This window comes from Siphateles boraxobius, unplaced genomic scaffold, assembly GCF_051911475.1.
Source record: "Siphateles boraxobius isolate OS27281-9 unplaced genomic scaffold, OSU_SipBor_1 27, whole genome shotgun sequence".
NCBI classification, from domain to species: Eukaryota; Metazoa; Chordata; class Actinopteri; order Cypriniformes; family Leuciscidae; genus Siphateles; species Siphateles boraxobius.
The window spans coordinates 207,656-259,850 of record NW_027508887.1 but is presented as its reverse complement, the minus strand read 5'-3'; the positions used below and the strand labels follow the sequence as shown (position 1 = coordinate 259,850).

General features: G+C 38.5%; 3 protein-coding genes across 4 annotated transcripts; all 3 read right to left on the bottom strand.

The window, feature by feature from the left end:
* Positions 1–4,223: 4,223 nt before the first annotated feature.
* Positions 4,224–11,310, bottom strand: LOC143752898 (volume-regulated anion channel subunit LRRC8E). Of its 2 annotated transcripts, none has more exons than XM_077245562.1 (3): positions 11,153–11,310; positions 10,328–10,476; positions 4,224–7,790 (listed from the first exon to the last, which is right to left on the bottom strand). In XM_077245562.1, exons 2-3 carry the CDS (start codon positions 10,466–10,468, stop codon positions 5,526–5,528), a joined length of 2,406 nt encoding a protein of 801 aa, XP_077101677.1. In that variant the 5' UTR covers positions 10,469–10,476; positions 11,153–11,310; the 3' UTR covers positions 4,224–5,525. The 2 variants fall into 2 exon arrangements, with proteins under 2 accessions (XP_077101677.1, XP_077101678.1); XM_077245563.1 differs by having other exon boundaries at positions 10,328–10,503; positions 11,153–11,281.
* A 747-nt stretch (positions 11,311–12,057) lies between these two features.
* keap1b (kelch-like ECH-associated protein 1b) lies at positions 12,058–34,659 on the bottom strand. Its single transcript, XM_077245561.1, has 7 exons — positions 34,507–34,659; positions 32,241–33,052; positions 29,663–29,908; positions 26,068–26,744; positions 21,409–21,614; positions 19,015–19,191; positions 12,058–13,649 (listed from the first exon to the last, which is right to left on the bottom strand). Exons 2-7 carry the CDS (start codon positions 32,550–32,552, stop codon positions 13,486–13,488), a joined length of 1,782 nt encoding a protein of 593 aa, XP_077101676.1. The 5' UTR covers positions 32,553–33,052; positions 34,507–34,659; the 3' UTR covers positions 12,058–13,485.
* Positions 34,660–40,433: 5,774 nt separating this feature from the next.
* s1pr5b (sphingosine-1-phosphate receptor 5b) lies at positions 40,434–46,317 on the bottom strand. The gene is made up of 2 exons (XM_077245560.1): positions 45,690–46,317; positions 40,434–43,585 (listed from the first exon to the last, which is right to left on the bottom strand). The coding sequence occupies exon 2, from the start codon at positions 43,409–43,411 to the stop codon at positions 42,236–42,238; it is 1,176 nt and encodes a 391-aa protein (XP_077101675.1). The 5' UTR covers positions 43,412–43,585; positions 45,690–46,317; the 3' UTR covers positions 40,434–42,235.
* Positions 46,318–52,195: the final 5,878 nt, after the last annotated feature.

The window sequence follows — 52,195 nt, the reverse complement described above, 5'->3', positions numbered from 1 at the left end:
CAGATCAACGTGTGATCGTCAACGAGTGGATCTCTGAGCTGAGTGAGTGAGCGGAGGCGGGGCTCATTTGCATATTCATAGAACCGCGTACTGAATGAGGCAAGTGTGTCGAGTTACATTCAAGCTACCGTAAGGCATGAAGATTTTTTTCAAGGAAAAAACATTTAAATATGTAATTTTGGTGATCAAAGATGAGTTTTAAGCGGGAATAAATGGACTAAGGGGATTTTAAAACAAAACACTGGGCACGTGTCCAGTCATGTTACGTGTCTTTATTTTAGGACTCATTGGAGCAGTTTGACAACATTCTCAAACAATCATTTGTATATTATCACTAACAACAAATATTCGGTAAAATCATATGACGAGCTTCACTATGAGTCTAGTGTCGCCTTCATATCATCTCTGAAGGTGCGTCTAGTGTCTATGTGCTCAAGGTGACCCTGTACAGGCACAATTACCCAACGCAGGAATGTGTGCGACTGTACAAGGCAAACATTGTGCTTTACCAGAGCTTTGCTTTCAACAGACAGTCTGTTTCTCTGGGGGTTTACAACTCCGAGAGGACGCAAACACAATGGCCGTTTTGTTTGCACACTGGAATCAAGCCAAAATCTCAGGATGCTTCTAACATCCAGCAGCAAAAGCTTTCACTGTATCTGATGCATTATATTGAGTTTGTCATTTTAATGAGCAATTCTCTCTAATGCATCAATTACTGCTTGACATCTGAAACGGAAAAGACCAGTAGATGATTAAACAAATTGTTATATGCTTGACTTCATCAATCGTGCCAACAATCAGAGCTGTCACTCATAAAACTGAGTGTTTGAAATCAGAACAAAGTCCATATACTAGCGTACGTGAGTAAATCATCCTCTGAAACAACAGTTTGAAGCCTTTAATGGGTTTAAAACCAACACTGGAGGCCTGATGACCTGAAGCTTCAACTTTAGTTTCTTGTAGATTGAAATTACTTACCGTTTTAGGAGGACTTTTGTTCACTTCGGGTGATTGGATGCAGTCAATGACTATTACAGTATTTAACCAGACATTGTTGACCTGCAATACAATAAATATTACATTTTAGCATCACTAGTTCCTCAACCTGTACACAAAACCCACTTTTCTCGATACTATGTGCACTTATTCCAAACTCTGTGCAGTTCATCTTCTAAAATACACTACAATCACTTCTTCATAGATTCATCAAAATCAACACATTCTACCACAACATAAACATTCATCGCACACAACAAAACACTTTATTATTCGTACACAATGACCTTCAACACACCGAATTCAGACTGCTTGTGTTAATTAATTATATTTTGAATTGTTTGCTAAAGAAATTCTTTGCATAACAAGAATGACTAATCTTTATTGTAAAGGAGGAAGTCCAATGTGCACAAAAAATTAAACCTTACAAACCAATACTGTACAATAAAAAACAAGTGTCTACACATCCATAGAACATATTCATCCGTAAATATACTGAAGAGACTAGGCTATATACATCACACTGTATGCCCATTTCAGACAATCTTCAGCAGACCCAACGGTCCAGACATCCAACATTCACTTTCTTTTGATTCTCTCCATTCCTCCAAAACATGAGGATATTTCCTCAAGTTCAAACACTCACAAAATGATTACAACTAATCTGCCAGTAGAGGGAGCCACTGAAGCTTCTGCTGATTGGTTTAAGGTTAGTTTAAAATAATTTGCATATTCTGAAAATTCATTTTTGGGCAAGTAAAAATGCATTTACAACTATGCCATGATATTGCTTGAATGAGCTGACCTTGACATCAAAGCTCAGGATATTCACTAGTGAAGGGATTGGGACTCTTGTGATGTCATGACATCATTTCCTGTGCTCAAGAGTCGGTAGTCACATGACATTTATAGCTCATGTGGTTGGCTGAACTGAATGTGAATGCGCAAAGTTTCAAATAGTGTACTTAATGATATGAAAAGGAATGTTAGCAGCTTTGCCAAGGTATTACACACACACACACACACACACACACACACACACTCACCCCAGTGGAAATTTCCACTTGCTCAGCCACACCTACCATTGGGAAACATCACAAAAGAAGTGAGTGTGTCTGTTGTTATAAAGAAAAGCTGCATTCATTTCTAATCAGATCTATTCGGGTGTTAACGTTCAAACACCTGAGTGAACTTACTTCAAGAGATAACAAAAAAAACTGGAAATACAGAAACAATTCAGGCTAAAGCGACACACAGCCCTGGGATTATGTGTGTCTCAGCTTGAGAGATGATTCTCTACTGTGGCAGCTGTAGATCAGTGACCTCGAGTGTGTTCATGGCCTCCTCGTTCCCTCGGTGGGAAAGAGCCCACAGCTGCTCAAAACATCAGGAGAAATCAACTAGCACTAATCTCATTTACATCTCATCTATTCTTATGGCCAGTGTACCATATTAACGATAGTGTCAATGTTAGTATAGAGTGCAACAGCGCCCCTCCACTTTTTCAGCGGCGTTGGTTGCGGAACTATTTTTTCCATATAGGGATTAAAAAAACGAAGCAAACCAAACAACCACGAGGTTTATTACAACATTATTTGTAATATTTTGATTTGAAGATTGATCTAAAGATGTTGATTGTGCGTAGAAACAACATATTTTATTTTTATTGCAAGTTATTCATATACATACAAACATTTAAAGTCCCCCTGTAGTCAATAATTGTATTCCTTAAAACTCATCTTTGATCATCAAAATTACATATTTTCTTGAAAACAAATTTCTTCATGCCTTAAAATAGCTTGAATGTAACTCTACACCCTTGCCTCATTTACTATGTATGCGGTTCTATGAATATGCAAATGAGCCCCGCCTCCACTCACTCACAGCAGCTCAGAGATCCACTCATTGATGATCACACGTTGATCTGATTGGTTACAAGGTAATTTATGATTCAGCAATGCTGTCGACTTATGAATTTGCATATGGTTTGTCTTAAAGCATATTAAAAACACCACATATAAACAACATTAAAAGCTGGATTTTCACCACAGGGGGACTTTAAGAATAAATTCCCCTATGGGAAAATAAATGGCATTTTTATTTCCAGACCCCAAATGTTGTGTTCTATTCACTGTGTCTGCACATGGACATACTAATCATTTTTGATAGATTTTCATTTTGAGAGACTGTCAATTCTGGAGATCTACTTTCCTGCAAAGTTCAGGTCCAACTTTAATCAAACACACCTGAACCAGCTAATTATAATATTCATAAACACTTGATAACTAATTACAGACAGGTGTGCTGGAAATCGTAACTCTCCAGGACTGGGCTCCTGTCGAAATCTGTGTCTGCAAATCTCATACTTCCCTATATATATACATATACAGTATATATATAAAAGGTAAGACAACACACAGAGTATGGGAAAATGTCCAAATTCATAGTACATGGAGGACCTACTTCCGGCGAGGTTCTGAAGTTTGAATATGATGGACACTTCACATGATAATGACAACATGACAAATACGGTACGTCCGAATTTCATTCATCCTACACACATTCATACTATATAAAATCTACTTTTTAGCTGTCACCACGCAAGGACTTATTCAAAATAAGTGCCAACTCAATAGAGTCTGCGATATCAGACGCGATCTAGTCTGTCGAGTCTGTCAGGTGAAAGTTCATTTCTTTATGCCAATACACATTGACTGTTGTGTTTAGTCAGAATTCTGCTTGTATAACTCACGAAAAGGAACTTAATAGCTGTAAACGGTGAATTTCATTGAGTTTTGATCATTGCTCATATCATCAATGAATTAAATAAATCCGCTACACTGTAAACTACTAAGTTGGCAGAACTCCGCAAATTTGAGGTAATCAAAATTAAGTTAGCAGAGCTTAACATGTAAGATTTTGTACAACACAAACATGTTAATTGCTATTTAATAAAATGTTGACTAACCTAACTCAAACTAGATATTAAATTCAATTTTGTTAACATTTAACTCTTTTTACAACTAGCTGTTAGCTAAACACAGTCGCATGTGCTAAAATAACTAGCAAATAGATTATCACAATACATTTCCATGTACAAAATGTCTTAAAAAACTGCAGTATCCTCGCCCTCCTGTTTACCACAATAACCTTCAAAACTGCAACACAACACAAACCCAACATGTCCCAACATAACAGAGGATTAAACACTAACACATCTTGCATTATATTAACACGTAAAATAACACTTTATTTCAACACTTATGCAGTCTGACACAAAAACTCATTCAGTTTAAGTTCAACGTAATACAATCAGTCTTTCCCCCAGTTTCACAGACAAGGCTTAAGCTAGTCTCAGACTAAAATGCATGTTTGAGCTGTGTTAACTGAAAGCATCTTGCACTGATATATCTGAAAATACATCAGTGCCATTTTTTTAACTCAAAATGCACACCAATAATGTTTTTTTTAAGGCACGTTTATAAAAGCTACTTGAAGGGTAACTAAACACTAAAACAACTTTTTTTTAGTTAATCTGTAAGAATGGAGCTTCATAAATGCTGTTCATTGATTCCAGTAAATGTTTTGACATTTGGGTTTAAAGTGTTTTAATTCTACAATATATGGTTTAAAAACGTCTGAGTGCTGCCCTCTTCAGGTTGAACGGTGGCTACTGCAGTTGAATTTTCCTATTGGATGTTTGGGGTGGTATGTGTGGTAGCGGTTACAGGTGACAGCAGAAATAGAGATGAGACAATACAAAAGAGAAATTACTGGAAAATGAAGGGTTATGACTGTGCAAGAGCTTTAGGAACTGCATTAATGATAGAAAAGCTTTCCAAGCCTGAAAACAGACGCGGATGTTGCTTTGTTTCGGGTTCACACGTGAGTAAAACTTGGTTTTTGAGTGTCATTGTGTGTCTGGAGCTGCTGTGCTGTTGGCAACTAACTTTTGTTTGTAATTACTATTGTGTAATTTTTTTTGTGCTTCCTTGTCATTCGTGCACTTTATTTTTTGTGAAGCATTATTTTATTGTTTCGCTTCTGCTATGAAAAACAGACATCCTCTCCTGGATTGCGTGTGTAAAGGAGGCCAGCTAGTGAGAGTCGCGCTGACGTCTGCTAGTGAATGCAGTGTTTAGCGTCATTGTTAGTGCACTAGCGACTCTGAGCAGGGCTGTTAGGATTGGAGTGTGAGTTTTGGAGGCGGAGCAATGACGAGAGGTGTTTGTGTTCATCTGGGTTGATTACAAATATCAACAATGTCCAACTGCATTTTTGAAATATAGCTTACCCCACCTTTAAATGACCTAATTGAACTAAGGCCTAATCCTTGCTTAGTCTAAGCCCTGTCTGTGAAACTGGGCCATTGAGTTTCTCTTTTTTCTATCAAGTACAAAGAACTCTTAGTAATTTTAGAGCAAAATTAACTCATTTAATTTGGCTTATTTCACTTTGGGTTTACAGTGTATGATTTATTCAAAGCATACTCCCATTAAAACTAAGAATGTGAGCCAGTGTTGTGATTATCTGTGCTTCAATTTGTCCTTCACGTCCGAAGGCAGCAGGTCCATCAGACTATCTTCCACTATCAGAGCAGCTAGTTTTAGTAGGAGACAGTCGGCGATTTCTACAGGCAAAGACTCGAGCCTGTTTCCCTTCAGCTCGAGCCGAACCAACTGAGCCAGGTTCCCAATCCGTGGGGACAAGGCGGAAATGCTGTTATTTCCCAACGCTAGGACCTTCAGCCTCTTGCAGGAGAAGAGCTCTTCAGGGAGACTCTCCAGAGAGTTGAAGGCCACCGAGAAGAACTGGAGACACTGCAAGACGCCGATCTCCGAGGGAAGAGATTTCAGCTGGTTGTGCGAGAGATCCAGATGTCTGAGTTTAGTGCAGTAACACAACCGAAGTGGAAGCTTGTGGATCTTATTCCAGCTGACGTCCAGCGTCTCCAGGGCGCGGAGTTTGCTAACGTGTTCGGGGATGTAGGAAATATCATTATGCCAGAGTTTGAGGGTCGTCAAACGTCGGCAGTGCTGCAAACTCAAGATTTCTTCTACGGTGATGAGCCTGTTCTCTTTAAGGTCCAGCTCTTGGAGATGGGAAAGACTGAAAACCGCACTTGGGATTCGCTCAAGACAGCAGCCTGTTAGCTCCAAAGCGGCTAGGCTAACTAGCTTCTTTAGGCTGTTGAAAACCTGAAGCCTCGTACCTTCATTGTGAACGCACAACCGCAAAAGGTGATTGGAAACGTCCACAATACTAGGTGGTATCTTGATCAGTTTGCTACGTAACGTTAGCACGCGCAGGTTTTTGAGCTCACGTAAAGTGTCGAGGGAAGGACTACGAGAGAGTTCGTTGCTTAAAGGGCCGCTTAAGTGAAGCTCTTCCAGGTTTTGTAAGGTGTACATCCACGGGTGAACTTGATCCGGGCCTTCAAAGGTCAGACGCAGGACCTTTACGTTCTCGCGCAGGTGATTAAGCGCAGCTAACTGAAGTTTAGCCGGACTGTTGATCAATGAGATCTCCTGTAAGGCCGCGAGCTGCGTTATGCTTCCAGGCATCGTGACGTTGCTTATCATTTCCAGTTTGAGCGACTCTACTTCCGCAACCTCGAAGACGGTGTCCGGTAGACCTGGAAGCATGAACAAGTGTAGCTCCAACCTCTCGCTCGCGTTGCGCGACAGACGAGCGCGGAGTTTACCAACCGTCCACTCGTTGTTGAGGTTCATCTGCCTTAAACGGGATTCGCTCACCTCAGAGAGGAAGACGGCAAAGCGTTTGGAGTATAAGGCATCGTACTGGTCACTAAGGTGCAGGAGAAACGCAAAATCATTCTTAACATCCGGGATGTCATTAATTCCCGTCTCCAAGCGGACCGCCTCAAAGGAATACTCTTTGAGTGGTCGATGAAATAGCCAGTAAAGTGAATAAATGCACAGCAGTCCATAAACCCCGACTAAGGATATGTAGCAATATGCTAATTTGGAAAACACATGTGCTTTGTTGTAGTTGCAGCAGAACGCGTCAAACCCGGTCAGATCGGGAGGCACCGAACACATCACCACAATCTGGATGTTCGGGACCAAAACGATACTATAAATAGTGATTAAAGCAAATTTAAAGACTTTGAGCACCGTTTGAAGAACATACATGAGGTGAAGAAGATCTGCTTCTTCAACATGTGTCCGAAACTTCTTGACTCTTTCGAACAAGGCCTTTGCTTGCTCGCCCTCTTTTTTATCCAAGAGTGACGTGGCCGTTTCTGCCGATTTCTGATCCTTCACGGAAGATCGGATTAGAGGCACCATGTCGTCGTCGTTTCCCGTGTCTGATTTGGTCATTGTATTCTTTCTCCATACATCCATTCTCTCTTCTCGCCTTTCTTCGGACACTTCGCTGATGGCTCTTGTGGTCCAGGGAGAGTCGAAGCATTTCCCCAGTATGATTACAAACATCTCGATTTTAGACGACGTCCCTGGGAACTTGAACCAGAAGCTGCTGGCCACCATAAAGATCATACTGTGGATGACGACAAGGTAAGGGAAGTATTTTCCATACCAGTGCACGGCACGTTCATAGCAGAAGTGGTTGACGAACTCGTACTGGTGGATATCGAGGCCGTTCTTCCTCCCGAACACCTCCACGATGTTTGGACTGAGATGTTTGGTGATGGCGAATTCCCACAGGCTCTCGTTCTCCTTGTGCTGCCGTATGTGATTGCAATCCCTGTCTCCGTGAGAGAGACCCGTGAGTCGGTTCGGCAGGCAAGATATCTTGTCTTGAGTCAGCTGAGGAGAGATGAAGATTGTCTAAGCATCAATGATGACGATACATGAAACACGGAAATCATGAATATTTAAAAAATGACAAGGTGGAAATGAATGGGAGACGAATTTTATCTAGTGGAAGCGTTTGGTACTGCAGCCAAACACACTCTCACTGAAAGCTCATTTTTTTGAGATATCAAGCTCAAATTTGCAAAACAACTTGTTTAGATTTATGGCTTTGATTTTCTAGCAGTTTTAGAGTAAAACGTGATTTTGAAATTACATATTTCATATAAAAATTTAAAATAGTATTTTTGTTCATTTTTCATAACAATACACGTAAAATTCTGTTACTTTTTTTTTAAGTTAACTTTTTTCCAGCAATAATCTGCCAAGTGTGATCTTTGAAAAGAGACCGGACTTCAGTATGTGCTCTAAAGCATTCAGGATTTACTATTGTTTAAGCTGGAAATGTAATTTTCAGGTTTATGCTCAAAACAAGAATAAAGGGATTATAAATACATCGTAAATATAATTTAGTATAAAAAATACCTCAAAATATTAAATAAAAAGTATTATCAAACTAAAATATAGTACATTTATTTCATGGCCAAAAAAAATTGAGTTCCTTTTTGACCGACACTCGAACAGCACCAGATAAATACAGTTGGTGGAAAATTAAAAGAACAATGGAAAGATCAGGAGCCTGATGGTAAAGGATTTTATCTAATCAGCTAACGCTCTTGTCTAATCTTCTCTTTATTGCACACTCCTGATCAGAAGCTTCGTGCACATTCATGTGCCACCTCTGATTCTTTGTAGATTTTAAATCCAGCTTTCCAAATGCAGAAAAACTAAATAATTTTTACCTTTGATAATAAAGTTCCACCACTTTTGTAGAGCAAATCTTATCAGCGCTACCGACTCATTACCCCATTTAGAATCTAAAATATTGTGTTTACATGTAGAACCGGGAACATGTTGAGTGTCCAACACCACTGAAGAGTTTTAACATAAACATAACAAAAAAGTGTACTTTTTCAAAGGAATATTTCACCCCAAAATAAGCTATATTTGTGAATGTAATCGATTTGAAAGCTGTGGTGGAGGAAAATAATTTAAGTGAAAAATGTAAGTTGTTCCTCAAAGCATCATATGACTTCTGTATAAAGAGCATGAGTCACATGGACGAATGTTATTATACTTTTATGATACCATGATGGTGTTTGTTTTGGAGGCAGTAAAAGTCAGTCCACTATCAATGAATGAAAAAAGAAGCTCAAAGATTCTTCAAAACAGTTCTTGTTGTGTTTAAGGCAAGGGAGAAAATCCTACAGAAAATGACATGAAGGTGAGTAAATGATGACAATTTTCATTTTGATGTGAACTTTCTTTTCAGATCGTGAATAATAGCATAGGCAGACAGAGAGTTTGAATCATCATATCTGAATTCTTAGTAAATTTGACGTAACAACTATATCACATGAAAGCTTGCTTCAGCTTTTTGTTGCCTATGGCTTTCGGTTTGCTTAGTTGGGGACACTTAATATTCAACAGTATTATTATTATCTGCCTGCATTGACACCATTTTATGAGAAATGAACTGTATGGACGATATATCTGTATAGATTAACTAAATTAATTACTTTTTTGCAACAAAAATTAAATATCACTGAACTTACTTAAGCTGGACTGTGAACTTTTCTTCTAGAAACAAACTTTGTTGCATTATTTTCCTGTTATCTCTGTAAAGCTGCTTTGAAACAATCTGTATTGTAAAAAGCGCTGTATAAATAAAGGTGACTTGACTTAAGTTAACTTCAGCCACGGAACAAAAAAAGCTAACTGGAACTTTTTTTTATCTCACAATTCGGACTTTATAACTCTCAATTGCGAGTTTATCCCCCGGTTTCACAGACAAGGCTTAAGCTTGTCCCAGACTAAAATGCATTATTGAGCTCTCTGAACTGAAAGAAACTTACGGACAGATCTTAAAATATATCAGTGCCATTGTTTTGTCTCAAGATGCACACCAGTACTGTTTTTTTTTCTCTCCCAACGCAAGTTTATAAAAGTTGATCTAAAGACTAATCCTGTCTTAATGTAAGCCCTGTCTGTGAAACCTGGTGATAAAGTTCATATCTCTCAATTTTGAAAATTTGTTTCAGAACACAGACTTGCAAGAAAAAAGTTGCAATTACTTTTAATTTTTTATTGCAAGAAATAAAGTCATAATTGTGAAATTTAAAGGTCATATCTCGCAATTTTGGCTTCCAGAATTAAAAAAAAATGTTAGAACTCGTAATTGCAAGAAAAATGTCAGAATTGTGTGATAAGTTGCAATTACGTTTTAATTTTTATTGCAAGAAATAAAGTCAGAATTGTGAAATTTAAAGTTCACATCTCACAATTTTGACTCATTTTCAGAAGTGTGAATTTTCAGACCTCGGAACTGCAAGAAAAAAATCTTTGAAAAAGTTGCAATTGCTTTTTACATTTTTACGCCGTGGCAAAATCAAGCTTCCATGATATCATGTTGCGAGCTGAAGATGTCGTACCTGAACCGTGCAGCCAAACACGCCGATCATGAGCATGGCGATGCCCAGATACTCCGACAGGACGTCCCACCAGGGCTTCAGGACCCGGAACTGCGGGTTCTGCTCGGACGTGATGTTCCTGAACTCATTCACAGGGATCATCTTCACACCTGTACAGGTGAAACAGGGATGCAGTTCTGAATGTTAGGAACATCAAAAATAAGGGTTACCCTTTACAATAAGGTTCAATGGTTAACATGCACAATACTTATTCAGCATTTATTAATCTTAGTTTATATTAATTTCAACATTTACTAATACATTATTAAAATCACAGGTTGTATTTGTTAACATTAGTTAATGCATTGTGAACTAACACGAAAAAACAACGAACAGCTGTATTTTTATTAACTAATGTTAACAAAGATTATTAAATACTGTAACAAATGTATTGCTCATTGTTAGTTCATGTAAGTTAATACACTACTGAAAAGTGTTACCAAAATAAGTACAATACAGTTACATAAAATAATGAAGTTGAGCAAACCTGATCAGTCACGTATATACAGTATAATTAACGTTTATTCATCTTTGTTACTGGATTTAGGACCATTGTTAAGTTCCCCACAACACTTCTAGTTTCTATCAGTCATCAGAATACAAGCTTTGTGTCTCTCAGGTTTAATGTGACTTTACCATCTCAATCACAATCTGTTCATGGTAAAACATCTGATGTCAGGTGAGAAGGCATGTGCAGCTTCTTGTATTCTTGGTAGGTTCGTTTACAAATGTGTAAATAATAATAATAATAAAACCGAGATAGGGTATAAGAAAAGCACAACTCACCTGCGCGTATGAAGCGAAGAGTGTGTGTTTCTCAGCACATGCACGAGCGTGTTTCATCTCTCGGAGTTTAAACCTGAAACACACTCTGTCCTTCAACTAAAGGACTTTCAGCAGCACAAGTTTCTCTTCAGGGTTTGTTTGAGGGCGTTCAAGCGTTCAAGCGCCTCCCAGAACGAGTTTCATCATGAGAACTCAATGAGTCAGAGATGAGACAGCCTGTCAACAGCAACACTCATTATAAACAGCCCTGCAACAGATTCATATTCAGCATTCATATTTCGGCGTCACTTTTACGTCTGATTAACGTTCCGTTGTGAAATGTAAACAGCGCGCGCGAACACTCATCAGATTAAGCGACTTAAAATCTACACATACAGTATCTATACAGGTTTGGCGCCAATTTCCTCTCTAATATAGTTATAAATCATGACAACCGAGTCGTGAGGACATTTTATTTGAGTATATATATATATATATGCTACTCTGTCTGCAATAACATAGACAATATAGTTGTTATTTTAAATTAAAAGTATTATTTAGACATTTTACGTGTAAGAATTTGACTATTTATGTCTTTAATACTAATTATTACACTGTTTTTATTTTTGCATTGTCTATTCTAGTTTTTTAATGCTATTGTTCTTTTTAAGTGACAAAGCTGCTTAACGTTAGTCTAGTTTCTAATGTGTTTTATCAATTAATAATTTTAATGAGGATGTGCACAGGTGTATGTGAGGGTTAAAACAAATACATTTCAGTGCATCTTCTCCACTTGACATATTTCAATTAAAATGTTACAATTAAGTTAAGCGTTCATGCCACTTTTCATTTATTTAACGCGCGTGCACGTCATTCAGTGTTTTGTCGCCACCGCGCGATTGAAACAAATCAAGACAAACAGTGCATTTTTAAACCAGAAACATATGCTTTTATTATACAATCTGTGTACAAGATATTCGATGCTGTAACATTTACAAAGCAGACTTTAAATAATCCTTTACATTTAATTTTGAGTGATTTAAAGAAACAAAAGTATCCCTTTTAAAACAAAAAGCTTAATTTGTAAAAATGAGCCCCAGTTCAGTCCATTATGAATAAACAGGAGCCAACATTATCCAATAGCAAAGGGACAATAATTCAAAATAAATAAAATTAAAAAACAGACTTCATGCAATATACCAATGTACAAAATCCCTGGAAAAGCAGCTTAAATTGTTTTTTACAAATACATTGTGTCATCAGCCTGTGAAAATCAGCTTTCATTTGAGCAAAAACAACATTGGCATCTAATGCCTTTGTAGGCTGGAATACAGTTAGATAATCTGGAAACGTGCCACATCTCATTTTATTAGTAAAAACTTTGTATGTGTGTGAATCTCTGAATACAAAATCATCCAGACAGTTTAATCAAAGTTGAAAAAATGATTTGCAATCTGTTAGTTCAGGGTTTGTTTGGCCATCTCCGTTCTCACGGCTCGAACCTCAGACATACTGACGCGGGTCATGGCACTTTATTGGGCTCAGGAGGAGGTAGACATCCACACGACTGAACATCCGCTATAGAAGAGTCTGCTGCACTCGACTCCACTGGCAATACAGAACTAATCCAGGAGGAGTCTCAAAGTGTGTGTGATGTTCAGAGATCTCCTGCTGCACTGAGACTGAAGATCATCCACAACAACAGATTTACTGTGCGCTAATGACAGAGAGAGAGAGTGTGTGTGTGAGAGAGAGAGTGTGTGTGTGTGTGTGTGTGTGAGAGAGAGCGAGCGAGTGTGAGTGAGTGTGTGAGCGAGCGAGTGTGTGAGAGAGAGAGAGTGTGTGAGTGTGAGAGAGAGTGAATGAGTGAGAGAGAGCGAGAGTGTGTGTGAGTGTGTGTGTGAGCGAAAAAGTGTGTGTGAGTGTGGAGAGAGTGAATGAGTGAGAGAGAGCGAGAGTGTGAGCGAACAAGTGTGTGTGAGTGAGCGAGAGACAGTGTGAGCGAGAGTGTGTGTGAGTGTGAGAGAGTGTATGAGTGTGTGAGCGAGCAAGTGTGTGTGTGTGTGAGTGTGAGAGAGTGTATGAGTGTGTGAGCGAGCAAGTGTGTGTGTGTGTGTGAGCGAGTGTGTGACCGAGCGAGAGAGAGAGTGTGTGTGTGTGTGTGAGAGCGAGCGAGAGAGTGTGTGTGTGTGTGTGTGTGCGAGAGAGAGTGAGTGTGTGTGTGTGTGAGAGCGAGCGAGAGACAGTGAGTGTGTGTGTGTGTGTGAGCGAGCGAGAGACAGTGAGTGTGTGTGTGTGTGTGTGTGTGTGTGTGTGTGTGAGTGAGTGAGCGAGCGAGCGAGAGAAAGAGAGAGCTAGTGTTTCTGGCACGGGCTCAGGCCCTTCTGGCACGGCTCCATGGTCACGGCGACCCCGACGCCACTACGACCTGACGTCATGTTGGTGACCTCAGTCCACGAGTCTGTTTCTGGGTCGAAACTCTCCACGCTGTCCAGGAACGTGTTCCCATCATACCCTCCTGCAGAGAGAGAGAGAGAGAGAGAGAGAGAGCGGGTCACATGCATGTCTGAATGCTGTGCTTCAGTAATCATCCAAACGGATTAGCATTTCTAGTCCTTCACACACAGATTCCTGTTGGAGCACAGTTCATGTGTTCCAGGTCAAGTGTAACATGTGACTCAACATTAGCCCCCTTCACACACACACTCTTTACTGGGAAATTACCGGCAACAGATCATGTGTGAACAGGACAGGTCAATTGGTTCCGGCGATTTACCAGTAAGGGAAGTTGTAACATTACCAGTAAATTACCGGTATATGCGCTGTGTGAACGCGGAACGAAGATTACCGGTATTTTGCCCCGAGGTCCGAACACACTGACGTAAGATTTGGGCCAATCAGAAGTCGTTGAAAGAGCAACAGCTCTGGGCCATTCATAAATGATGATGCGTTTACTCAGCACTGTTTACAAATGTCTTCATATTGGAGTGATCCCGAAACTAAAGCGCTTCTCGTCCGGGCGGATGAACAGATTTGTCAACAGCTTAGAGGAACAGTTAGCGATACTGACGTGTATGCTAAAATAACTAGCCTTCAGAAACAACGCATACACTCCCGGTTAATGACATCATCACAGAGTTTACCGGTATTCTGGAGCTGATGTGTGAATGGTCTGTTAACGGTAAAAAGCCAGAACGCGGTTGCATGTGTGAACGGCACATTTTTGAATTCACCGGTAAAGTCGTTTTGGTAATTTTACGGTAATTTACCGGGATTGCTGTGTGAAAGGGGCTAATGACTATATTTTAGGCAATATTGTGATAAACTTCAACTCTTGTAAACATAATATTTCGATAAAAATTGATGCGATTAAGCTCATAATTGTAGTAAGCATAATCGTAGTAAATATATGGCGTATGCCGATTATAATAGCAATAAACGGCATGTAAAAACTTTAATCGCATCTATTCCACTCTGATCAAAGTTTGCATGTGTTTGTGACGAACACAGATGACTTTTTCATGCACAGATTCGAAAACAGCAGTAAATAATGGATCAGATTTTTGGGTTCTGGAGAAACTGAGTTCATGTTGACAACGTTTCACGATACATGAATATAATGCAGTGTATCGACGGTCAATAACATCGACATGAAGACACTTCAGGCGCGTCACTGAAGAAAATCCAATATGTGAATGGAAATGATTCGCATTCAACGCAAGTAGATTAAAACGATGTTCAGTAATAGTGTGAGTTCATCATTTGTGATGAAAAACCACAATTCCTAGAGAATAATCAGAATAATGAAGAAACTGCATGTAAACGTGAGTGAAGAGGTTTGTGGTGTGATGTGAACATCTTACTGCGATTAATTCCTCACTTAATGGTGCACATTTAACAGTGTCAAATATTAAAACTAAATAAATTGTAGAACGAGACTTGATTCTCTCCATTATGAATTGATGTGATGCTGAAAGTGTGTCTATATGAATAGGAGGGGCTGATGACACCAGCTTATTATCAAAGATTATAAAGACAAACATTTCCTCAGACACCAGCGGTGTGTTTCTGCGAAAGCCAATGAGACAGGCAGGATGGCGAACCGCTTTCAACAATAAACTGGTAGAAATTTGGCATACATTTCTATACATGTTCTATCATGGTGATACCAGTGTTTCCCAATCATTAGGGGGGGGCGGATCGATCTAAATATCGATGCCAACATTGGTATTGGTATCAGATCGATACAATTGTAATTGAATCGATATTTTAATTTAAATATCTCTCCTCTACGTTCACTATACTTTGCTCGTGTCTTCTTCTACCTCTACAATCCTGAGCAAACGCTGCTTTCACATCCATTTGCTCCTCCTCCCCCTGCTGCTGCTCTTCTGTGATTCGTTGTTGTGTCGTCACGTGACTCACTGACACAACGCGCCGAGGAGCAGCGAAGGCTGATAATAGCACATTGAACGAGAGATCAGGATGGCCGAGAGGAACAGAATGTAATTGCACAGGTATATTTGTTCTTTGTTTGTTCTTCAGTAATAATTGTGTGCACTTTATTTAACTTGCTTTTAAAACCAGAAAAAAGGAGAGATTTTTTTTTGTTATTCTTTATTTTTATTTATTTTTTAAAAAAGGCTGTAAAGCATTCATTCTACAGTGCCTGATAACTAATAACTGTGTGCACTTCAATACATTAATAAAAAAATATTGCCTAAAGAATTGATCATTCATTCACCTCATAAATAATGACATACCGCTCTCTCCCCTACACAAAATCATTTTTTTTAAGTAAAAATGATCATATCGGTATCGGCAATATTGACCCTATATGTATTTTGTATCGGATCGCTACCAAATTTTGCAGTATCGCCCACCACTACCAATCATAATAAATCATATTTACCCGAACAGAGTTTGCAGTCTAAATTGAACATCAAACCTGTTCTTCTATTGAGTTATCCCGATTTATACTACAGGGCTGTTGAATGCTTGATTCTGATTGGTTGAGAACGTTCTAAGGTGTGCAGTTATTTCCAGGGAAAAGCACGGCTAAAGTAGTTCCAGGCAGATCTTGACCGCATTACAGTTCCATATCACTGCGCGTAGTTAACTGTAATAACGGAAAATAGGATACAATTCATAACAAGAAAAAACATGCAGCCCATGCGCTTGATCTGCAATTTTCGATGTCTAACTTCACAATCAATGGAAACATGCAGTTTAATTTTAATAAACAAAGTATATAGCCCTATATAGTCAATAGAAAATTAAACTGAATAGGCCTATATAAATAAATTGATAGTCCCGCTGCACGGGTTTTCCTAATTATTGCAGATAATAGGCTATAACAAATAAATAATTATTGATAGGCCTATAGCCTACTTGTTAATAGGACTTTGTGTTTCATTTACTACTGTCAATATTAGGAAAAAAACATGAACAAACTAATTAAAATGAATTTAATTAATAAATAATAACATTGAAGCACATGCCTCTCTCTCTCTCTAATAACTGCATTAATAACTGCATAAAGCCGGGGACACACTTATTGTAAGGCCGGTTATGAATGTAATTTGATACTTTGTTATGATTGATCATGCCCAAACGCGTGTTCAGCGCGTTCAGTCTGTGTTTAAAATCTGCTGCAGTCGATGGAAACAGAATGTTTCAGCCAGTCGTTAAGTATAAGTCTGCTATCAGTGGCTCAAACCTCCGTTACTAACCCTAAAATGACGTTTTGGAATTAGCAACGGAGGCGTGGGATTAGACGTTTTAATGACAAAAACTTTACAAAGTCTTGAAATACATCATTTGAACAATGTTTCGATGTGTGGTAACTGTAGTATAAGTGGAATAATTGACTTCAGGCCGTTGAATTATTGCTTCGTGACCGCATTACCACCTCGGGTGTGCATTATTTTTCTAATAATTCAACGGGCTGTCGTCAATTATTCCTTACATATATTGCATTTATTCATTTAGCAGACGCTTTTATCCAAAGCAACTTGAATTAGTGATTTGTCTTAGAGGCAATAAACACGATGAGTGCTAGTGATATAAAGTTTCAGACATTGTTCAGAATAGTACAACTGAGGAATAGTGAGAAAACAGACGAGACGAATCCCTCAGTCACTCAATTAACATCTGACTCGTAACCTTGATCTAAATGTATTAGATTTGTGGAAAAGAAATTGCACATGTTTCCATAAGAATGTCAGTCACACTTTAGTTCAGGGTCCAATTCTCACTATTAACTAAGACTTCTGCCTTAAACTCCTAATTGCTGCTTATTTTACATGATTTATACATTACTTAGTGTGTGGAGTCATATATATAAAACTTATATAAATTCAATATATATGTTACAAAAGAGAGCAATAAGGATTGTGACTATTATGAACCAACAAATATAATTAATTTACAATTATTAATTTACAAGCTATAAAATCTGTTGATGTAGTTGAGTTTTACACTGCAGAGACAATGTATAAAGTATAAAACAATTCAAAATTGTATTCAGAGGCTGATCGAAATAAGAAAGTCAGTATAAGCTAAGAGGAATGTATACGTTTAAAAAAATAAGGGCAAGAACTCATACAAAAAATATACGTTTATCTGTCAAAGGTGATAAGGAATTAAAATTGTGTATCTGAAAATGTAAGAATTATTTTTAAAAACAAGGTGATAATTCTATCTCAATATGAATAATTTGTGTATGTAATATTTAAACTTTGTAATGATATTTGAAATGTGTTTGTAATCATGTGATCATGATCATTAGGAAACTGTTTGTTTATTTTGTATGAATCAAATCGAGAGAGAAAAGTGCCGCTCATTAGATCAGCATGTATAAAGGCATAATAAGCACAGGCTTCAGCCTACACCTTTTTCGGTTATTATATATCGATTATGTCTGTGAAGACCAAAATTAATTTTTGTTGAATTGACATTAAATTCAGAGTAAGTAAAGTAGTTAAGTTTAGGATTATAGGATTGAGTAGAATGTATCATGTAGAATATGATCATGCAGATTAAGGCATTAATATTTACTAATAAACAGCCAATATCTTAGTAATATGCATGATAATAAGCAACTAATTAATAGTGATAATTGGACCCTAAACTAAAGTGTTGCCAGAATGTACACTCAAAAGTTTTGGATCGGTAAGATTTTTAATGCTTTTTTAAAAAAAAACTCTGGCTTATAATGCTGTTCTTTTGAACTTTCTAGTCATCAAAGAATCCTGAAATAAAAATGTAAATAACGGTTTTCAACATTGATAATATTGAGAGAAAAAAAAATCATATTATCGTGATTTCTGAAGGATCATGTGACACTGAAGACTGGAGTAATGATGCTGAAAATTCAGCTTTGAATAAATTACACTTTACTATATATTCACATAGAAAACAGCTGTTTTAAATTGTAATAATATTTCACAATATTACAGTTTTTTGTGTATTTTTAATCAAATAAATTGCAGAAGAGACTTTTTAAAAAAATTTTTTTTAAATCTTACAGATCCAAAACTTTTGACTGGAAGTGTATATATTGTGACGTATTTATACCAAGTTTTAGAAATATCGTAATTGTGCTCATATTGGCTTTGACGGTCTCTAGCTTGTAGACGGTGTTACGTGCACTGATGAATCTCTCACAATAAGCCCAGAAACATATCTTAAAACTGAGCTCAAACAGTAGAGCGTTGGTGCTTGCAACACCAAGGTCATAGGTTCGATTCTTAGGGAAAGCAAGAACTGATAAGAATGTAAATGTGTACCCTGAAATGCACTGTAAGTCGCTTTGGATAAAAGCGTCTGCCAACGCATAAATGTAAATATAAAATGTAAACATGAGTTCAGCAAGCTCGTACCCAGCACATAAATGCGCGCGTGGTGCGCCGTCACTCCCAGTGCGCTGCGTCTGTGTCTCATGGATGATGTGAAGCTCCAGCTGTCCGTTTCCACGTCGTAGCGCTCGACCGTGTTCAGCTGATTCGTGCCGTCGTATCCGCCCATCACGTAGATGAAGTTCCCCAGCGCACACACACCTGAACACACAGCACATGTTTTGGTTGGCTTCATGTAGACCTGCAGTTTGAACAATCATAAACAGCATCAATGATCCGTGTTTGATCACTAATGTTTAACAGTATGGTGTCAGCAAAACCAGGAAAACTCCAGGAAATTAAAGAAAGAGTCCAGAGAGGACTAGGGTTGGGTATTGTTTTGAATTTTAACAAGTCCGATCCAATAAGGTAAAAAAAACAAACAGTGTTATCATTCACATTTAGTCTTATTGCAAAGCATTTATTGTAGCTGAATATCATGAACACAAATCAACAGACTGAAGAACACTTACACAAGAAACGTTTGATGTGGTTTAAAAATACCATAGAAAAACGACTAGCTAAAATAACAACTAGGTTGACTAACATAGCCTAAACTTCAAACACTATTGAAGACAAGTAAACACTCAGTAATTAAAAAAGAACAAATAAAAAATTAGCAATCGCAACAAATGGATACAACTGAACAAAGATACGATTGAAATAAACTTGTTTTTAGATTTCCATGTATTCAGGTACAGAAACTGTAATCAAGTGTAAAATAACACCGCACTTGTCTTTAATAAAATATACATTACGAATATACAAAAGTTATTCAGTCAGGAGCAAGTGAATTTTCTCTTTGTCTTTTGTTTGATTAGTGTTATTATAGAGACGGCAGCAGGAATATTCGGCTGGTGTCACTAAGATTTGCCCAGTATAGTTACACACGCCTGAGGCACAGAAAAAAAGAGCGCAAGTCGTCTCACGCTTGAATTGTTTAAAGTCATATTATAACGCTCACAAAGGAATCGATAAGAGGAATCGAAATCTAAATTTTATAACAAGTATCCAATTCCTTTCCTCAAGTATTCGATTCCAGAATTGGAATCGATTATCAATTCCCAGGACCAGTACAGAAAGTGTATTTATTCACACTAAACACTGCTGTCACTCTTATCCAGCAGTTCATAGTCACAGAAACATCTGTCGGGCTCCAAAGAGCACAGATCATACAAGAATAAAACAGCCATGTATTTCATCGGTTCCCAACAGGGGGTCTCGGCCCACAAGGGGGCGTCGGCGAGCTCTTTCGGGGGTCACCTCATATTTTGAAAAGTGTTGAACAGTGAGCATTAAAGCAGCAGTCCAATACTTTGTTTGTTTAAAATTTACTAAATTTATATAATGAGCGAGTACATCATCCATTTTCCAAACCGTGTTTTGTCTTATCCTGAGTCACTATGGTACACCTATAATAAGCGTTTATATTGGGACTATTTTACACTGGTTCGGGTCGCACCGCTGCGGTGTAACCCAGTGACTCGTCATAGACATAATGACCCAATCTTCACACTGATTGATAAAGCCTCACACATAACATGCAAATATTGAGGTCCCAGACACCAGTCATTTTGTAATAGCCTATATTAATTATTTTTTCCCTACACACCAGTGTGAATACTGATATTTTTGTTATTGCATTTCAAATAGGGCCAATTAATAGGCTACTCCTAGGCTTATGTTTTTAAATTACAAACGGCCAACTGAAGTTTTTGTTATAGTATTTTCAATATTATACGCTGTTATTTGTGCATAAACATATCTGGTTATAGTAATAAACATACTGTTTGTTTAAAAACAAAACATTTTGTCATCCTTGCTGCAAGCTTACAAGAGCGACAATATCATTAAATATGAAGGGGGGCCCTAAAATATTTTCTTGGGAAAAAGGGGGTCTCAGACAAAAAAAGTTTGGGAACCACTGCTCTATTTGACTCATGCACTATATTCCAAGTCTGATGCTCTGTGTGAGAAACAGACCAAAACTGCCCTCAGAGTCACATGTGCGACTGTTATGATGCTTTTGTCATGTTTGGAGCATTAAGGTTCAGTTCACCCAAAAATGACAACCGTGTCATCAATCACTCTCCCTCATGTCGTTCTAAATCCAGAAGACTTTCATTCATCTTCGCAACAAATTATATTTTTAATGAAATTTGAAAGATTTCTGTCCCTCCACTTGCTTAAAGTGCGGGAACAAACCTTATTGGCTCTTGCGGAAACTAAAACGGGTCACATGACACACGAGATTACACCTCATTGGTTCTCGTGGAAGAATGAATGGGTTTGGAACGACACAAGGGAAAATAAATAATCATTTTTAGATAAGTCGCAGTGCAGATTTCTGCGAGCGCCTGTGTTTGCCTGAGGTCTCACCGGCGCCGCTGCGGACTGTGTTCATGGACGCCACACTCCTCCATTCGTCTTTCTCGGGGTTGTAGCATTCGGTCGAGCTTAGCCGGTGAGTCCCGTCGAAGCCGCCCACCGCGTACAGCAGACGGTTAATCACGGCCACGCCTACGCCGATACGCCGCGTTAGCATCGGCGCTACCAGCTGCCAGCAGTCTCGCTCGGGATCGTACCTGAAACACACAACAGCAACAAACACGCATTCATAATGAGTAGTGTTCGGTAAAATATACAAATTTCTTGATTTTAATCGATTCTCATTTCGATTGAGCAATCAACCAACATGCATTTAGGGCCGCACATTATATCGAAATATCGCTAATGTATATATCGTGATATGCATATCGCAACAGCTTGCAATAACTGGAGTCATCAACAAAAGACAGAGAAAATCACTCACTGCTCTTGGCTGAATAACCTTTGTAGCTTTAATAAGAATCAGTATTTAATTCATACAGTGGAAACTAAGCAGTGTTTTATTTTTACATTTGATTATTCAGTTTCTGTTGTTTAATAAACCTAATGTAGGATAACCTGAAACCTGTGGTTTACTCTGATGTTAAAATAACACTTCTTATGTGACAGTAAAACACTGCTGCAAAAAGAATGTGAAACACACATGTAGGTTAATTTTAAATATATTTTAAAGATAATTTTTTTTTTTACACACTTTAAGCATTATCCTATCGCATATTAAATAATGCAATATTTGATGAGTTATCGCACTTTTCTTCAATATCGTGCAATATCTAATTCATACTGACTAGGGATGGGCTCAAATATACATTTCTTGATTTTAATCGATTCTCATTTCGATTGACCCAAGAATTGATCTTAAAGTGATTGGTTCTTGGTTAATGCATGAACTTAACTTTGTTGTGCTTTGTTACTTTTGATATGAAACAGTCTCAGCCTTCAAATTCTGTCCATTTTATTATGAATTTCGAACAATAAATGTGGTTCTGTGTGGTGACAGATCGCTGAAGCGCCTCAGATGAACCGATCATCTCTTCCTCTTTACTACAAGTTACGGCAGCAAATAAACATGATGAACATCAGAAGGAATGTTGAAAGATACAGAACAACTTACTGAAATGAATCATGTCTCATGTAATCGCTCAATCAGCGTTTCATCCACGGAAAGACGTCAATAAAACAGCTTGAGAACAATAACGTCACATTTACCTCAGAAAACTCATTCAATGACTATAAACTTGTTAGTCAGCAAGACAAACAACTCTAGAAATACATGCACTATATTACATATTCATTATATTTTTATTTAACCAGTTCTTTAATACTTAATGTTTAAATAAATCCATCGTGAAAACAAGTTATGACAGCCACCATTTAAACAATAAGTAACGTAACTGACATTAAAAAAATCTTTTAATGTTACTATTATGAAAACTTAATAATAATTTAAATGTTTGTAAACAAATTAGTTAATTTTTTTTAACCTGTAATATTTTACCAATGTACTAACTGACAGTTCCCTATATAGTTTACAGCGTTAGTTTTGAGATTTTGTTTCCTTGAGGATATTTTATATGTACTGTACCTGATATACATACAAATTAATCGATATTGAATCGAATTGAATCCAGCTGACATAAATTGGGACAAATACTTATCAACATATTATACACATTATTTTTATCACTGCATGTCACTAGAGCTCAATAAAGCGAGTGTGTTTATTATTATTTGAGCTTTTGGTTATTTATGTAACTAATTTACCTGGAACAGACAGACAGAAGTGTCTTTTATAACTCCAGTAAGTCACTTCAAAGTTCACAGTGTTTAAATATCTATTAATAGCTAGTTCCACTTCCTTTAACTCACAGAATAACGTTTGTCACCTGTTATTCATCACTAATCTCCATAAACTTTACAAAGGAAGGTCTGTTATATGACAGTCATAAACTGATATGACTGTGTCATTACAGTCCATTGTTATGTGGATGCAATAGGGGTTTTCTCTTCCTGACTGACGTGAACCACTAATATCACCATCAATGAAAGACTGATTACACCAGCTCCCTCCGCGGTGTACAGAGCAGAAGTTTGGACTCGTTTTGGCTTCCACTATAAAAAAAAGCCACTTAAAGGGTTAGTTCACCCAAAAATGAAAATGATGTCATTAATGACTCACCCTCATGTCGCTCCAAGCCCGTAAGACCTCCGTTCATCTTCAGAACACAGTTTAAGATATTTTAGATTCAGTCCGAGAGTTTTCTGTCCCTCCATTGAAAATCTATGTGCGGTATACTGTCCTTGTCCAGAAAGGAAATAAAGACATCATCAAAGTAGTCCACGTGAGCTCAGTGGGTTAGTTAGAATGTTTTGAAGCATCGAAAATACATTTTGTTCCAAAAATAACAAAAACTACGACTTTATTCAGCATTGTATTCTCTTCCGGTTCTGTTGTCAATCCGCTTTCACGAGTCCGCTGACGTAAGACGAGCTGACGTGTGTCTGGTGCGCCCGAGCTTCGTTTACAGTCTGAGGGAGACGCACGCTGGAAACAAAACAATCTTTGCAAACATGTCTAAGGATTTCCACACAGAGGAAGACTTGCATTTTTTTTTTAACCAGACATATTTATTGGAACCCGAATACACGGACGCACCAGACACACGTCAGCTCGTCTTACGTCATCAGCGTCACTGCGGACTCGTGAACGCGGATCCACAACAGAACCGGAAGAGAATACAATGCTGAATAAAGTCGTAGTTTTTGTTATTTTTGGAACAAAATGTATTTTCGATGCTTCAAAAAATTCTAACTAACCCACTGAGGTCACGTGGACTACTTTGATGATGTCTTTATTGCCTTTCTGGACAAGGACAGTATACCGTACATAGATTTTCAATGGAGGGACAGAAAACTCTAGGACTAAATCTAAAATATCTTAAACTGTGTTCTGAAGATGAACGGAGGTCTTACGGGCTTGGAGCGACATGAGGGTGAGCCATTAATGACATCATTTTCATTTTTGGGTGAACTAACCCTTTAAGGGGATCAACAATAGTGATGTTGTTTGTAAAACAAGCCATTTTTTTCCCACCAAGTTTGAAATACCTTTGCAGCGACATACTGTTAGCAAACATCCCAACGCCACCTAAGCTGACGTCAAAGACCAGATTTAGACGGTGCACTCGCATTAAATAGGAATGGGAGAAAGTGCAATGCGCAAGAATACGTTTTGGACGAAACGTTTCATCATTTCAATAAAAGACGCGATGCTGAATTTGGTTTATATTTGCTTGTTGCCCTCGCTTGCGCCCTCTTGAGGGCATAGGAGACAGTACAGTACTTTTTCCCCCTATTGCCTTTAGAATTCGAATATTATTTGGATTTCGCTATCATTTAAGAAATAAATAAAGTTTTTTTTTATTTAGTTTAGCCGAATTTAGTTTCAGGGATTTTGACAGTCCTAGAAGAGATACTTTTTTTTTTTTTTTTTTTTTAAATTCATCAACAACAGGAGCTCCACAGGTGAATCTGCCCCATCTCACCTCTACACGCTGTGGTGATGGAGCATCCGTGGGAGCCGCCCATATGTCTGAGTATCGCAATAATATCATATCGTGAGTTCAGTTTCGTGATATGTATCGAATCGTGACATGAGGGTCTCGTTACGCCCGTAGTAAAAAATATTGCAAAGAGATGTTGGTTTAGTGTGGAAGAGATACAAGTTAAAATACATGCATGTGTGAAACAGGCGTAAGACTAAACATATCCAATATCACGCTGATGTAATTTCACGATGTATAAGTTCGGTCTTAGTTAGTTATTTGATGATATAAAAACGAGAATGTGACGTCATTAGGGCTGCAACAACAAATCGATTAAAATCGATTATTAAAATAGTTGGCAACGAATTTCATTATCGATTCGTTGTGTCACGCGATTATTACGCCAGTCAATAATTCGCAGAGATGTTTGAGTGTAAATTTAAAAAAAGTTGAGTGCGGTGCGGAGCAGATCTATGAGGCGCCGGACTAGACAAAAGCAAAGCAAACTACGAGTGTGAGAGTTTGTGAGTGTGTGCGAGTGTAGTGTAGAGAACAAGTTCTGACGTTCAAACAAGTCCGGTTAAGTTTCCTGATTTGTATTTTTCTTTATTTTTTATAAATGATTTATTGTTCTGACAGCTTAGGTCCCTTTAAACAAAAATATACATCTTTTTGTGCACTTTATTTTTAAAAAGCCTATATATTTGGCAGATCTAAAGCATACATGTGTATGTTTTTTGTGTTAGTCAATTTTTTTATTATTACTTTAACAGCTCAGGGATGTTCAAGAGCAACCTGTTTGTGCACTTTCTGAAGATTTTTTGCACTCTGAATTTGCACTGTCAGTTCTGTTTTTGAATAAAGGGTTGGAAATTAATGGGTTTAAAAAAAAACAATTTATCTGATTCATCGAAAAAAGTGATCGACAGATTAATCGATTATTAAAATAATCGTTAGTTGCAGCCCTAGACGTCATTATTGACAGACTCTAGCGGCTTCACTTTTCACTAACGGAAGAGAGTGAAGGGGCGTCGTCCATCTTTTTTACACTCTTATGGATTAGTGTGGAAGAGATAAAAGATATATCACATCAACAACATCTCACCTCTCCACGCTGTTGTGATGTAGGCATCCGTGCGAGCCGCCCACTGCGTAGATCATCCCGTCGATGACGCCAACACCGATACGGTTGCGCGGGACGCTCATGGGCGCGCAGGGCAGCCAGCAGTTATTCATCGGGTTGTAGCAGTCTAGCGTGTTTGAGTCCATGTTTCCATCTGGAGCGTTATTCCTCCCGCCCACCGCGTACAGCAGACCGCTAATAACACACGCCGCTAGCCCACTGCGAGGCGTCTGCAGGTCCGCTAGCCGTAGCCACGCGCCCGTACAGGTGTTGAACGCCTCCAGGTAGCTGAGCGACTGCCGGAAGTATCCGCCCGCCGTGTAGATGAGCTGCGGGACCTTCGGTGTCCGACAGGGAATGAGTTTGGTGGGTTTGTGCAGCGTGAGATCCTGGAAGATCTGGGACAGGTAGTCTTTGCTCTGCGCGTCCCACTCGAAGTGCTCGAGCTGCCGGCGTAGGAAGTTCGGCGTGAGCGAGTGGCAGCGGACGGCCTGGAGAAGCGCCTGAACGTTCGGACGCCGGTTCTCACGGTCGTACTGAACCCACTCCACGCACGCGTGAAACACCTCGGACTCGCAGCGCACGTTCAGCTCGTCGCGGCTGATTAGCGTCACTAGCTGACAATGAGTGAGGTTGAAGAACTCCTCCTGCGTCGCCACCTGAGAGAGAGAGAGAGAGAGAGAGAGAGAGAGAGAGAGAGAGAGAGAGAGAGGGGGGGGGGGGGGGGGGGGGGGGGAGAGAGATTTTTATCTCATCGGATCAGTATCAAAACATTTACTGCCTGTAAAGCACATTCACACCAAGGAGGATAGCTTAGCTATAATGATAAAGATATAGTTTTAAAAGTTGTTTTAAAAAAACAACGACATCTAGAGAAATGAGTTGCTGGAATCAGTTTCAGAATTATTATTGTGCTGGGCAATTATTAACCCGCGATGAATCGCATCCAAAATAAAAGTTTTTGTGTACATAATATATGTGTGTGTGTACTCTGTACTGTGTATAGGTTTATTTTGCATATATAAATACACAAATATGCATATATATATATATATTTAAGAAATATTTGCATGTATATACTATAGATATATTTATATTATATATAAATATTTTATATATAAATACATTTTTCTTAAATATATATATGCGTATGTGTGTATTTATACAGTAATCAACATTTGAAGTGGATCAAAACCTTTCATCAAAGTTATACATGAATTTTGAACAATAACCGTTCTTGTCTTATGACAACTTTGATGAACTTTTTTAATCCACTTCAAATGTTGACTACTGTATACAAAATAACTAAACACAGTACACACATATGTTATGTAAAGACAAACTTTTATTTTGGATGCGATTAATCGTTGTCCAGCACTATTTGTTTTTACAGCTGACAAACGATAAAAACAAATAGCCAACAACACATTACATCCATGGGTCAAAACTATCGAGTTTTCTTTTATGCCAAAAATCATTAGGATATTAAGTAAAGATCATGTTCCATGAAGATATTTTGCAAATTTTCTACCGTAAATATAGAAAACATTTATATTTGTGAGTGGATGTAGCACAGTCGCGAACATAAATGCACAACTTTAAAGGCGATTTTCTCAATGTTTAGATTTTTCTGCACCCTCAGATTCCAGATTTTCAAATAGTTGTATCTCAGCCAAATATTGTCCAATCCTAACAAACCATACATCAATGGAAAGCTTATTTATACAGCTTTCATGTGATGTATAAATCTCAATTTCCAATTTGACCCATGTGACTGGTTTTGTGGTCCAGGGTCACATATCGTCCACTGGTGTGGACGCTAATATAGTTATCGTTCTGGGTGTGAACGGGCCTTTAAAGAGCCAGTTCACTTTCATAACAACATGAGGGTGAGTGAATGTTACAGAATGTTCACTAGTGGATGAGGAATCATTTGAGATTAGAGTTCATTGTGCTACGAAACTTCCTCTTTCCAAAAAGAGAAATGACTCATTCCAACGTCTGGAACTTGATGAAAAATGCAGAGATCAGGAACTTGATTCGTCAGTTACGGTGATGTCATGAAGAGGAAGCATGACAGATACTATCCTTCATGAACATCAGAAGAGTCGTTCCTGTCAAAACTAGACTGAACCGACAGAGAAAACACACTGAAGGCCCATTCACACCAAGAACGATAACTATAAAGATTACGATAAAGATTTAGTTCTAAAAATCGTTCTCCATATTAAAGAATAGCAGAGTTCACATCACAACTATATCGTTGGGACTTGGTAACACTTTCAGAAGTTTTTTTTTTTTCCAGCTGTCGAACGATAAAACACTGACAGCCAATCAGAATCCACTCGAATTTAAAGGGCTCGCTCATTTAAAATGGCAGACGACATTATGGAGAAGTTAATCGCCGAGGTCCAGAAAAATCCTCCATTGTTTGAGATTCACGCCCCTTTTCAAGACAATGGATATGGAAAACAATCGTTCATTTCCTCAGAGTAAATGGTGAGAAGTTTTACCTCCGGTTTCTAGCGCTCGTTTCCACAACATTGTCTTGCTTCCTTTGAAGTTGAAAAAGACTAGGTGTTGTTTTTATTTCACTATATTGACTACATCAGCTAAATTCACTGTAAGATTATGAGATCATTACACTAGCTTCACTCAACGCCAGGGCCGCACGATTTGGAGAAAATGTCATATTGCGATTATTGAGGTCTATATTGCAATTGCGATATAATAAACAAATGGTTTCATGAGTCAACTTGCTTGGTTCTCAAGGAAAATGCACACACAGATTAGTGATAATGCTGAAATGTGTGTTTCTCAACTCAAACTAGCAACAACAACTAAATGATTATGATCAATAAGCAATTGAGGTCTGGATAAAAATGCTGATAATATCACAGCATTTTGCAATATGATTAATCGTGCAGCACTACACAACACACAGCATGCTGAGGACATATGATGGCTAAAACTGTGAAAATGACAAGAACAGCAAAAACATGTTCAATCAAGAGATAGGAAACTATTGTAACCGGATTAAAAATAGGGCATAATGAATTAAATGGCACTCTTCATATAATGGGGGAAAATCCAACTGGGTTTTGTGATCAGTGCCAAATACCTGAGACTTTAGAACATGTGCTTATTAATTGTTCAAAATATGAATTACAGAGGATAGATATGATAAAAGACATGGAAAAACCGGACTAATAGGACATGGAGTAAAGAGTATAATGGACTACAAGGAATTAAATATTTGATTTGCTTTCTGACTAAACCTGAAATAATTACAAAAATATGATGACTAAAGTATATGGGAAATAACTAGAACAAGAAGATGGCAGTTAATACAGCGTCAAGGATGCAAGCTGCCGTTAAAACCCACAGAAGAAGAAGAAACATGTTCAATGACGTTGTACACACTTTGAAACCGCAGCGCGAGAGCTTAGAATAAACAGACCGTTATCGTTCGTTGGTGTGGACGCAAATATAGTTATCGTATCGCCTTTGGTGTGAACGGCCCTTAACACGTGCCCTACCCGTCACACAGGTTTACTCAGAGGTGTGTGTTACTGACCTGACTGAAGTTCATGTAAATGTATTCCCTGGCCTTCTGATGAAGCTCTGTGCAGCCGATCTGCTCCGCGAAGTTGGCGATGCCGATGGCGTTGCTCGGGTCGAGCTGCTGCACGAGGAAATCACAGCAGGCCTTCACCACGCTGTCGATCTGGTACATGACGGCCCCGTTCATCACGTGAATCACACACTTCTCACCAACAGAGATGCTCGCCGTGTACGCGAACTCGATGAGCCGCCCCATGACCTGAGAACAACAACCAGACGCGTTTATAAAGACTCAGTTCAGATGCAAGAGCAGCACGTAGGCCTGATTAATCATTATCAGGGTTATTTGACCTAATCGCAATTATAGCGGAGCAATTATGCAGTTTAAGTTTTATTTAAATCACATTTTGGACCCATAGTGCGCAGTAAAAGCATGTTTCAGTCATATCGAGACTCAGAAATTCAGTAAAACTGTCTGTAAACGCTCCGACAGAAACTGGGATATTTGTTTTATTTCAATCACATGCTGTTATACAAATAAGGGAAATTTAGGCATTCAAAGAAATGTCATAAAATGTGCAATATCGGGTCTCCTTTTCCGGTGTGGAGACATAATCTGGTAGGGAGTAATAAAATAAAGAATATTAAAAAAAAAACACTGCTGTAAAGTACACAATAATAGTAAAAAAAAAAGCTTGAATGAATGATTCAATGACAAATACATTTTTAACAGTCACCTGTCGCCACCTACTGGTGCAACAATGTCATTGATATAATAATAATGTGAAGTGTCAAGTTACTTTCAAAGGGGATTTGCTCCATTTTAATCACTACCGTAGATATCAGTGTTAATATCCAAACTATTAACTTTTATCCAAGCGTTTCTGTGATAATTTAAATTATCGTAAGAGATGTATGATACTGTGTTGTTGAAAAGACGCGGGTTCATACCGATACATGACAACTGCTCTCTCTGGCTCAGAATGCAGATCTGAATGTTCGCTGTGATCATATTTGTTAAAAGTTTAATATACATAGCCAAATCACTGTCATTTAGGAATAATATCACGTATCTGTTTGACTTGAGATTAGGGGTGTCACAATATATCGCAATACAAAAATGCAACAATATGCATCATGGATAGTTGACAATCTGACATGTTTCTACGGTGGCCGTGAACGGACAAGTGCGTTTCGTCATTATGTTGTTCTTCATGATAAGAAGCTGCTAAAGTCAGCGAATAAAACTCTGACACAATAATGAACAAGTAACAATAATATTTGCAATTACATATCGTTTTACTGAATAATTAAGTAAACCTGATTTCTTAATTTATCTTTGTGAAGAAAATTGCTTAACTGGCTACTCTCTGCTGTCTCAGATGACGACATCACTTCCTGTCGGCCACCGTAACTTCTGTTGGTTGCAATTCGCAACCTCACCACTAGATGCTGCTACAGATTACACACTGCAATCGCAGACACTCGAACCTTTGGGTGAATCCCCTCGATGGGCACCACTATGGCAAGCCGTTTTAACTTTTATTCATTTCCAGGATATGAATTGTTGATTCATTTTTGAACAATTTAATTATTGATATCACCAATTGAATTCTTGATATCTGTAATTGTATTTTCACTAGTGAAATGTCACCATAGGCTGCCATTCAAAATTAATTGTTGATATCAAGAATTGATTTCTTACTAGTAGAAATATATTTTTGATATAATTACATTGTTACTAGTAAAAATGCAAATTCCTGATATCAATAATTCTATTGTCACTAGTTGAAATGTCTATTCTTGATATCAACAATTTAATTGCTACTAGTAAAAATGTTAATATTTGATATCTGAAAATGTATTTCTGATATCACTATAATTTCAGATATCTAAAATGGCTTTCTTACTAGTAACAATCACATTCATGATATCAGAAATTAACATTGTCACTAGTGAAAATGGAATTATTGATATCAAAAAATGAACATTGTTACTAGTAGCAATTCAATTGTTGATATCAAGAATAGACATTTCAACTAGTGACAAATGAATCCTTGATATCAAAAATAAAGTTTTTTACTAGTAAGAATTGTATTTCTGATATGTGAAATTTGGAATTTCAACTGGTAAGAAATCAATTATTGATATCAACAATTGATTTTGAATGGCAGCCTATGGAGACTTTTCACAAGTGAAAATACAATTACAGATATCAAGAATTATAGTTTTTACTAGTTGAAATTCAGTTGCTGATATCAAGAATTATAATTGTAACTAGTGAAAATTGAATTGTTGATTTCAAGAATTCATATCCTGAAAATGAATAAAAGTTCAAACGGCACCACCTCCACCCCACAATCCTTCAGCCCAACACCACTTTATGACTTAATTCTAACTACTTGTTTATTGTTAACTAACTGTTGTATGAAAAGTGTTTTTGACATTTTAATCGGGCTACTTGTCCGGTCGGGCAAATAAAATTCTCTTTCACTTGCCCCATCAAAAAATCCACAAGCGTTAATGTCGACCCCTGCAATTCATGATCGTAACAGGCCTAGCATCACAACATCAATCGGGTACACTCGTACCTTTGGGTGAATCCCCTCGATGGGCACCACCTCCATCCCACACTCCTTCAGCCCATTGGTGAACATGGCACGAAACACCGGCGACGACGACGCCAACACCACCTTATGAGCCACGAAGTCCACGGCCTGGAGCTCGTTGTATTTGACCCTCAGCGTGACGTCGCACAGCTGGCGCTCCATCCGCAGCTCGTTCATGATGGCGAAGGCGGCCGCCGTGTGGCTCTCCAGCGTGTAGCTAAACACGCGGTGCCCGTTTCGCTCCGACGGCGTGACCTCCGCCTTGCACTCCGTCATCCCGGACGCCGCGTACATCGTCACCGGCCGCGGCCCGGCACTAGCATCCTCGCTCGCCAGCGCAGGTTCAGCGGCGTCAGACGGCAGACGGATGAGTTTTACGCGCTCTTACGGGTCGCTCAGGTGAAACGTGCTGTTATAGAGGCCTATAATGTCCTCATGGTTTGGGTCTGTGACACTTCTCCATTTCATACGCAATCTGTTTGATTTGACTGTGGGAATTTATGAAGCAGGAAAAGCACAAGAAGAATCCAACCGGTTTGTTGCTCACATATCTGTGTCTCTTCCTCAAGCGGAGGAGAAACTTTTATTGCATGTGAAGTGAAACTGTTTTTCTGTGCAGGTTGGGCGTCAAGGTGAAGACAAACGAGTCTAAAAGGAGCATCTGAAACTGAAAGCCGGACGTTCCTTGACTGTGAAGGATCATGCAGACTTTGTGTCAGAACGAGTCCTGGGAAAACTGTCACACGCGTGTCATTTCAGGAGTTTAATGGTGTTTTCACTGATGACTGGGAATCCTGAGGGGGGAAAAACTGATTTAAAGCAAACATAAGAAACACAGCACAATCATAATCACAACTATAGCAGTAAGTCAGTAAACTCATCTCAACATATTGAGGAACAAAAGAACAATCTCACTGAGGAGAATGTGTCCTTAAAACAAACATTAATAACTGACTCATATTCCGTTAACAAAAAACATAACATTAAAAAGCAGATGAGGACATAACACAACCTGTGCATTTTGACATCCGTCTAAATTGATTCAACCCGCCGCAGTTTTATTGGATGTACAACCTCTGACACGAACAACTAGAGAGGGTTTTCATCTCCAGTTTAAAAATTAACAAACCTATTCATATTGCTGTACTACAGATGCAGAATTACACGATTTAAATGGTTATTAAAACAATGTGTCTGCTGTCAGTGATCCATCAGAAGAGACTCACTGATGCAGAAAGAATCACTGAGCGAAAAAGCAAACAATCAAGAAGATTAGATAAGACTTGGTTTTAGTAGTGACTGCATTATATAATGAATGTCCTCACAGATAGTCATAGAAATGTGTGTGTGATTGCACTGCATAACAGATCTGCTGCATGAATGGCAAACTTTACCAAACAGCAGAGAACGTTTGAGAAATCAGGACAGATTTAAACAAATGATTATAGTTATTCTGTTAGTGTTTAATCTCAGTTTTAATTCACATTTAATGATTTAGCCTAACACACATTTAATTCATAATTATAATATATAATAATATAAATTATCTATTAATTAATATTCCAGTTTTTTGATGGTGACTCTAAAATCAGATTTTACTGAAAAGCTATCTTACATATTTTCTGTAAATATAAAAAAATCGAAAAGCGCCACTTTAATTCTGAAATGTCAACATGTAAACAGTGATGGGCCCGAAATCCCCGGGCTGGAGTTTAAATTCTATCCGCCCTCCAGCAGCTCAAGCCCGGTCACACACAGCAGCAGCGCCGCCCCGCGACTCGACTCGAGAAATTAATTTACACCGCTGCAATGTACTTAAGTATTAGAAGCTCCGTGGATGCTTGAACCATTCTGAGCAAAACGTCTCGTATGCTTAAATTATCAATTAAAACACTAGTTTCCACACGATCACAAACCTCAACAATTTGGTAAATATGAGGCGAAAAACTCTTGTACTGTAAGTTAACGTTAAGTGTTATTATTACTGCTCACGGTTTAACATCACACTGCGAAAGCCTGCATATATCTCTCTAGATTATTAAAAATTCATAATGATTTTATCCTAAGTTATTACAAAACAAGCCATAATCACCAAAATCATGAATGCTGTCAATCAGAAAATTGAATAAATCGACACGCAATAAGAGCCCAAATGCTGTTAACGGTGACACGAAATCAAATAAAAAACAGTAAAAATCTCAGCAGAAAAACAAACACAGTAAACAAAGTCTGTCATTAAAACACTCACAGCTCATCGGAAACGGCTCTCGGTGACTGTGTGTTACTGTGTGTTATTCTGTACTTCAGCGTGCGTGCGTGTCTGTCTGTGTGTGTGTGTGTTCCGTACTCTCAGAAAGAGAAACTCAGCGTGACTAAGCACAGTTGATGAACGCGCGCCCCCGAACCCCCGTGCACGCGCAAACTGTGTTTAGACGCCAATCAATCGTGTGATCGATCATAATTACTGCTCAACTTTATAGGATCTTGTGCATTAGGGTTAGCCAAAAAGTTAAATGTATTATATAAAATTATATTTTAGACCCAGACAACGTTAGCTAAAATGTGTTGTTTGCTCTTGATTTTGAAACATCACAAAATCATCATCATCATAATTATCATCGTGCAATGCGTGCGTGGGTCACACATCGTATGAAGGCATCAGGTTCATCACATGGGTTCATCGAGTTTTCATGCGTGATGACGCAGTTCAGAGCGCGAGCACTAGATGTCACTACACGTCAACAAAAACTGCGCGCGCAGATCGACTGTGTACGCAGATCCATTTTGATGAAACTGCAATCAAAACTTTTCTATTGGATATAAACAGGCCTCATTTCACAGACAGGGCTTAGTTAGATTAAGCCATAAATAGGCCTTTGGTAAATTAGGACATTTAAGTAGCTTTTATAAACGTGCCTTAGAAAAAAACAAAAAAACATTGGGCTACTAGTGTTCATCGCGAGACAAAACAATGACTGATGTATTTTAAGATATGCTTTCAGTTCAGACATCTCAAAAATGCAGGTTAGTCTGGGACTAGCCTTAAGCCTGGTCTGTGAAACCAAAAGTGATTCTTTGTAAGAACCTCTGAGACTGCAGATATATCTAGATAAAAACATGAAAATAAAAACAGCTTTTTTCTTCACTCGGTGATCAGCATCAGTCTGTGGGATACGCTGAGGACCATTTACTATTGCTTTGGACTCAAAATGCATTTAATGACATCTTTCAAATGACATTAATACATTTCTCAGTCAAACACAAACCCCAGCAAAACTTTAAGAATGACAAGAATACGGGACAATTTGCACGTGTTTACATTCTCTTTTCAAAACTGTTAAACTTATGTTCAAAATTCAACAAAACACAAAAATAAATATGACGGAAATTTGCAACATTTCTACAGTATATCATATTGAAATATATTCAGAATAAAAACAATCAAATACTGATATTAGTTGAAAAGTTATTAGTCAAAAGAGGAAACTTGAGGAATCATTCTGTACTGTATCGACATGATCATGTGACACTGCAGTGAATTATTAGAGTTTAGTGTGTCATTCTTGTTTTGTAAAGAAGTTTTATTAAAGAACACATTGTATAATGATCCTGATGTTTGTGTTTTAGGTCTGTGTATTATGAGTGATAAAGTGTGTTTGTTGTGTGAAACCTCTAGTGTTCTGAAACTGTGAGTTGATTTGAGACGTGAATAAAGTGTGTTGATAGTTTTAGTGCAGTTTGCATGTGAAATGAACCGCTGTGCCGATCTGAGAACTGAGGGAAGAGTTATGAAAATCATATCTAAAAATATAATATTCATTATTAGTTTCAGTTGGGTTTCAAGTGTGCTTGTTTGTGTGTGTGTGTGTGTGAGTGAGTGAGTGTGTGTGTGTGTGTGTGTGTGTGTGTGTGTGTGTGTGTGTGTGTGTGTGTGTGTGTGTGTGTGTGTGTGTGTGTGTGCCTGTGAGTAAGTGTGTGTTTATGTGTGCATCTGTGATTGTATTTGTGTGTGTGTGTGTGTGTGTGTGTCTGTGAGTCAATGTGTGTCTGTGTGTGTGTGTTTATGTTTGTGTGTGTGTAGGTTTGTGTGAGTGTGTGTTTGTTTGTTTGTTTGTGTGTGTGTGTGTGTATGTGTTTCTGTGAGTGTATGTTTGTGTGTGTGTATGTTTGTGTGAGTGTGTGTTTGTTTGTGTGTGTGTGTCTGTGAGTCAATGTGTGTCTGTGAGTGAGTTTGTGTTTGTGTTTGTGTGTGTGTGTGTCTGTGAGTGAGTGAGTGTATGTGTGTCTGTGAGTGAGTGTTAGTGAGTGTGTGTGTGTGTGTGTCTGTGAGTGAATGTGTGTCTGTGTGTGTGTGTGTATGTTTGTGTGAGTGTGTGTTTGTTTGTTTGTTTGTTTGTTTGTTTGTTTGTGTGTGTGTGTGTGTGTGTATATGTGTGTCTGTGAGTAAATGTGCGTCTGTGTGTGTATGTTTGTGTGTGTGTATGTTTGTGTGAGTGTGTGTTTGTTTGTGTGTGTGTGTGTGTGTGTGTCTGTGAGTGAGTGTGTGTCTGTGAGTGAGTGTGTGTCTGTGAGTGAGTGTGTGTCTGTGAGTGAGTGAGTGTGTTTGTGTGTGTGTGTTTGTGTGTGTGTGTGTGTATGCATATGTGATACCCATGTCTGGCTCATGGCCGTGGCTTTGAAAGCGAGCTCAAGGCTTGTGGTTTTAGTGAATACGGCTCTCTGAAGCGTGTGTGTGAGAGTGTGAGAGTGTGTGTTTACGGTAAAGAGGGCAAAACTGAGCTGAGTTGTGTTTCCATGTTACTCTGCAAATATACCAGCCCCTCTGCAAACTCCCACAAATCTGAACCCACAGCAAGCCGACATGCATCACCAGCCTGTGTGTGTGTGTGTGTGTGTGTGTCATCCAGTGCGGTTAACATCACATCACATCTCACATGCTGTTTGGACGGAAGCGCGCTGGACTCGCTAAACGTATAAATCCATACGATAGGTGTTGGATGGATGATGTATTGTGTAATTTTAAGCATTAAATTATATAACGTTACGTGACCCTAAAGCATCTTCAGTGTGAAATGCTCAATCAGCTCTAACACAGAACAGAGCAAAACAGAAACAACTAGAGATTAAATCTCTGTGAGTATGAAGTTTTACAGGCGTTTAGTCATTTAATGCAGAATTACCGCTGTTTCATGACTTACTGTATCACAGACTGACGGACAGGAAAGTTCTCAGGCGCTTCACACTGTAGAACCTTTTAGGGGATCATTTTATAGATTTAGTTTTAATTCATTAATTTGTAAAATGTTATGAATTAAACGACCCATATTTATATATTTTACGCACGTGAATTATAGGTTTCATGCATGTTTTTTGCGTGAAATATTAGTGAGATTGATCTGGCTCCACAGATGGAGTCGTTTTAAAGCATTTGCAAAACCAATTGCAATTTCAGGCGTAGCCTATAGCTATACATTGCAAACATGCACAGACATCACACTGAATTTCCACTGATAATAACAGACCTGTGATAGGCCTTTTTCTGGTTACACAGGGAAATATTATACATAAAAGTATTATGCAATCATTTACAGGGGCTATATGTTAGAAGATATATGTATTAAATGCTTTTTTTTAAATTGCCAATAGCCTCTCTCACTCATACAGTCTTTACTGGTAAATTAGCGGTAAGAGATCATGTGTGAAGGAAAAAATAAGTAAGTGAAGTTGTAACATTACTAGTAAATTACTGGTATGATGCTGTGTGTGTGTGTGCTGTGTGTGAACGTGTGTGTTATAGATCACTGCCGATAACTGACATCACAGAATTTACCAGTATTTTGGTGCTGATGTGTGAACGGTCTCTTACCCGTAAAAAGCCAGATCACCGTTGCTTGTGTGAACGGCATATTTGTATAAAGTCATTCTGGGAAATTTTACGGTAATTTACCGGGATTGCTGTGTGAAAGGGGCTAATGTGTGAACAGCTGGTCACGAAACTTAAATAACGAGATTTGTTATCTTTAATAGCCGTAGAGTAGACGGATTTTTATGTGAAAGACATTTTACCGGGAAAAACAAAGTGATGTGACGCTTCTCTTGACACTGAAATGAATGAATGCTTATACAATGTTCAGGATGATGCAGAAAGAGCGATTCATGTGTCATGCAAAAAAAAAGTGATTCATTCGAACTATAGTCTCACATAGTCAGATCTTTATAGTCTATAGTCTCAAATATACTTAATAATCAAACTATCATAACAGTGTGATATTAATGAACTCATCCGTCATCATGATGCCGGTGAATCTCAGATCTGCTGAAATTATCCACATCTCTATGATCAGATGATTTCTGAACTGTTTTTTCTCACCACTGACATTTTTGTTGTGTTTATTTTGTTATTGAGAGGAAAGTGTAAAGCACACATTTACATATTCATCTAACCTTCGCTTTCTGCTGTGGACGCCGTCGGGATGTTCGTTAACAGTATATTGCTGCTAATGTATTAGCAACTTCTTTTTTAATTCCAAGGAAAGAATGAAAAAGAGCTTCGCCATGTGTCTATCAGGGCACCGAATCACGTTCAGTCTCTTGTGCGTTATGTAAGCACGAGCAATAATTTGCAGGCTGTAGTTCACTTAATGGCCATCACTGTCACTATAACCAGGGTTTTTGAATTTTGCATAGAACCTTTAAAGAGTAACTAAACCCCTGGTCAGAGCCTGACTCCGCCCACTGGCAATATTTGAAAAATGCTGGAAAAGTGGGTGGAGCCCAGCGGAGGGTGGGCGTGGCGTTCATGTAGGTTGTCTACAAACTGAAAGGTTGGTGAGTGAGGTATGAATGAGTGAGTGAATGGGTGAATGTGAGGCAATATGTGAAGCGCTTTGGTGGCCATTTGGTCTAATTTACCATTTACCTGAGCTCTGACGTCAGGAAACTTCCAAAAGGAAAATTCAACTGCAGTAAATGTAAATGTAAATGTAGTAGCCACCGTTCACCCTGAAGAGGGCAGCACTCAGACGTTTTTACAACATATATTGTAGAATTAAAACACTTTAAACAAAAATGTCAAAAAATGTACTCGTATCAATGAACAGCATTTATGAAGCTTCATTCTTACAGATCATTAACTAAAAAAAGTTGTTTTAGTGTTTAGTTACCCTTTAAAGGGGTCCTATAATGCCCTTTTCACAGGATGTAAAATAAGTCTCTGATGTCCCCTGAGTGTATATGTGAAGTTTTAGCAACAAATTTTTTATTTTTTTGCCACGTTAAAATAGTCACTATTTGAGTGTGAGCAAAAAACGCACCGTTTTTGTGTATATCCCTTTAAATGCAAATGAGCTGCAGCCGATAAAGCGGGCGGAGCTTCAACAGCTCTTGTGTGTTAGCTTAGCAGCTCCGATTACCTCACACAGAAACACACTGAAAAACTTTGAGCCTGTTATGTACAAACCGGATTTGGACAAATATGGAGAGACTCAAGAAGAAGTGACAACATGTAGAAGCAACGGGACATTTTTGAATGGTTAGTTGATGAATTTATGTAGCTGGTGTGAAGTTAACTATTTTCTAGTCATTGATTAGCATATTCTGTCATGATAATCTATAAATGTGTTTCCGGGGGCGGGGTTTATGTAAATGTTAGGGTTTGTGATGTCACTAACTCGTGAAGAAACTCATTGCAGTTCCTACCAGCCGTTTGTTAGTCCTTAAAAAGCGATTTCTGTAAAAGAAAATATCTCCCTTTGCGTTTAACTTTGAATGTTGTAACTTTGCAGATGTTGTTAATGCTCAAACAGCAACATTACACACTAACTAAAGTTAAAATAGTAAAATCAACCACCCCTTTAAGACATTCATCCTTATATAGACTCTTTTTGGCATAAAGGGTTCTTTAATATCAAGTCAAGAACCCTGGAGTTTTATATAGAACCCCATTGAACCTGATAACTGTGTCTGTGACTGTTTAGAAAGAAAGTGTTGATCTGAAAGAACAGATGTGTATTCAGGGTAATGACATATAGATGAACAGAGGATGATTGGCAACCGGCTTGTTTATAAACACATATGATATTTTCTACCTTTCAGGTTTCTCTCTTTCATGTGACTGTCAAACTTCATAATTTTTTAACTGTATGTGAAAGGCATGAACAGGCTACATTGTTTCTCGGTTATCTTAAAAAATATTTAATGTCAAATAAGAAAAAATATAACTTAGTAATGAGATTTAAAAAAAAGTTTTTAAAAAACATCATGTCATACATTTACAGTACAAAAGAATCTGTACAAACAAATCTTAAATGCTTTTGTGTTAAGAGATACTTACAGTTAAACATTCAATAAGAGCATTTCTGTTGAAGTGGAATATTTACAGTGAGTTTCCTCATGTTGCTGTGAAGAGTTTGTATACTTTACAATATGTTACAAAAGTACATGGTTTTATATCACAACAGGGCCGTTTGCTGTTGAGCGCAGTCTGCAGAAAACTGTCTGTTTGAAGGCTTTGCATGCACTGCATATCTCAATGATACAGGTTGATGAACTGATATATCACAAAACACAAAATGCAAAGATTGCTACTCGGGTATGAAGTCCGTATCTCTGTGCTCACTGAAAGTGAGACATTTCTACCTTCAAAAAACATATGAAGCCAAAGGCACTCGAGAATTTAGAGTATAAAAAGCCATTATTTATTCAAGGCCATGAATAAATAAAGGCTTTTATATATTTATTTCTAAACTTATATGTTTTTTGAAGTATGTCTGCATGTTTTTGCAAATGTAATTGTGTCTAACTCAGCTCAAATGTAAAAGGCCATGTGGCCCAATGTTGAAATGCTGGAAAACACCTGCGTAGAACACCTCTTTCTGCCCACAAAATCTTCATTTGGTTACATAACGCAAGCAAAGGGGAATATTGCAGAAGTCCGATTGTTGTGTTTGAAATGATGTCATGGCATAGTTCAAGTACAAGTTCCAGCCAATCAGAGTGTGTGGGCGGAGTCTCTGCAGATGCACTGTACTCGCAATCAATTCAACATCACAGCCAATCAGAAGAGAGTGTGGGCGGAGTCTCTGCAAATGCACTGTACTCGCAATCAATTCAACATCACATCCAATCAGAAGAGAGTGTGGGCGGAGTCTCTGCAAATGCACTGTACTCGCAATCAATTCAACATCACAGCCAATCAGAAGAGAGTGTGGGCGGAGTCTCTGCAAATGCACTGTACTCGCAATCAATTCAACATCACAGCCAATCAGAAGAGAGTGTGGGCGGAGTCTCTGCAAATGCACTGTACTCGCAATCAATTCAACATCACAGCCAATCAGAAGAGAGTGTGGGCGGAGTCTCTGCAAATGCACCACTTTTGCAACGAAATGCATAAGTACATCAAATTCATAAATAATACATAATTTTAACATTTATAAAAATACATACTGAGTGACATCTTATTTGTTCACATTAAGTTCAGTTCGAAAGTTCTCCTTTCCTTTAACTTTCAAGATCAGAAGTGAATTATCCATTGTCACTTTCAAGACGCCTATAAAGGTCATGCAGAATTGATGGGGTGGTGATGGCGCAGTGGATAAGACACATGCCTTTGGTGTGAGAGACCCGGGTTCGAATCCACTGTGAGACACCAATGTGTCCCTGAGCAAGACACTTAACCCCTAGTTGCTCCAGAGGCGTGCGACCTCTGACATATATAGCAATTGTAAGTCGCTTTGGATAAAAGCGTCAGCTAAATAAAATAAAATGATATTCAAACTCACTTTAGATGCTTATAACAATAAATGAAGCATATAATTACTACCTGAGATCATCATTGTCGTACTTCATATGTTGTTCCAGCCATAATATCGCCATTTCTAAACTAGAATTGTCACGTATCGTCATTGTGGCGGATTAGGAGAACTCTTATTAGCATGGAAAAGATGCCTCTTATTACATGTTAAGTTTAGGACATGTCGTTAGGTGATGACTGATAACTTGAGCTTCGGATAGACGTATTTGACATTTACGGTTGTGGCATTTCCCGATGAAACGGTCGTCTCCTGCCCGGGCCGGTTTGCGTCAGTCTTAGTGAAGCTAATCTTAAAGCCGATATTCCTCACTTGCCCGTCTTTGGTGGTCAGACAGCGTTTGCAGAGCAGCTTCAGGATGGCCCGTCGTATGTCTCTGCTGGTCATCGTGTAAATAATCGGGTTAATGAAGGAGTTAATCATGGCCACGCCCAGGAAGTAGTCAGCTTTGTATAGCACCGGACACTTGAGACACATGAAGTCCAGGAGAAGAAGCACAAACAGAGGCATGCAGCACAGAATAAACACTCCTACCACGATGGTGACCGTCTTTAGCAACGACATGTATTTCCGCGAGCGAACCCCGTAGGCTTTGCGCGGCACGTAGCTTGGGTTCTGCGTGTTGGACTTTACGAAGTGAAAGATTCGCACGTACAGGGCGACGATGGCCAAAAGGACGGCCATGAACACAAACACACAAAAAAAGATATAGCTTTTGGCGTAGAGCGGCAGCACGACTGAGCACGAGGGCAGGTCATCCAAACAGTTCCATCCCATAATTGGAAGGGCGCCTAGCAACACCGACATCACCCAGCTAACCCCGATCAGAATGAACATGCGGTTGCGCTTTGCGCGGTAATAAGCCTTCGTGTTGAGCATGGTGAAGTAGCGCTCGATGGCGATAGCCAGCAAGCTCATAATAGACGCCGCTAGTGTGACAAACACACAGCCCTCTCGTATAAACCAGAGCAGTGGCGTCAGTCTCAGCGTGTTTCGCCCCGACAGCATGATATTTAGCATGTAAGTGAATCCGGCTAGCATGTCTGAGAGCGTCAGGTTTCCCAGCAGATAATACATGGGTATGTGGAACTTTTTGTTTCTCCAGATGGCCAAGAGGACGATGATGTTCTCCACAACGATGATGAGGCAGAAGAAGAGGCAGACGAAGGCTTCCGGTTTGAGTTTATCTTTGTAACGGTCCTGATCCAGTTTTCCCGTGTAGTTATAGTGGCGCAGGAGGATTTCATTGCTCTGGTAGGTCTGGAAGCTGTGGTAGGCACTGGTGAACGCGTATGAGGACGAGTTGGACGTCCCCGCCCTGGATGAAGCGTTAAGCACAGCCATGGGTCACGTCTTCTGGATGTTAGTGTTCCTCAGCTCATAACATTCATCATTGCAGGGGGAAATAACGTAAGAAGAGTTGAGTTTTACACAGGCAGATTGTGCTGTTGAACACAGAGCGACCAGTAGTTGGTGCAGGTGATCAGATCTGCGTCATTCGGGTCCATCACTTTAATCCTTTAAACACAAGAGCATGAAGACATCATTAGCTTACTAAACAAAGTGAGCAGAAACAAACATAATGGCACCGTCTCACTTTCTTTTTTCTTTTTTTGTTTTGTCATCCAAACTCTCCTGGTTTCCTGGCCTGGTTTCACAGATAGGGATTAGGTTAGGCTTAGTTTTTTTGTTTTTTTTTAAAGGTCCTTAGAAAAAAACATTGCTGGTGTGCATCTCCAGACAAAACAATGGCACTGACTGTTGCTTTCAGTTAAACACAGCTCAAACACATAGGAGATACTATAGCTTGATTCACAACTTATTTTCACTCACATTTTCTTGCTATTAAACCTTTAATCATTTACTGTTTTTCCTAAATTACCCCTTTTTATACCACGATTTGCTTCTCTTGTATGTATGCATGACTATTTCCAACTATTCTTAATGTATAGCTTACTGAATTGACCTTTTATTATTAATATTATGTAACAGAGATGTAACTGTTTTAAATTATAATATTGTTGTAATATGCTGCTGCCATAAGTTGTTACATCTCAATAAAAAAAGTGTCAGCTCAAACAGCTCCAACATTAACTAGCTTAAGCCTCGTCTGTAAAAACGGTCGTACTTTTACTTTAAGTCATCTGAGTAACTTACCATTCGGTCAAACGCTATACTCTTCATATTTAATGGAGTTTAGATTCATTCGTGATTCATTTCAATGACCAGAAATCTTACGTCTTTAGTTCAGATGTGTGTGTGTGTGTGTGTGTGTGTGTGATGTGGAGCCGAGGATTTCTGGGGCTCCAGACACATGTTAACGTTTAACAGTATCATGTTACATTAGAGGACTGCGTATGTAAAAGATTGATGCTTGTTTGACACAGGAAAACAACTCAACTGATCGTAAATTCTTACATTAAAAAGAAAAAGCTCTCGCAAAGTCTGTTGATTTACATTTGTATAATGATAAGGACACATCAAATTTAAGACAATCAGTCCATTGAAATATGATTTAATTCAACACTTTACAATAAAGTTAATGAGTTAGCCTACACTTTGTTCGATGGTTACACTGTAAATAACAGTGCTGCCTTAACATTTTTAAATAAAAAGTACAATCAACTTGGATTTTTAAGTCATTTCAACTTAAATTACATTAAACTGAACTCTTTCAAAAGAGTTGAATCTTATAAACTAAAAAGTTTAATGAAAATTGCTTTACTCATTTTGATGAGTTAAAGCAATGTAAAAACATAATGTCATAACTTATTGATCATATTTTTTTTTTACAGTGTAGACATTCTACTAACTATAAGTGACTTTGAAACATGCTCATTAGACGGGTTCGGGTTAGTTAGGTGACATATAGTTGCAGAGTTACTTATGTCTAAAGTGGAACAGCGAAATAAAGTGTTTTAATAGTTAATATTAACAATGAGCATGACATTTTTTACAGTATTTATTAATCTTAAATGTTAGTTAATAAAAAATACAGCTTTTCATTGTTAGTTCATGCAGCTCAGGTCCATTAAATAATATTAACAGATACAACTTTTAGCAATATATTAGTAAATGTTGAAAATAACATGATCCAAGATTAATAAATTCTTTAGAAGTTTTTTTAAGTTGATAACTGATGTTATCAAATGGAATCATGTTTTTAAGCTTTCACTTTGCACAAAGTTAATCACAGTGACACTAAATTCGTTTAAATTCTTCTAAATCGGCCATATGCATTTGGTAATTTTCTTTGTGTGCATTACGTTTTCTGTACATACATTGTGTTACCTTGTTTTAAATTTTAGATTGTTGGATGTCAGATGTCTTTGGTTCTTAGTAAAAGGTTTACAGAGACACATGGTAGGGTTATTAATAATAAGCATATAAACAGAGCATCTGCTTCTCAAAATAGTGGAGTGATGTTATTCTGTATTGTCCCTGTCAAATCAAACAATAGCTAATACACAAACTGGAATGAATCATTCCAGGGAGAAAAACTTTCTCTCACACCCTCTGTCTATCTCACACACACATAAGCATAGTTTGCACTCATTCATCTCCCCTCACAGAGTTTCTCACCCTCATTATTCATAGTAATTATTTGTCAGATATCGCTTACCGTTTCTAGATGTGTGTTAGTGAAGCTTTTGCTGTGGCATGAAAAACTTCAGTGGCAGAAAGAAACACGACTCAACATGAAACTAGAGGAGCTGCACGTTTGAGACTCTCTCTCTCTCTCTCCTCCTCCAGAGTCAGACCTTCAGTGGTTGATGAGGGTTTAACACTTTTTATGTTTGTTGGTTTCCGTGAGTCATAATATAACTCTGACATGGATCGTTCTATAGGAGTTACAATAATGTCCACAGATAAACGCGTCAATTAGCGCAAAACGCGGTTAGCGATGTAACCGCCAATGACACTTACAACAAATCGAACGTTCCGTAAAGAATCTTTAACATTCCATTCCACAGAAGGTTCTTTATTAGTGCAAAAAGGTTCTCAAAAATGTTCTTCTACGGCATATCCCTCCGAAAGCCCCTCTTTTAACCTTTATTTTTAAGATTTTTCATGACTTTAATCGTGTAGCTGAAAGGCTGCCCGCTGAGACACGACTGAGCCGAATGAAGGTTCAGTGGAAGGAAATGATCGTTGGATCAGACTCGAGTTTAGACTTGTTTTCTCGTGTTCTGCCTCAGGTATCAGAGTTACTGTTACTGCATCTCTGAGCTTCCTGTTCACACACCTGCGCATTTATTTGTGTGAGTTTGAACTGTGTCACAGTGTCGTGAGGGGAACCTCCCGTGACACAGGACTCGAGCAACGAGAAGCCCTCGGATAAAACACACACACATATGCACACACACACACCTGTGTTTAAACTTTATCTGGCAGACGTTACAGGGACAACAGAGATAATCTGATCCGGTTTTAATGTGAGAGCAATTATTTGTTATTATGTTCATGAAGATAAAAGTATCCTGAACGGCAAATTCTTTATTCATAAATGTCGATTATCCAAATCTCCTCCTTCATAGGCTACAAGGTTTTCTGTAACGAACAGATTTTTTCTTTGATGCCCGTTCTTTTTTTTTTTTTGTAATGTTGTTTACAAGTAAAATAAATAAAAAGATAATCTGATCCGGTTTCTCTCCGGCCAGATCCTGCAGAATGTCTACAGTAAAACCGGCTTAAGATGTAGTTCTCACTGGTGTATCGGGTGATGAAACATAAGCAAGTGTGTTTGTTTGTTAGTTTGTGTAGTTTTGTTTTTAGCATGAATGTTCAGAGTTTTGTTTAAGATCATCCACTGATGGTTAGATGTGGCTGATAAAGAGTTCAGAGGTCACAGGTCCAGTTTGACCTTTGAGGTCACATTTTGTACAGTTAAACAGTGCAACATGAAAATAATGCAAAATTGAGAAAAGTTAAAAACACAAAATATCTTTCATTAAAGAAAGGACATTAGATTTTAAAGGTCGGACCAACTTAAAAAAATACTTGTCTTTTTTTCTTTTTCTTGTGAATGCAGTGGCTCTGCTGTGGTTGCAGCTTCATTAATATATTGTGGTAAACGAGGATGTTGTTTCCTGTCTTTATGCAGTTGTTTTGCATTGTGTATATATTTGATAGGGCCAATGCATGTTAATGAACATTAGTAGCCTAAAAAATACAAAATGTAAACAAGCCGGATTATAGCAACATTGCTAATTAACATCCGCACTCAAAGACACATATTCAAATATACATACAACACCACATAAAAGACAAATACCCCAGACACATTATTTACAATTCTAAGTAAAATGTTTACACAACTGATTCGTCATAAGCCACTGGTATACACTTTCATTTAGGGTCCAATTCTCACTATTAACTAGTTGCTTATTCTCATGCACATTACTAGGATATTAGTATTTATAAAGCACATACTAATATCTTATTGCAGGACCACATTCCCAATCAAATCCTAAACATAACTACCTTACTAACTATAAATATGCAGTAATTAGGAGATAATTGAGGCAAAAGTCATTAATAGTGAGAATAAGATCCTAAACTAAAGTGTGACTGCCATTTTTAAAGGTGATCTTTAAAAGTGTGATACGTCTTATTGACCACGGTAAGCTATTTTAATATTTACTCCCTATTATAGACAATACTTTCTGTTCAAAAGATGTTGGCCTATATGGCACCCTGCTAATGATAGGCCTATAATACCACAACACGTCCTCTGTTTTATAAACTCATTTACCGGAGGTGGAGCGAGTCCATGCCAGACCTTTATCCAACACTTTTATCGCTTTATTAAAACAATTCTGAATATGTGAAAAAAATCATTGAATGTAAATACAACCTGGCAGCACCGACTGTCAAAAATAATGTACTAAATGTACTTAATATTCTTTTAATTCAATTTGACAATTTTAGACAACTTATTGCATGACTTTTAAACAAGTAGAATCCAAGGTGTAAAGATACCGAGGATACGTAAACTCTTTAACTTTTTCAAGCTCCTCCTCTCTCAGGAATGTTTCATTTCCACTAATTGTTTTGCAAACATCATACACACAGTTTTTTTTTTGTATTCAATAATAAACCTGATTTGGTAAGTCAGTCCTGAACATTTGTCATTGTAGAAGTCAAAGAAATCGAAGCTTCTTTAAAATTATTTGCATGGGTAAAAATGACTAAATCATCTGCATAAATCTGAATACTTACATATTACAGTTTTTCTTGATTGCTTAAACACTATAACTATTACAAAAATTTCAAAACCATAACGTAATTTATCAAAATGCACACTAATTTCCCTAAACTAAACAAAACCCTGTTTTAACACATAAGTCAGATTTGTTGAACTGTCACTGCAAAACTCACACCCCTTCATTTCTCATTGCCTACAGCATGTTGTCATTTAGAAAGCTTTAGCATTCAATATTATTCACTCAAGTCAGCACAGCTTCAGAGCCTCAGCTCAGTTAGCACACAATTACCCAAGTGGAAACACAAGAGTCAAAATTGATCACACACCAATCAGAGCCTTCAATAGATAGATAAAAGAGCCAGAGTCAGTTCATTGGGTTTTGGAACAATGGATCCAGAAAGACATGAAGAAAGAGGTTGAGGACACTGGAGTGGAGGAGAAGAAGAAGGAAGAGTAGAAGGAGGAGGAGATGTGAGTGGAGGAGGAGAAGGAGGAGGAGAAGAAGGATGAGAAGAAGGAGGAGGAGGAGAAGAAGGATGAGAAGAAGGAGGAGTAGATGTGAGTGGAGGAGGAGAAGGAGGAGAAGGAGGAGGAGGAGAAGAAGGAGGAGGAGGAGAAGAAGGATGAGAAGAAGGAGGAGTAGAAGGAGGAGTAGATGTGAGTGGAGGAGGAGAAGGAGGAGAAGGAGGAGGAGGAGTAGAAGAAGGAGGAGGAGAAGGAGGAGGAGGAGAAGAAGGAGAAGGAGGAGAAGAAGGAGGAGGAGAAGGAGGAGAAGGAGAAGGAGGAGGAGAAGGAGGAGGAGGAGTAGAAGAAGGAGGAGGAGTAGAAGAAGGAGGAGGAGAAGGAGGAGAAGAAGGAGGAGGAGTAGAAGAAGGAGGAGGAGAAGGAGGAGTAGAAGAAGGAGGAGGAGTAGAAGAAGGAGGAGGAGAAGGAGGAGGAGAAGGAGGAGAAGGAGGAGGAGTAGAAGAAGGAGAAGGAGGAGAAGAAGGAGGAGGAGAAGGAGGAGAAGGAGAAGAAGGAGGAGGAGAAGGAGGAGGAGTAGAAGAAGGAGGAGGAGTAGAAGAAGGAGGAGGAGAAGGAGGAGAAGGAGGAGGAGTAGAAGAAGGAGGAGGAGAAGGAGGAGAAGGAGGAGGAGTAGAAGAAGGAGGAGGAGTAGAAGAAGGAGGAGGAGAAGGAGGAGGAGAAGGATGAGGAGAAGGAGGAGAAGGAGGAGGAGTAGAAGAAGGAGGAGGAGGAGAAGGAGGAGGAGTAGAAGAAGGAGAAGGAGGAGAAGAAGGAGGAGGAGAAGGAGGAGGAGTAGAAGAAGGAGAAGGAGGAGGAGAAGGAGGAGGAGAAGGAGGAGAAGGAGGAGGAGTAGAAGAAGGAGGAGGAGGAGAAGGAGGAGGAGTAGAAGAAGGAGAAGGAGGAGAAGAAGGAGGAGGAGAAGGAGGAGACGGAGAAGAAGGAGGAGGAGAAGGAGGAGAAGAAGGAGGAGAAGAAGGAGGAGGAGAAGGAGTAGAAGAAGGAGGAGGAGAAGGAGGAGAAGAAGGAGGAGGAGAAGGAGGAGAAGAAGGAGGAGCAGAAGGAGGAGGAGAAGGAGTAGAAGGATGAGAAGAAGGAGGAGGAGAAGAAGGAGGAGAAGAAGGAGGAGGAGAAGAAGAAGGAGGAGAAGAAGGAGGAGGAGTAGACCACAGACGGGATTCACGACTTGACCCAGACCATAGACGGGAATCAGAGGCAGAGTATTATTTTTTGTGACCAAAATTTTTATTTTATTTTATTTACCATACCAGGAACATATCAAAGCTCACGTGAACTATATACAGCCACATGCCATGAAATCTGTCCACATATAAACAGAGAAGAAAATAAACAAAATATGTAGAATATGGGGAAGGAAAAGGGAGAGAGGGAAATGTACATTTACATTTATCTGACGCTTTTATCCAAAGCGACTTACAATTGCTATATATGTCAGAGGTTGCACGCCTCTGGAGCAACTAGGGGTTAAGTGTCTTGCTCAGGGACACATTGGTGTCTCACAGTGGATTCGAACCCGGGTCTCTCACACCAAAGGCATGTGTCTTATCCACTGCGCCATCACCGTGTAGGATGTCGTATGTCCAAATTAAAGATGTCAAAATCTCAGCTTTTCGGCCCAATTGGTGAGTGTGATTTCACCAATTGGTACCATATGTTCCTGGATCAACATCTTTGTTGACTTTCAGATCAACCAATCAGATTTGAGGGACAAGTTTACAGTTTATGTCAAGTTTAGGCTTAGAACCAGGGTGAGGTGCTTCAACATCAGTGTTATTCACCTGTCATTCCCCTCTGATTTTAGGGAAAAGTTATGGGTAGGGTTAGGTTTAGGGGTAGGGATAGGGTAAGGACTACATTTTGGGACAGGGATGATATTCCAGGATCAACAAAATATGTTGGTCTCCAGCTCTGAATAGTCTTGTCCTTCGCGCCGTTGACCTAGCTTCCAGCAATACAGTCTCTAAAACAAGACAGCCAAACGAAAGTTGCAGGTATGCATGGTTCGAGGCAGAGTATTGTTTATTTTTTTGGTGTATAAAAATCTGCCAATGTATCCATTGGTTGTGTCTTTTGTGTTCATCGTGTGAAAAGGTTTGTGAGGGGAGGGAACCACAAGCAACATAACGTACCAGTTTTGGAAATGTTGTTTTGAATTTATTGCAGCAGTGTGTAAGACTATGTTGTAGTGTGTGTGTGTTGTGAGGGCTTGTGTGTGATGTCCGAGGGCACAGTTTGGTTTGTGTAGTGTAAATAGGATGTTTGTGGAATTGGGTGAGACGTTGTGGATTTGTTTGCTGGTTTGAGAATACGAGGCATAGGTTCAAGAAATGTGTTTACGCAATTGAGAAAAACTGTAACATGCTCCAGGTAAAGCATTACATTCCTGTCAAAACACATTTTTTTCCTATTTAAAAGGTGATATTGAATGTGTAAAGGTCACGTGAATCACCAAGCGTTAGATGCCGGCTGATAAAGGGCATCCAGTTTGACCTTTGAGGTCACATTGTGCATAGTTAAACTGCAACGTGAAAATAATGCAAAATATATTTGATTTTAAAGGAAGGACCTACTAGAAAAGACTTTCTTTTTTCTTTCTTGTAAATGCATTAGCTCTGCTGTGGTTGCAGATCTTCATTAATATATTGCGGTAAACAAGGAGGTTGTTTCCTGTAATTCTGCATGTGTGTTGGGCTGCATCTCAGAATCAGAAGGTTTTACTCATTCAGACGACATTAAACATTTCTGTTTGCTCTTGTGCAGGTTTGTGTGTGTGAGTGGGAATTTGGTTAATGATTGTTCAGTGTAGTAACATGTTCTTCATCCCTCTTCCTCCTCATAGAGCAGCTGTAGAGAGAAGGAGTGATCTCATTTCAAATACATTTGATGAAAAAACACTTTGTTTCTTGTTCCCTTTATATTTTTATCTGTACCATTTACAGCTCATTTCATGGATTCGTGCGTGTGTGTGTGTGTGTGTGTGTGTGTGACATATGGCTGCTGTGTCCGTGTGATTGGTTGTCGGTTTTGTGTTCACAGCTAACAAAAAATATGTTCTAAGAAGGTTTTGCTAATGTTCACATTATGTTCTGAAAATGTTATTTCTGAATGTTGTCTAAACAGTTTTTAAAAAAGTTATTTCTTGGTTATGTGAACTTTAAGGGAGCATTCCATTTCCAACATTATGTGAATGTTACTTTTGTATGTTCTCTAAATGTTCCGAAACAAGTAGAAACATTTAGAAAACGTTTCCGAAAAAAACGTTTCATAAGCGATGTATAAATAATGTTTTGTGCTAACGTTTTGAGAACATTATTAAAGAGCAGATAACTTTGAATGAACGTTGAACATCACTGGAAGAACTTTTGTTCATAACCTGGTCAGAACGTTCCGTTAACTTC

Bases quoted from the DNA above. Each gene is read 5' to 3' on its own strand.
- keap1b (XM_077245561.1), bottom strand. From the start codon at position 32,552: ATGTACGCGGCGTCCGGGATGACGGAGTGCAAGGCGGAGGTCACGCCG. The intron at 26,745-29,662 runs GTCAGTAACACA...TCTCTCTCTCAG, and splicing joins TTTACATGAACTTCAGTCAG to GTGGCGACGCAGGAGGAGTT. The intron at 19,192-21,408 runs GTGAGACCTCAG...CTGTGTGTTCAG, and splicing joins CACAGTCCGCAGCGGCGCCG to GTGTGTGTGCGCTGGGGAAC.
- s1pr5b (XM_077245560.1), bottom strand. From the start codon at position 43,411: ATGGCTGTGCTTAACGCTTCATCCAGGGCGGGGACGTCCAACTCGTCC.
- LOC143752898 (XM_077245562.1), bottom strand. From the start codon at position 10,468: ATGATCCCTGTGAATGAGTTCAGGAACATCACGTCCGAGCAGAACCCG. The intron at 7,791-10,327 runs GTACGACATCTT...ATCTCTCCTCAG, and splicing joins TGTTTGGCTGCACGGTTCAG to CTGACTCAAGACAAGATATC.